General features: G+C 43.6%; 1 protein-coding gene across 2 annotated transcripts; it reads left to right on the top strand.

Annotated features, from left to right (window-relative positions):
* The first annotated feature begins 10,191 nt into the window (after nt 1-10,191).
* LOC139265317 (COP9 signalosome complex subunit 7b-like) lies at nt 10,192-48,441 on the top strand. 2 transcript variants are annotated; one of them, XM_070882286.1, is made up of 7 exons: nt 10,192-10,264; nt 16,920-17,098; nt 25,192-25,267; nt 38,700-38,788; nt 40,814-41,016; nt 41,952-42,057; nt 48,080-48,440. In XM_070882286.1, exons 2-7 carry the CDS (start codon nt 16,937-16,939, stop codon nt 48,236-48,238), a joined length of 795 nt encoding a protein of 264 aa, XP_070738387.1. In that variant the 5' UTR covers nt 10,192-10,264; nt 16,920-16,936; the 3' UTR covers nt 48,239-48,440. The 2 variants fall into 2 exon arrangements, with proteins under 2 accessions (XP_070738387.1, XP_070738388.1); XM_070882287.1 differs by lacking the exon at nt 10,192-10,264 and having other exon boundaries at nt 48,080-48,441.
* Nucleotides 48,442-72,089: the final 23,648 nt, after the last annotated feature.

The raw sequence follows: 72,089 nt of genomic DNA on the forward strand, positions 1-72,089 counted from the left end.
AAAACAGTGCCTGCAATCCACTTGGGACCTTGTCCATAGTTCACCACAAATACAGGATCATTTACTTCAATTTCACGTGACACATTTCCATGATCGTGATATATATTCTGTTGAAGCCGCCTGCTCTCTACCTGTTCGTGTAGATCAGGGTGGACTAACGAGAGCCTTGTCTTAAGTGCCCTTTTCATGAGCAGTTCAGCGGGAGGAACCCCGGTGAGCGAGTGGGGTCTTGTGCGGTAACTAAGCAGGACTCGGGATAAACGAGTCTGCAGTAAGCCTTCAGTTACCCTTTTCAAGCTCTGTTTGATTGTTTGAATTGCTCGTTCTGCCTGACCGTTGAACACTGGCTTAAACGGGGCAGACGTGACATGTTTGACCCCACTGCGGGTCATGAATTCCTTGAATTCGGCACTGGTAAAGCACAGCCCATTATCACTTACAAGGACATCGGGCAGGCCGTGCGTGGCAAACATGGCCCATAGACTTTCAATGATGGACATGCTTGCCGACATTATCACACATTCAATACACTTGGAGTACGCATCTACAACAACTAAAAACATTTTTCTCAAGAATGGGCCTGTATAGTCGACATGAACCCTAGACCACAGTTTGGAGGGCCAAGACCATACACTTAGTGGCGCCTCTCTGAGTGCATTGCTTAACTGGGAACATGTATTACGTTTGTGCACACAGGACTCTAAGTCTGCATCGATACCGGGCCACCACACGTGGGATCTGGCTATCGCTTTCATCATTACAATGCCTGGGTGATACTGTGGAGATCACTAATGAAAGTGTCCCTGCCATTTTTTGGCACAACTACCCAACTACCCCATAGGAGGCAGTCTGCCTGTATAGACATTTCATCTTTACACTGCTGGCACGGCTTTATTTCTTTCTGCATCTCTAATGGTACACTAGACCAACTCCGGTGGAGCACACAGTTTTTTTACTAAGGACAGTAAGGGGTCCTGGCTCATCCAGATTCTAATCTGTCGGGCGGTAACAGGTGATTGCTCACTCTCGAATGCTTCCATTACCATAACTAAATCTACAGGCTGTGCCATCTCCACCCCGGTGGTGGGCAATGGTAGCCTACTGAGAGCATCGGCACAGTTTTCTGTGCCTAGCCTGTGGCGGGTGGCGTAGTTGTATGCGGACAACGTGAGCGCCCATCTCTGGATGCGGGCCGATACGTTTGTGTTTATCCCCTTATTTTCGGAAAAGAGGGATATAAGCGGCTTATGGTCGGTTTCCAATTCAAATTTGAGCCCGAACAGATATTGATGCATTTTCTTTACCCCGTAAACACACGCTAACACTTCTTTTTCGATTATACTGTAGGCCCTCTCGGCCTTAGACAGACTTCTGGATGCATAAGCAACTGATTGCAATTTCCCAAATTCATTACCTTGTTGCAATACACACCCGACCCCATACGATGACGCATCACATGCTACCACCAAACGTTTACATGGATAGTACAACACAAGCAATTTGTTTGAACATAAGAGTACTTAAGGAAGTGGATCTAGAAATAGTGGATGCATTGGTGATCATTTTCCAACAGTCTATCGACTCTGGATCAGTTCCTATGGATTGGAGGGTAGCTAATGTAACACCACTTTTTAAAAAGAGAGGGAGCGAGAAAGCGGGTAATTATAGAGCGGATAGCCTGACATCAGTAGTGGGGATGAAATTATTAAGGATAAAATAGCAGCACATTTGGAAAGCAGTGACAGGATCGGTCCAAGTCAGCATGGATTTATGAAGGAGAAATCATGCTTGACAAATCTTCTGGAATTTTTTGAGGATGTAACTAGTAGAGTGGACAAGGGAGAACCAGTGGATGTGGTGTATTTGGACTTTCAAAAGGCTTTTGACAAGGTTCCACACAAGAGACTGTTGTGCAAAATCAAAACACATGGTATTGGGGGTAATATACTGACGTGGATAGAGAACTGGTTGGCAGACAGGAAGCAGAGAGTTGGGATAAACGGGTCCTTTTCAGAATGGCAGGCAGTGACTAGTGGAGTGCCGCAGGGCTCAGTGCTGGGACCCCAGCTATTTACAATATACATCAATGATTTGGATGAAGAAATTGAGTGTGATATCTCCAAGTTTGCAGATGACACTAAACTGGGTGGCGGTGCAAGCTGTGAGGGGAACGCTAGGAGGCTGCAGGGTGACTTGGACAGGTTAGGTGAGTGGGCAAATGCATGGCAGATGCAGTATAATGTGGATAAATGTGAGGTATCCACTTTGGGGGCAAAAACGCGAAGACAGAATATTATCTGAATGGTGGCAGATTAGAAAAAGGGGAGGTGCAATGAGACCTGGGTGTCATGGTTCATCAGTCATTTAAAGTTGGCATACAGGTACAGCAGGCTGTGAAGAAGGCAAATGGTATGTTGGCCTTCATAGCTAGGGGATTTGAGTATAGGAGCAGGGAGGTCTTACTGCAGTTGTACAGGGCCTTTAGTGAGGCCTCACCTGGAATATTGTGTTCAGTTTTGGTCTCCTAATCTGAGGAAGGACGTTCTTGCTATGGAGAAAGTGCAGCAAAGGTTCAGCAGATTGATTCCCGGGATGGCAGGACTGACATATGAGGAGAGACTGGATCAACTGCGACTTTATACATTGGAGTTTAGAAGGATGAGAGGGGATCACATAGAAACAGACAAGATTCTGACGGGACGGGACAGGTTAGATGCGGGTAGAATGTTCCCGATGTTGGGGAAGTCCAGAACCAGGGGACACAGTCTTAGGATAAGGGGCAGGCCATTTAGGACTGAGATGAGGAGAAACTTCTTCACTCAGAGAGTTGTTAACCTGTGGAATTCCCTGCCGCAGAGAGTTGTTGATGCCAGTTCATTGGATATATTCAAGAGGGAGTTAGATATGGCCCTTATGGCTAAAGGGATCAAGGGGTATGGAGAGAAAACAGGAAAGGGGTACTGAGGGAATGATCAGCCATGATCTTATTGAATGGTCGTGTAGGCTTGAAGGGCCAAATGGCCTACTCCTGCACCTATTTTCTATGTTTCTATGTTTCCTAGCTTTCTCAAAGGCATTTTCTTTTACACCATACCCATTCATCTCCTTTATGCAGTAAAGAGTGCAGGGGTTCTAACAATGTGCTAAGACCCGGTAAGAAGTTACCAAAATAGTTCAGGAGTCCTGGAAACGACCGCAGTTCCGTCACGTTCTGTGACCTCGGTGCGTTCTTGATTGCCTCCGTCTTCGAATCGGTGGGCATGATGCCGTCCGCCGCGATTCTTCTTCACAGGAACTCTACTTTTCAGGCGCCAGGAAAATGCAGTTCGAGTGTTTTAGCCTGAGCCCCACACGATTAAGCCGACTAAGAACCTCCTCCAGGTTCTGCAGGTGCTCAACGGTGTCCCGACCTGTAACCAAGATGTCATCCTGGAAGGCCACGGTGCACGGGACTGATTTCAGCAAGCTTTCCATGTTCCTCTGGAATATCGCCGCAGCCGATCGAATCCCAAATGGACATCTGTTGTAAATGAAAAGACCTTTGTGCGTGTTGATGCAGGTGAGGCCTTTCGAAGATTCCTCCAGCTCCTGCGTCATGTAGGCCGAGGTCAAGTCCAGCTTCGTGAACGTTTCTCTTGCTGCCAGCGTCACAAATAGGTCGACTGCCTTTGGTAGCAGGTATTGATCCTGCAATGAGAAACGATTGATAGTTACTTTGCAATCACCACAGATTCTGACAGTGCCATCTTCCTTGAAGATTGGAACAATCGGACTGGCCCACTCATTGAATTCGATCAACGAAATGATGCCCTCTCGTTGCAGCCTGTCCAGCTCGATCTCCACTCTTTCTTTCATCATGTAAGGTACCACTCTCGCCTTGTGATGGATGGGTCGCGCCTCCGGAATCAAATGGGTCTGCATTTTTGCTCCTTGGAACTTCCCAATGCCTGGTTCGAACAGCAAGGGGAACTTGCTTAGGACCTGGGCACATGAGGTGTCGTTGACGGACGAAAGTGCTCAGACGTCGTCCCAGTTCCAGCGTATCTTTGCCAGCCAGCTCCTGCCGAACAACGTGGGGCCATCACCCGGTACCACCCAGAGTAGTAAATCGTGGACCGCTCCATCGTAGGAGACTTTTAGGTAGCACTGCTAATTACAGGAATCAGTTCCTTTGTGTACATTCTAAGTTTGGTACGAATAGGAGTCAGGACTGACCTTGAAGCCTTGTTGCACCACAACTTATCGAAAGTCTTTTTACTCATTATGGACTGGCTTGCGCCCGTGTCCAGCTCCATGGACACCGGGAGTCCATTTAATTCAACCTTCAGCATTATTGGGGGACACTTTGTGGTAAATGTGTGCACCCCATATACCTCTGCCTTCTCGGTCTGAGGCTCTGGTTCGTCATGATCCACTGTGGATCTGTCCTCCTCTGCAACATGGTGGTTTGCAGGATTAGCAGGGTTTGCAGCTCGCCTGCACATACATTGGAGGTGTCCCATTGTTCCACAGCCCTTGCAAACATATCCTTTTGAAGTGGCATGAATGGAATCGATGATCACACCCACAGTGCCAACAAGGTGTTAATTGCCTTGTATTCACCACCCTTGATGGCGGACTCTGAGTCATCTGCGGACGTGCAGCTATAGGCGTTTAAGTCCTGCCATGTACATTTCGATTTGAAAACAACGTTACTTTGTTCACAGTACTTGCAGCAGCACTAGTGTGCTGGGAAATTTGTTTGGTATTGTCACTGGTGGAGATAAACATCTGGGCTATCGCTATGGCTTTACTCAAGGTTGGGGTCTCTACAGTCAAAAGTTTGCGAAGTATTACTTCATGGCCAATGCCAAGTACAAAGAAGTCCCTGAGTATATGCTCCAAGTGCCCTGCAAACTCACAATACCCTGCAAGGCGCCTTAGCTCGGCGACGCAGCTCGCCACTTGCTGGCCTTCAAACCTCTTGTACGTGTAGAACCGATACCTCACCATCAGAACACTTTCTTTTGGGTTTAGATGCTCCCGGACCAGTGTGCAAAACTCATTGTATGACTTGTCTGTGGGTTTTGCTGGAGCGAGCAGGTTTTTCATGAGGCCATACGTTGGTGCCCCGCAAACGGTGAGGAGGATCGCCCTTCGTTTGGCAGCGTTCCCTTCTCCTTCCAGCTTGTTGGCCACGAAGTATTGGTCAAGTCGCTCCACGAAGGTTTCCCAATCATCTCCCTCCGAAAATTTCTCCAGGATGCCCACAGTTCTCTGCATTGTTGAGTTGGGTTTGTCATCTGTATCTCGTCGCCAGTTGTTACGTCTTGGATAAGGAGCCAGACTAGATACTGCAAGCTCAAAGTAAGTGTGACCATAGTCCTTTATTACAGATCTCAGAGTGTCTCTCCAGCCTATGAGGCCTCCTTATATACAGGTGCTCCCAAGGGATTGTGGGATCCCTTGGGACTCCGGGGATAAGCCCTCTGGTGGTTAGACATGGTAATTACAGGTTTACATACATTTACATCACTTTTGTAATTATGCACTTTTAAATACAGTCACAATGTTCACCCTCTCTTGGTAAGTGTCTCATTTTGATGTAATGTGTGGTGCCTTGTGAGAAACACACAGCTGTCCCTCAGGTGTTCTGCTATATTAGGAATATATTGTCCTCCACATATGATTCCACTGTATAATGGATCCTGTCATCAGGCCATCGCGACACAACCAGGATCACCAATGCAGAAAGGCTGCCATTCAATGAGGGTCACTTGAACTACTTGCAGGGCACATATTAAGGCTTGCACTTAGAAACATAGAAACATAGAAAATAGGTGCAGGAGTAGGCCATTCGGCCCTTCGAGCCTGCACCACCATTCAATATGATCATGGCTGATCATGCAACTTCATATCCCTTTGTCTCCATATCCCTTGATCCCTTTAGCCGTAAGGGCCACATCTAACTTCCTTTTGAATATATCTAACGAATTCAACAACTTTCTGTGGTAGAGCATTCCACAGGTTCACAATTCTCTGAGTGAAGAAGTTTCTCCTCATCTCGGTCCTAAATGGCTTACCCCTTATCCTTAGACTGTGACCCCTGGTTCTGGACTTCCCCAACATCGGGAACATTCTTCCTGCATCTAACCTGTCCAATCCCATCAGAATGTTATATGTTTCTATGAGATCCCCTCTCCTCATTCTTCTAAATTCCAGTGAATATAAGCCTAGTCGATGCAGTCTTTCTTCATATGTAAGTCCTGCCATCCCGGGAATCAGTCTGGTGAACCTTCGCTGCACTCCCTCAATAGCAAGAATGTCCTTCCTCAGATTAGGAGACCAAAACTGTACACAATATTCAAGGTGTGGCCTCACCAAGGCCCTGTACAACTGCAGTAAGACCTCCCTGCTCCTATACTCAAATCCTCTCGTTATGAAGGCCAACAAGCCACTTTTTATGACGCCACACATGGAGGAGTGCCACCCCTGAGATGACATGTTCATCAATTACATTGCAGTCCATTATATGTATTTTCCCATCTTCCATACCTCATGTCATGATGTTCTCACTATCAGTTGCAGTGATCTGCTATAGCTTTACATCTTATAACTTTTGCTTAATAACTCTGACATAAGCTCGTACCATCTGCACAGTCAGCATCAGTCACTAAATTGGTTCCACATGAAATGTTCTCAAAACTCTTGCAGGGCAGCTCCATTGAGTCTTTACCATCTTTTGCTACTCATTGCTGCTTCCTCTACCACATCTTCCCATCAACGGAGTCATGTGGAGTTACATATCCGAACTCTCTCTGTGCGGGTTAAGGTCCATCACATTACTATTTCTGTCCCATCATCATCATAGGCAGTCCCTCGGAATCGAGGAAGACATGCTTCCACTCCTAGAATGAGTCCTTAAGTGGCTGAACAGTCCAATACGAGAGCCACAGTCCCTGTCACAGGTGGGACAGACAGCTGTTGAGGGGAAGGGAAGGTGGGACAGGTTTGCCGCACGTTCTTTCCACTGCCTGCGCTTGTCTTCTGCATGCAGTCGGCGATGAGACTCGAGGCACTCAGCCCATTGATAATGCTGCAGCATCTGCACGATACCCGGGATGTGCAGCGCTGTAGCACTCTGAGCGATTCTCCCTGCCACCTGACTCACAGACAGCTCAGACCAGCTTTTTGCCAGCGGTCCTTCTGGCGGGCGGCAGGGCGGTCTTAGTCGATCATCCCTGAGGAAAATGCCGGATTTCCAACCTCCGGCATGGGCGGGCAGCAGGACGGTGCACCGGCAGAACCTTCGCAATCAATCTACCGGCGGGTGGAACGTGGGCGGCAGATGGGCGGCACCGGAGGAATCGCTGAAAAAAAACTTCATTTCCAGCTGAACCTCGGCGGCTGTGGGCGGAACTTCCACCAAGTTCAGGCCCGTGGAGTTCAGAGTAAACATGTTCCCGCAAAGAAAAAGGGTAGAACTGCCAAATTTTGAGCCCCGTGGATGACAAGTTGCATACAGGGTAAGATAAGGCAAAAAAGGGAAGCTTATGTCAGATATCGCGAGCTCAATACTGCAGAAAGCCTGGAAGAGTATACAAAGTGTAGGGGTGAAATTAAGAAAGAAATTTGGAAAACATAGAGAGAGCATAAAAAAGTACTGGCAAGTAGAATTTAAAAAAAACCAAAGCTGTTTTACAATTACATAAAGAGCAAGAGGATAACTAAGGAAAGAGTAAGGCCTATTAAAGACCAAAATGGTGATCTATGTGTGGAGATGGAGGATGTGGGTAAGGTACTTAAAGAATACTTTGAGGCTGTCTTCATAAAAGAGGGGGACGATGCCGATGTTGAAGTTATGGAGGAAGAGTGAAATATTGAATGGGATAAACATAGTAAGACAGGAAGTATTAAGGGGTTTAGCATCTTTGAAAGTAGATAAATCACCAGGACCGGATGAAATATATTCTAGGATATTAAAAGAAGCAAGGGAGCAAATTGCGGAGACTCTCACCGTCATTTTCCAATCATTCCTGGGGACAGGAGTACATAGAAACATAGAAAATAGGTGCAGGAGTAGGCCATTCAGCTCTTCTAGCCTGCACCGTCATTCAATGAGCTCATGGCTGAATATGCAACTTCAGTACCCCATTCCTGCTTTCTCGCCATACCCCTTGATCCCCCAAGTAGTAAGGACTTCATCTAACGCCCTTTTGAATATATTTAGTGAATTGGCCTCAACTACTTTCTGTGGTAGAGAATTCCACAGGTTCACCACTCTCTGGGTGAAGAAGTTTCTCCTCATCTCGGTCCTAAATGGCTTACCCCTTATCCTTAGACTGTGACCCCTGGTTCTGGACTTCCCCAACATTGGGAACATTCTTCCTGCATCTAACCTGTCTAAACCCGTCAGAATTTTAAACGTTTCTATGAGGTCCCCTCTCATTCTTCTGAACTCCAGTGAATACAAGCCCAGTTGATCCAGTCTTTCTTGATAGGTCAGTCCCACCATCCCAGGAATCAGTCTGGTGAATCTTTGCTGCACTCCCTCAATAGCAAGAATGTCCTTCCTCAAGTTAGGAGACCAAAACTGTACACAATACTCCAGGTGTGGCCTCACCAAGGCCCTGTACAACTGTAGCAACACCTCCCTGCCCCTGTACTCAAATCCCCTCGCTATGAAGGCCAACATGCCATTTGCTTTCTTAACCGCCTGCTGTACCTGCATGCCTGTACCTGCATGCCAACCTTCAATGACTGATGTACCATGACACCCAGGTCTCGTTGCACCTCCCCTTTTCCTAATCTGTCACCATTCAGATAATAGTCTGTCTCTCTGTTTTTACCACCAAAGTGGATAACCTCACATTTATCCATATTATACTTCATCTGCCATGCATTTGCCCACTCACCTAACCTATCCAAGTCACTCTGCAGCCTCATAGCATCCTCCTTGCAGCTCACACTGCCACCCAACTTAGTGTCATCCATAAATTTGGAGATACTACATTTAATCCCCTCGTCTAAATCATTAATGTACAATGTAAACAGCTGGGGCCCCAGCATAGAACCTTGCGGTACCCTACTAGTCACTGCCTGCCATTCTGAAAAGTACCCATTTACTCCTACTCTTTGCTTCCTGTCTGCCAACCAGTTCTCAATCCACATCAGCACACTACCCCCAATCCCATGTGTTTTAACTTTGCACATTAATCTCTTGTGTGGGACCTTGTCGAAAACCTTCTGAAAGTCCAAATACACCACATCAACTGGTTCCCCCTTGTCCACTCTACTGGAAACATCCTCAAAAAATTCCAGAAGATTTGTCAAGCATGATTTCCCTTTCACAAATTCATGCTGACTTGGACCTATCATGTCACCTCTTTCCAAATGCGCTGCTATGACATCCTTAATAATTGATTCCATCATTTTGCCCACTACTGATTTGTCTCTCCCTCCTTTTTTTTTTAAAGTGGGGTTACTTTGGCTACCCTCCATTCCATAGGAACTGATCCAGAGTCTATGGAATGTTGGAAAATGACTGTCAATGCATCCGCTATTTCCAAGGCCACCTCCTTAAGTACTCTGGGATGCAGTCCATCAGGCCCTGGGGATTTATCGGCCTTCAATCCCATCAATTTCCCCAACACAATTTCCTGACTAATAAAGATTTCCCTCAGTTCCTCCTTCTTACTAGACCCTCTGACCCCTTTTATATCCGGAAGGTTGTTTGTGTCCTTAGTGAATACCAAAACAAAGTACTTGTTGATGTTGAAGAGCTCAAACCCAAGGAACAGTTATTCCAGAGTTCTTGTTTCACAAACATTGCCAACTGATATTGCTAGCTTACATCCAGAAATGTGTTATTTTGATGCTGTATCATTATCTGCAACATTTTGATTTCCCAGTGTTGAAGGGTCCCCATCCTGAGATGTCCAGTGCCTGTCCTCTCCGCAGTTGTACCTGCTGAGTATCCAGCTTTCACTGCTTTAGTTTCCTCCTAATGTCGCGCAAAAGCGAGTGCGGTTGAAGCAGAAACGCCAGTAGGTCGACAGAGATTTAAATTAAGTTCCAGAACCAAGAAACGTTGTTCACCGCTTGCCTCGTGAATGGAGCGCGGCGGGGTTAGTGCGTCATCAGATCGACAGCCGGGTGGGCAAATCATAATGCGTGTTCGTGCAGGGGGCGGGGCCCAGTGCACGGTGTTTCGGCCAATAGGCGCGGAACGGAGACGCCCAGCTCGCCTCTGAATGTGGGACTAAGGCGAAGGGCCTGGGCGCAGGTAAGTTGGTGAAAAAAATGTGCGGCTCGCAGATGCTTCACAACCGGCTGGCTGGAGGCAGGAATATCAGGCTCTCTGCTAAGTGCGCTGCAAGAACCTCCGGGTTCTCGAGTCACCGGCACGCTAAACAGTTGTCAGAATATAGGTCTGGGCCTAGAACAGCAAGCATCAAACACGCTGTGCTTTTTTGTTTCTGGCTGCTTTAGGGGATCGGACCCCTCTGTCCCTCGCAGTTAAATGCAATGTCTCGGGACATCACTCGCCTATTTTTCGCCTGTGTGTTGCTCGAGCAGGAGGCATCAGCGGGAAAAAAAACGTGCTTGAGGTTTGAAAATGTGGCAATCTACAGAGCTATGATAGAACAAAAGTGCAAACGAGTAAAGTACAATACATGCCAGAACTGGTGCACCCTCGTTTGTCACTAGATGTAGCAAGTGCTCCTGTTTCCACTTGAGCGGTCAACTTTGGGACTTACCTGAAGTCGCAGTCATTTCTTGAAGTGTGGGTATCCTACCTATATGAATAATCAACATTTATTTCTAAAAAAAAATCATGCTTAACCAATTATTGAATTCATTGAAGAAACAGCAAAGTGTTGACAAGTGCAATACGGTGGATGATGTATGCATGTACTGTCAGGAGATCTTTGATAAAGTGCTACATAGCAGAGTTGTGTCGAAGGTCAGGGAATGTGGGGTCAGGTAGTAAAAAGCATTGGAAGATGTCTGGAAAATGAACAGTAGCAGTTAAGGGAGGATTTTAGGATGTGGAAAGTAATTTCTGGCAGAGATTTGTGCTGATATACTATTCTCCAGATCCATAAATGATTTGGACTCAGAAATTGGAAGTATGGTGCCAGAAATTGCAAATTGGTAATGTGGAGGATTGCATCAGCATACATGAAGACAAACAGGCTTGCAGAGTGAGTCGATAAATGACAAATGAAATTCATTATAGTGAGGTGATTCATTTTGGTACGAGGAATAAGGAGACCACTTATTCCTTGGAAGGTAAAACCAAATGAGGTAGAGGGGCAAAGAGATCTGGGAATACAGGTACATAAATCACAAAGTAGCAGAGTGCAAACAAAGTTCTGATCATTTCTAGAGGAATGCATTACAAAAGAAGGAAGGTAATGTTAAATTTATAGAGAATATAGGTTCAACCACTGAGTGCAGTTGATGGTCTTCATACTACAAAAGGGATATTGAAGCTCTGGGGTAACTGCATATAACATTTACGAGGATGTTACTAGAATTGAGAGGATTCAACTATCAGGAGTGATTCAGAAGACTGGAACTCTTTTTGGAAAAGGAGACCAAGACGAGACCTGATAGAAGTCTTTAAAATTATGAAGCGGTTCGATAAGATGGATGTGGAGAAATTATTTACACTAGTTGGTGAGTCCAGGAAAAAGGAGGCATAAATGTAAGATGGTGCCAAATAGATCAAATAAAGAATTTGGGAGGAAATTCTTTATGCAGGGAGTGGTGAAAATGTGGAACTTGCTGCCACATGGAGTGGTTGAAGCAGATACTATTTATGCATTTAATGGGAGGCTTTATGCATACATGAGGCAGAAGACATGGAAGGAGCAGGGTGGGAAGTAATTAAAGAAAGAAATTGCATTCATGTAGTGCCTTTCATGACCTTGGGATGTCCCAAAGCACTTTTCAGCAGTTAAGTACTTTTGAAGTATAGTCACTGTTGTAATGTCGCGAGTGAGAGGAGACTCCTTCGAGCAGAAGGTTAAATGGTTTTGATAGAGTAAATAAGAAGAAACTGTTTCCGGTGGCAGAAGAGTCGGTAACCAGAGGACACAGATTTAAGGTGAATGGCAAAAGAACCAGAGATGACAGGAGGAAACAATTTTTTTATATAGCTGGTTGTTGTGATCTGTAATGCATTGCCTGATAGGATGGTGGAAGCAGATACAGTAGTAATTTTCAAAGGGAATTGGATAAATACTTGAAGGGAAAACATTGCAAAGCTATGGGGAAAGAGGAGAGAAGTGAGACTAGATTGATAGCTCTTTGGCACAGCCATGATGGGCCAATAGGCCACCTGTGCTGTACCATACTATGACTATAAACACTGCCATAGATCAGTTGGGCTGAATGACATAGTTCTGTACTGTAGATTCTATGTTTGTAATTTTCTGTAATGTCCTGCATTCTGAACCAGACCTGCTTTCTATGATTAAAGCTAATCATTATAGTACTTCATTAGCTCAGTGGGTAAATGTAGAAGGTTGTGTGGCATTTGATGCATCCAGACTAGAAACAACAACTTGCATTTGGTGCCACTCGCAAAGAGGTGCTTAACAATGAGGAGAAAAAGGACACAGAGCAAAAAAAACAAATTAATGGGAGAAGAGGAATTGGCCAGCAGAGGAGTAGAGGATTGACATCATGGATTGATGGAAACTTGGCTGAGGAATGATGACACCTTGCCTTTAAACGAAGCCTCTGAATGCCGGCGGCCCCAACCTGCAAGGATCATCAGGTCAGGGCCTTCAAAGGAGCGTACCACTTCAAGATAAAGCATGTGCTGGAGAGCGACGGCTGAGAAGAGGGCGACTGGATTGGACGTCACCAAGGTCCAGGTTGCTGATTGGAGTGTGGGCAGGTACAGCAGGAGCAACGAGGATGGGATGCAGGAGCAGCAAGTGATTGTGGCCCAGGGGCAGCACGGGCCAGCTTACATAGCGATATGTGTGCACACTAGGTCCGTGCAGCAGAGCTGGTCTCCAGTCATCTTGGTTAATCCTTGCCACTGGACCAACACTTAGCGCTGTCAAGCCCATGTGGTGGCTAGTGTGCAACGGCCACCACACGTTAAAAAAAATCCACGCACAGGCATCTTCCACCCTTCAGCATGTAGTTTGGGACCTGGAATATTAGGTCCTTCATTGAAACACCTGCGAACTCATTCCTTTTTGGTGTGGAAGCAAGTCATCATCGCTACGAGGGACTGCCTAAAATGAGAGGGTACTTGCTGGGACATGTGATTGGAGGTAGTGATTTGAAGATTAGGACTGAAAATGATATTTTGGTCGACAGGAAGCCAGTGAATTTTGCTGAGGATGGGGATCATAGGAGCTAATCTAGTATGCACAAGTACATTGGCTAGAGTTTTGGATTGATTAGAGTTTGAGACCATTGAAAGAAGGGAGCACTCAAGCAGTTGGTCAGTAACTTGATGTAAGCATGGATTAGGTGAAAGGAGAGAGATAGTAGCATCATCTGGCAGTGCCTGGAAAAAAGATCTGGTATTACTGATAGGTTTAACAGTTTGCTCAGGATTGATTCAGACGTCGAGATTGTAAATCCAGCCTGAATAGAAAACTGTAGAGATTATTGGAAGCAGTGCCAGAGGCATGTTGGCACTGACATCTGAAAGGATGGCTTTGAATTTATCAACATTGAGCTAGAGGAAATTTCAACTTTTTAAGACCATGTGAGATAATCAGCCAGCCAATTCTACTATGACAGCCGTTGAGTTAATGGATGTAGAGAAGTATAGCATATATATGAAAGCTAATCTTTTGATTGAAGATGATGTTGCTCAGGGATAGTATGTCAGAAGAAAACTGAGGATGGAATCTTGGGCATGGAAGAAGAAACCATTAGAGAAGAAGAGGCTACATTGGGTGAGATCGGAATGGAACCAGGAACGCAGTGCCGTTAAAAATTAACTGTGGTGGGAAGAGTCAAAAGCTGAATAGAGAGGTCCAGGAGGAACAACAAACCATGCTTGCAGTTATACAAGATGTAACTGCATGTTGACTTTGACCATGGTGGTCAATGGCAGGTCAGAAAGCCAATTGGATGGATTCAAACTGGGAGGGTGGGTGTGGAGTTGGGTGATAAGTTCAATGACCTTGGCAGCAAAGGGTAGGATGGAGATAGGGTGCTGGGTCAAAAGAGTTTTGGTGAAGGGCAGGGTTAATTATGGTGGTCTTGAAAAGGGCATTTCTCTTGGAGTTCTCTGCTGCCTTCGACTCCTCCCCACCACAGTTCATCTTGATCACATGGATGTGGCTGAGAAGATGGCCTCGTGCTTTGTATGCAAGGAGGTCCTCAGATTTGATTTTGGGGTGAGGATAAACATGCAGAGGAGATGGATTTTGTGCAGAAATGAAGTCTGTGGTGGTCTTTTCCAGAATGGAATAGTAGGAATATTCTAGGTTCAATCTCTGTTCTGTGGTAATTAATCACAGTCAGGACATTGATGGGGCAATTATTCTTGATGAGTTTGAGCTAAGGAGGGGAAAAATCAGATGGGAGTTGGCCTCTTGATTGTTACCCAGTGTCCCTCATAGTTTTCAAGACTATGAAGGAAATTGACAAAGTTGATCCAGGCAAATTGTTTGTTCTGTGGAAAGGATCCAAATATGAGAAGGCACAAGTTAACAGTTGGAAGAAAGAAAGTCAATTGGAACTTTTTCACCTACAGATTCTTGGGCATCAAATTATTTACCAGGCAAGGTCATTGAAGTATAAATGGGTTCAAGGAACAAATGTGCTTTTGGAGATTGAGGAATAAGGTGAGAAAGTAGTTGGTTGGGTGTGGTTGATCTAAGAAAAGAAAGACTTCCATTTATATAGCTGGACATCCCAAAGTGCTTTGCATTTCAAAAGTACTTCATTGATTGTAATCACTATCAAAAAGGGATGGGATTATTTTGCCTTGTACACTTTTCCTGTTGCTAAAAAAAAGTCTTCTATGTTGCACAGTATACTGGATGCAAAAAGCTGGTAGACAGTGTATTTCAGGAATTCTAAAACATCAGCGCACAGGAAAACTACATTGGTAACATTAGTACACAGTGTTTCAGTATCTGCTTTTTTTATACATAGTAGCTGTAAATATTTTGTCTAATAAAGAACCAGTTTGCGCTGGCTATATAAATATGTATTAGTGATAGAAAAGTCAAGGGAGTATAGGAGAAACAACAGAGTTTGAAGTAGATTTAACAGGCAAGTTTGTATGCAAGTTTTCTGAGGGCAGATTAAAAGTTTCTATCCTTGGGATTTATTAAAACAATATTTATCAAATTCTGTATTGTTTAAAGGTTTGCATTATTGATGCAAAGGACTGACTTAATTAATAAATACCATTTTGCATTATAATTTGTGCCATCATTCATTACTTTGACCTTGCCAGTATTGGTAGGGGATATTATCCAAACTGAACACCTTTTTGTTAAAACTTCATAGAAACAAAAGGAAGAGTAAGTAGTTCTGTATAATTGAGTTGGTGAGGAAAGCATAACAAAATTTCCTTGAATAAATATTTTTTCATTGTTGTATTAAAAATCCACAAAATTGGGATTGGCTATCCCTGCTTATAAACTGCAAGGACTGTATTTTATTTCCCACACAAACACAAACAAAAATACAAAGGCTAACAGCTCTGAACTCTGCTTATTGCTTCGCTCCCTTGCTGTTCATCAGCAGAAAAACAAATTATCTGGTCATTTTATATAATTGCTGTTTGTGAGACCTGAAATGCGGGTCTACATTTGGGAAGGAAATACTGATGTATTTTTAAAAAATCATCCAGGAACATTTTTATAAATATATTTTGCATTAGACAATGCTCTCTTCCCCCCCTCCACCCCCTATTTTATTTTCCATTAAGTCAATTAGATTTAACCCCCTATTAGTTATTTGGTATTTTTAGTTCCACTGGCAGAACCTTTTAAAGTTGTGTTGTTAAACCCATATTGGAATTACACCAAGTCAGTCAAAAAAATGCCTAGAGGTGTCCTTCAATAGATTTGAGATCATTGCCCATTGAAGTCATGAGAGATACAATTGGGGACACCATTTGGCTCATCATACCTCATAGTCCAGAATAAAGAAAAAACTTGCATTCCTTCATTGGTCCTCTTGAATGAGATTAAGGATTTTGCCTCCATCTGTCTACCAGAAACAACACCATACAAGGCTGAAGATGTGCATCCTGACATCTGTCTTAGATTTCCTTTTCGCCCATTTTAATCTCTGCCTCCTTGTTCTGGATCTTGGCGTAGTGTTCCAGATTAACTGTGCTGCTTTAATACCTTGTATACTTCAAGGCTAATAGCTTCTCCAATATTTCCTTATAACCGAATCCTTGTCGTTACTTACACCACTGCTTCCTTGGCTTGTATGTTTCCCTTTTTTGTCTTTGCAACACAAACTGAACACTGTATTCAAGGTGGAATCTGACCATAGCACTGTACAGTTCTGGCATGACTAACTTGGACTCAAGTGACCTCGCAATATAATTAAGCATTCTGGTTGCTTTGTTTATTGCTGCTCTACTATTAAGGGCCAAATCTACTGAGTCCTGGATTCCTTTCCACTTCACTGGTAGTTATTTCTGCACCATCCTCGGTATACTCGTCACATCCATATTTTCTATCAACGTGCAGTACCTTGTACTTGTTTTGAATTTGCCCATTTGTGGATCTAATGGTCCCTGGCTACTTCCTCCTACCTCCTCCTCAGTTTACTATCCTTTGCAAATTTGACTAGTTTACATTGGATTTCAAAATCCAAGCCATTAATGTAGATTGGAAACGGTAGTGGCTTTCTTTATGTAAAATATCCTTTGATTTGGCTTTGGCTTTGACTTAAAAATAATGACTTTCTTTGTTTTACAGTGAACCACCTTTGTGCAATGGCAGGAGAATCAAAACCCACAAGTAACCCTTTGGAACAGTTCATTTTATTGTCTAGAAATACCAACGGTCCAGCATTAACTACCCTTATTAGCCAAGTATTAGAGGCTCCAGGAGTTTTTGTTTTTGGTGAACTTCTGGAAACACCGAATATACAGGAGGTAAGAAGGAATGCAGAACAGAAAAATATATTTTAATTTTTTTTAATTTTTCCCTATTCCCTTGAACTTTTACCAAACTTAAAATGTAGAAAACCTAAGTAATTTTTAAGATGCTTCTTCCAGAGTATTGGGATGTACTATTTTGCTAACTAAATTGAAATGTTAAGCATTTTACTATGTAAAATGAGCATAAATAAACATAAAGGTACACTGAATAATGTGAGCTTGTTTTTGTGGTTTTCGTGACAGAATAATATTTGAAATTTTTGCTGGTTAAGTCATCAACTGAGCTTCCTCGATGACTTAGTGGGTAAATGCTCTAAATGACCCAGTCCTAAATTCAATCCCTCGGCTGTGCAATAATACCCTGTTCACCATGAGGCACTATAATTGACTCCTGTAATCCTAGGCTAAAATGAGACTAGAGAAGCTGGGTTTGTTCTCTTTTTTTTTTTTAAAAGAGCAGAAAAGGTTAAGGGGAGATTTGATAGAGATGTTCAAAATTATGAGGGGTTTTGATAGAGTAAATAGGGAGAAACTATTTTCACTGGCAGGAGGGTCAGTAATCAGAGGGCACAGATTTAAAGTAATTGGCACAAGAACCATTCGGGAGATGGAGTTTTTTTTATGCAGAGTTATGATGATCTGGAATGTACTGCCTGAAAGGGTGATAGAAGTAGATTCAATAGTAACTTTCAAAAGGAACTTGGATAAATACTTGAAGGTATAAAATTTGCAGGGTTATGTGGAAAGGAGAGTGGGACTAATTGGATAGCTCTTTCAAAGTACTAGCAGAGGTTTGATGAGTCAAATGACTTCCTTCTGTGCTGCTTGGTTCTTGAGGACAAATCGGATAGGATTGTAACCCCTGATAGTTTTCCTATGGAAAAATAATAATACTTTTATATGGATGTTCAGTGTCAGTAGAATCGGGCTAGCTTCTGATGCCCAAAGGATGGATTAGCTTGCAAACACTCACTATCTCGACTCCTGGAGAGAAATTGGTCCCCAACGTGTCCAATTTCTGCGTGAAAATTGGAGTTGGAGGACCAATTTCCAGTTATGATCTCCCATACCCGATCAACGCCGGAAGTGTGCCAGCCACCAATTAGTATTCCGCATGTCCATGGCACCTACCTAAAATGCCAAAGAACAGATTTTTTTTGTCTTTTTACTTGCCTTTAATGTGGCACCAGGAGGAGAAGGAGAAGCAATATTACAGGCTACTGATTACCTGTGCTTGCCCCGCCCCCGCCCCATCCCAGAATTGCCTGCTGTACATTGGAGCCGGTCAAATTTTTCGGGACCTCACCTGGTGAGCTGCATCGGGATGGTCAATTAGCATCTGCAGCTTGCCAGTATTATGTAGATGAGACCCACGGTCCAATTTCAAGAGAACCTTGAGCCTTCATCCTTGGACACACATTGTTTTGCATCACCCACTTTGTGCCGGTTTCCCGTCCAAAGAGAAGGACTGGCCACTCAGGTGAGGTACTAAAGGACAGCCAGCACTTGGGAAATGTATACCTGTATAACCTAATCCCTCAAGAAAGCAGAGGTGAAAATGGGGCAGAGAGAACAAACCTGTCAACTGCCATGGGAAAAAGTTCAAACTTCTTATTCCCCATGCAGGAAGTTTCTGTTTTCTGATGTTCTTTTGGGATGAAATGCAGAGCAGAAGATGACTACTTTTCACAGGTAGAATCTTCCTTTGTTGTCCTTGTGGAGTGAGATCTGCCCCCCTTCTTGGTGCAGTGTAGACTTAAAAGATGAGAGAAAGTAAAGAGAAGCTATGTTCTTAAGAGAAGCAAATTGCACATCCCACCAGATCTGGACTGTGATTTGGAACAAATGGAGAAGAATCCCACGTGGAATATTGATAATGAAGCCTGCCAGAGGAAATCGAAGAAAACTCAATGGGAGTGGAGCAGAGACAGAGATCAGAAAGACACATATGCACAATAAAATACTTAACACTGGATCAGATTAGAGATTGTGATTGGACAGAGGGAGTAATCGAGGCAGAAATATATGAATTTATTAATTCAGCTGCTATGCATCAATTTATTGAGAGAAATTAGATAAAAAGGAGGCAACGGTTACAAAAAGCAAACCAAGATAAGAAAGGAGCAGGGATTATGAGACTTTTTGATAGCTTTTTGAAGTCTGAATGATTCTGTTTTTCCTTGTAATGGTAGGAACTGCACTAAATATTTGGGCCTGTCTTACATATTAAAATGGTCACTAAAACACACAAGTGCATTACAGACTTTCAAGTATGGTCGTTCTAATTTTTCAGTTTTTTAGAACATCTTCATCATCACAATGACATGACTTTTACTCATTTGTGGTGATGAAGCTGATTTTATTAAAAATGGCCAGTGATTTAAAACAAATGGCAGCAGTTGTCTCATACTTGGGCAATATGTATACGAAACAATGGTGGTAGGGGTATTTTGCATTAGATGCCGTCACTGCACAAGATGAAACAATTGAATTCCTTACCTTGGTTTGCATTCACACACATACTCCCATCAGATGGCAAAATTCAGATGTTGGCCAGACTGGTGTAGCATCAAGGTGATAGGAGTGTTACATTTGAGCATAGAGCATCAGCTACAGAGGTCATTGAGATGTCAGTTATGCATCTGACCTTTAGGTTGTTTCCATGTGGAGGCAAATGTATAGAACAAGCAAGCTGGATTTAGTCCTGACTTTTTGCTCCTCATCCTCCGTCATCCCCTCTCACTAATAACATGTTTCATCATCATAGGCAGTCCCTCATATCGAGGATGACTTGCTTCCACGCAAAAAAGGCATGAGTTCACAGGTGTTTCAATGAAGGATCTAATATTCTAGGTCCCAAACTGCATATTGAAGGGCAGAAGATCCCTGTGCGTCGATTTTTTTTTTTTAACGTGTTGCATCCCTAAATATACAATTTAGTTCAAACCCATTGGCCTTATTAAGATAAATGCATATGTATAAGGAGACAAAAACAACAGAGAAAGTAACTAAAATATATATGAAGGGGGATACAAAAATGTGTTTCTCTTTTTTTAATAAACTGGGTTTGCAAAGAAGTATGCAAACCATTAAACTGAGCCCAGATGGATCGGCTTCATAGAAACATTAGGTGCAGGAGAAGGCCATTCGGCCCTTTGAGCCTGTACCACCATTCAATATGATCATGACTGATCATGCAACTTTAGTACTCTATTCCTGCTTTCTCTAAATACCCTTTGATCCCTTTAGCCATAAGAGCCACATCTAACTCCCTTTTGAATATATCTAATGAACTGGCCTCAACAATTTTCTGTGGTAGAGAATTCCACAGGTTCACAATTCTCTGAGTGAAGAAGTTTCTCCTCATCTCGGTCCTAAATAGCTAAATCCTTAGACTGTGACCACTGGTTCTGGACTTCCCCAACATCGGGACCATTCTTTCCGCATTTAACCTGTCCAAACCTGTCAATTTTATATGTTTCTATGAGATCCCCTCTCATTCTTCTAAATTCCAGTGAATATAAGCCTAGTAAATCCAGTCTTTCTTCATATGTCCGTCCTGCCATCCTGGGAATCAGTCTGGTGAACCTTCGCTGCACTCCCTCAATAGCAAGAATGTCCTTCCTCAGATTAGGAGACGAAAACTACACAATATTCAAGGTGTGGCCTCACTAAGGCCCTGTACAACTGCAGTAAGACCTCCCTGCTCTTATACTCAAATCCTCTCGCTATGAAGGCCAACATGCCATTTGCTGCCTTCATCGCCTGAAATACCTGCATGCCAACTTTCAATGACTGATGTACCATGACACCCAGGTCTCGTTACACCTCTCCTTTTCCTAATCTGTCACCATTCAGATAATCTGCCTTTCTGTTTTTGCCACCAAAGTGGATAACCTCACATCTATCTACATTATACTGCATCTGCCATGCATTTGCCCACTCATCTAACCTGTCCAAATCACCCTGCAGCCTCTTAGCATCCTCCTCACAGCTCACACTGCCACCCAGCTTAGTGTCATCTGCAAATTTGGCGATATTACATTCAATTCCTTCGTCTAAATCATTAATGTATATTGTAAATAGCTGGGGTCCCAGCACTAAACCTTGCGGTACCCCACTAGTCACTGCTTGCCATTCTGAAAAGGATCCGTTTATTCCTACACTTTGCTTCCTGTCTGCCAACCAGTTCTCTATCCACATCAATACATTACCCCCAATACCATGTGCTTTAATTTTGCACACCAATCTCTTGTGTGGGACCTTGTCAAAAGCCTTTTGAAAGTCCAAATACATCACATCCACTGGTTCTCCCTTGTCCACTCTACTACTTACATCCTCAAAAAAAATTCCTGAAGCTTTGTCAAGCATGATTTCCCTTTCATAAATCCATGCTGACTTGGACCGATCCTGTCACTGCTTTCCAAATGCACTGCTATTACATCTTTAATAATTGATTCCAACATTTTCCCCACTACCGATGTCCGGCTAACCAGTCTATAATTCCCTGTTTTCTCTTTTTTTTAAAAGTAGGGTTACATTAGCTACCCTTTAATCCATAGGAACTGATTCAGTGTCTAGAGAATGTTGGAAAATGACCTCCAATGCATCCACTATTTCTAGGGTCACTTCCTTAAGTACTCTGGGATGCAGGCTATCAGGCCCTGGGGATTTATCGGCCTTCAATCCCATCAATTTCCCTAACACAATTTCCTGACCAATAAGGATTTCCTTCAGTTCCTCCTTCTCGTTAGACCTTCAGTCTCCTAGTATTTCCAGAAGATTATTTGTGTCTTCCTTAGTGAATACAGAACCAAAATATTTGTTCAATTGGTCTGCCATTTCTTTGTTCTCCATTTATAAATTCACCTGATTCTGACTGCAAGGGACCTACATTTGCCTTCACTAATCTTTTTCTCTTCACATATCTATGGAAGCTTTTGCAGTCAGTTTTTATGTTCCCTGCAAGCTTGCTCTCATACTCTCTTTTCCCCCTCCTAATTAAATCCTTTGCTCTCCTCTGCTGAATTTTAACTCTCTCCCAGTCCTCAGGTTTGCTGCTTTTTCTGGCCAATTTATATGCCTCTTCCTTAGATTTAACACTATCCCTAATTTCCCTTGTTAGCCACGGTTGAGCCAACTTCCCCGTTTTATTTTTACGTCAGACAGGGATGTACAATTGTTGAAGTTCATCCATGTGATCTTTAAATGTCTGCCATTGCCTATCCACCATCAACCCTTTTAAGTATTATTTGCCAGTCAATCCTAGCCAATTCATGTCTCATACCATCGAAGGTACCTTTCTTTAAGTTCAGGACCCTAGTCTCTGAATTAACTGTGTCACTCTCCATCTTAATAAAGAATTCTACCATATTATGGTCACTCTTCCCAAGGGTTCTCGCACAACAAGATTGCTAATTAATCCTCACTCATTACACAACACCCAGTCTAGGATGGCCAGCTCTCTAGTTGGTTCCTTGACATATTGGCCTAGAAAACCATCCCTTATACACTCCAAGAAATCCTCCTCCACCGTATTGCTACCTGTTTGGTTAGCCCAATCTATATGTAAATTAAAATCTACTTTGATGTACCCTGACCATAAATTGGTCATTTAAGATCTGAACTTCTGCACAGTTTAGTTTCTTTTGGAAGACTTTGTGAAGACAATTTTAAAAAGGTAAGACTGTAGAAATTCATGTGCACAGTTGTTAATGTGGACTTGACTCATTGAATGCATAAAATAGAAAGAAATAGGAAAGTATAAAACAGAAAATTAAATAAGCTGAGCAGAAAACAACAGTAAGAATAAATATTACATTGACTAGATATTCAAGTGCAGGATTGCAGAAAGAAAACAAATTACTAACTGAAGAAATTAGAGGAATAAGGTATTTAAAGATAGAAGATTGTAGTATATGCTGATTTTAAATTGCAAAATAGTTTGAAAACTCAAATTTATTTTAAAATTATATTTGTGTGTTTTTTGTTTAAATTACTAATGTATGTCCAGCTATAGATTCTGGATCTATCGACTCTGGATCAGTTCCTATGGACTGGAGGGTAGCTAATGTAACACCACTTTTTAAGAAAGGAGGGGGAGAGAAAACTGGTAATTATAGACCAGTTAGCCTGACATCAGTAGTAGGGAAAATGTTGGAATCAATTATTAAAGATGAAATAGCAGCGCATTTGGAAAGCAGTGACAGGATCGGTCCAAGTCAGCATGGATTTATGAAGCAGTATAATGTAGATAAATGTGAGGTTATCCATTTTGTTGGCAAAATCACGAAGGCAGAATATTATCTGAATGGCAGCAGATTAGGAAAAGGGGAGGTGCAACGAGACCTGGGTGTCATGGTACATCAGTCATTGAAAGTTGGCATGCAGGTACAGCAGGCGGTGAAGAATGCAAATAGTATGTTGGTCTTCATAGCTAGGGGATTTGAGTATAGGAGCAGGGAGGTCTTACTGCAGTTGTACAGAGCCTTGGTGAGGCCTCTCCTGGAATATTGTGTTCAGTTTTGGTCTCCTAATCTGAGGAAGGATGTTCTTGCTATTGAGGGAGTGCAGCGAAGGTTCACCAGACTGATTCCTGGGATGGCAGGACTGACATGAGGAGAGACTGGATCGACTGGGCCTGTATTCACTGGAGTTTAGAAGTATGAGAGGGAATCCATTAGAAACATATAAAATTCTGACGGGACTTGTCAGGTTAGATGCAGGAGGAATGTTCCCGATTATGGGGAAGTCCAGAACCAGGGGACACAGTCTAAGGATAAGGGGTAAGCCATTTAGGACTGAGATGAGGAGAAACTTCTTCACTGAGAGAGTTGTTAACCCGTGGAATTCCTTACTGAAAAGAGAGTTGTTGATGCCAGTTCATTGGATATATTCAAGAGGGAGTTAGATATGGCCCTTACGGCTAAAGGGATCAAGGGGTATGGAGAGAAAGCAGGATAGGGGTACTGAGGTGAATGATCAGCCATGATCTTATTGAATGATGGTGCAGGCTCGAAGGGCCGAATGGCCTACTCCTGCACCTATTTTCTATGTTTCTATACTGTTCATGATGCTTTCTTGACCCATCCAGAGATTTTCAATAATAAACCAAGGAGATGCTGAGATATTTTTAAATGAGATATAGGTGTTTAGTATTCATAGTAAAATGCTGCTATCAAATCTGATGCAGGGGATGCCCTTTAATTACACAAATTCCAATGTGGCCTGCACAATGATATGACCAGCAAGCATTAAAAAAAAAATTACAATTGTTTTTGTTCAATTTTGTTAGTAATTGCAGATCCTGATGAGATCCCATGGGAGTGAGTCAGACTTCTGTGTTTGGTATTGACTTGGTATTGACGAGTCAGTGACTGCGGCAAGGCAATTAGTGCAATAGTGGTCATCCTCTGACTCTTTAGTACGCTTTGTAAATCTGAGCATATTTCCTTGATATACTGATAACTAAGCGAAATATCAATCTTGTAACAATTTTTTATTGGTAAATTGTCCACTGTTCGATAGTGTACAATTTGAATTTTAATCATTTATTCAACAGTTGGACTTATGATTAGATCTAACACTGATAAAGTAGCGCGTTGTGCACCAAAGTAAACATAGCTTTTATTTTCAGTGTATTCTAAGAGGCATTCTGTATGAGAAAATGTTACAATTTCCATCACATTTGTAATTTTCACCATTAGAATCAAAAGTAATTTTTAAATTCTTGCCTTTGTAAAAGCTTTCTGCATTTTGAAAATGATGTGTTTTTCCAGTAATATGGCTAAAAATCTTAATTTCTAAGCAAGGAATTAAATATAGACACTTTGCTATTTGTTTCTCTCTGTACTGCTTTTAGATTGGGGGTGAGAAACTTTAGTATAAAAACATCAGAAATTCTTCACATTATTGATGATTTCAGCATGCTATTGAGAATTTAATTTACAAATTTGGAACTTTAACTTCTTTCCCTAATCCAATAAATTTGTACTTTGAGTTTGAAACCTGTTTCCACCAGCCTTTAATCGTATACCTATTACTTTAAAAGTAGAAATGTCAGTAATCTTTTGAGTCTTTCTCCTCAGCTAGCTAATGGATCGCATGCTGCCTACTTTCAATTGTTGAACCTGTTTGCATATGGAACATATCCTGACTATTTAGGTAAGAAAGTGGAATTTATTCTGTCTGTTCTATCTGTTGCTACAAAATGATAGAATCATTAAAATTGCAGCACATAAGGAGGTAATTTGTCCAATCCAATATGTGCCATTGTCGGCTCTTCATCTGGAGCTATCTACTCTGATCCCATTTCCCTGCCATTTCTTTGTATCCTTTTTGAAATGCTTATCCATTCCTCCTTAAAGATGTCATAGTCTCTACTTCAGTAACCACCTGTGGGCAAGCATGTTCTAATTCTATATTCTAATAACCCTCTGTATGGGAAAAACTTAGCATTATCATTGGATGATGAAATTAGAAGACATTTCTAATTTCATTATCCAGTGATAATGCTAAATTTTTGCACCATGTTACCAATTCGCCAACCAGTGGAAATACTCTTTCACCCTTTCATAATTTTGTAAACTAATTGATTCTCCTCACCACTACCCACCATAATTTTCTTTGGTTCAGTTTTTTTTTTAAAAAGCCCCAATCTTTTCAGCTTTCTTCATAATTCTAACTTCTCATTCCTGGTATTATATTAGTGAATCTTTGTATCCTTTTAATGGCTATAATAGTCTTCCTATCACTGAGTGCTATGTCCTAACTAATGGCTTGTACAAATTCAAAGTTGCCTCTTTTTTGTAATTTAAAGTCCCCGCCCCCAGTTTATGTAACCCAGAATCTCATTTGCCTTCTGGCAAAAGTATCTCCATCCCTGAGTTTACTCTTTTACTCCTCCACTCTTTTAACGGTCTTGCCAATTAGTGTATGCTTCCATGCACTACTTTTTTTTCCCCAAAATGTACTACTCCATATTAACTGAATTAAAGACAATTGGGGTCGAGGCTGCTGCCCTGAGGAGCTCCTAAAGCAATGTCCTGGGGCTGTGATCAGCCTCTGACAGTTACAGCCATTTCCTGCTTGTGAAATATAACTCCAACCAGTGAAGGGTTTTCCCCTTGACCTCAGTTTTGACAGGGCTCCTTATTACCATACTCTGTTGAATGCTGCCTCAATGTTGAGGTGCACTACTCTCCCCTTTCCTTTCCTGCAGTGTTCAGCTCTTTTCATCCATCCTGAATAAAGGTTGTGATCTGGAGCTGAGTTTTTTGGGCAGAACCTGAACTGAGTTGTTAGTGATCAGGTTATTGTTGAATAGGTGCTACAGTCCCTACCACTTACAGCATCTCGGACAGAAGCCTATATTGGGCAAATGGCACTGACCATTTTCCTTTACCATAAGCAGCAATTACAAAGGCGCCACTTAAACCATATTAGGCGAGATGGTTATTTTGGGCAGTTCAAGCAGCTGTTCGCATTGTGATTACCTGTTAGACATCAATTATAAATTGAGAAGCTGTTCCCCTGTCCAATAAACTATCCGTACCCAACATGTAAGAATTCTTCTGAAATTGGAGGTTATTGGGAATATGACAATACTGTTGGTTCCAGATTTGGTGTCACCTTCCGTCTGCTCCACTCATAATCTTAACCGCCTCTTAAATGGTCCAGGTCTTTAACCTCAGCAAATTTGATAGATTCATCTGTGTACTGACTGCTGGTACAAGGTATAGCATGCTGCTTTTGATGTTTAGAATGCAGGTAGCCATTATCGGGTTGCTACCGCATTCTACGATATGCCAAGATGGTCCTGGCACACCATTCTATACTCCCCATTGAACTAGGATTGGTTTCCCGCTCGTTGGTATTGGAAGAGTGAGCGATGTAACGAGCCAATAGTTTACAGATTTTCATTCTAGGGATGGTCAGGAAGCACTTTTTCACCCAAAGGATAGTGGAAATCTGGAATTCTCTCCCTAAAAATCTATTGAGGCTAGGTCAATTGAAAATTTCAAAAGTGAAATTGGTAGAATTTTGTTATAAGGGATATGGAACCAAGGTGGGTAAATAGAGTTGAGATATAGATCAGCCATGATCTAATTGAATGGCAGAACAGGGTTGAGGGGCTGAATGGCCTACTCCTGCTCCTATGCAGTTCTGCTTATGATGACCCACAGTGCCTCAGTTTTGGACTACTAGATCGATCCATAGTTTGTCCCAGTTAACTTGGCAGTAATGCCATGCAACACAATGGAAAGTGCTATGGACAGATGTGCCTGAGACAGGTATAGGTTGGTGGAAAACAAGGTCCAAGTAGGTTACTGCCTTCTGTTTGTTGCCTCACTACCTGCCGCAGGCCCAGTCTGGCAGCTATGCCCTTAAGAGCATCCAGCTCAGTCAGTGGTGATTCTACTCGACCACTACGTGCCCACCCAGAATACATTCTGTATCCTTCCAAGTTTACTATTTTAGTGTTTCCCCTTCACTACATTTAATCCCTTCCCCATCTACTCTCAATTAAATCTCTAACATATTCCTGAGTTTACTTATTTAAACTCTCGCCCACAAATTTATCTATTTTTGGTGCCAGGTTGGTTCATGTGGAGCTTCAAAGATTTCAGGAATGCCTATAATTGTCAAACTGGTCCACAAACTAGAATCCCTCCATCCATTCTTTTTAGCTGCCTAATCTTCCTTTACCTGTCTGGCATAGAACATGGCCCAGGGTAGTATTCCTTAGAATACTAGTCTTGGGTGCTTAAATAAAAACACAAAATGCTGGAAAGCACTCAGCAGGTCAGACAGCATCTGTGGAAAGAGAAACAGAATTAATGTTTCAAGTTGGTGACCTTTCATCAGCACCAGGCTTACGTTCTTGTTTAGCTTTCTTTTTAGCTTCTCATATTCCTTGTGCTGGACCTTGCCCTAAGCCCTACCGACATTGCTAGTTTCCACATGGATCATGACAACTGGCTACTCACGTAAACCTCTCCAAAGTCTGTCTATACAATTCTGGATGCCAGAGGAGTTGGCTAGTTTCAGCCCATTGAGCTCCCACCCTGATTATCTATCTGCTTCCTGCTTACAGCTCCTAGATTCCTTTCCTCATCACTTTCTCCAAGCCCTTGGTTTTTTCATTTTTTTGGGGCCAAGCTCAACTGTGCTACAGAATGTCTGGCTTGAAATTTCTTCCCCAGGCTGTGTACTGCATAATGCATTATTAAACGGTTTCTCAAGTTCAACAGCCTCCTGTAGCAACTCGATGGCAATTAGTGGAAGTGCATTAATTCTGCTAGCCATACATATTGCACTGGCGTGAACACTTTTTTAAAATAGCCTTTTGAAAATACTCTTGCACCTGTAATTTATGATTTTACCCTTTGCCTTTTAGAAAACTAAATCCAGAAGTGGGTGGGGAAAACATTCTATCTATTAATAGATTATTAGCCATCACCATTCACTCACATTGCCCTCTAAACCTAAAGCAATTTAAGGAATAGGAGAGTTAGGGAGAGATCTCGGCATGCATCCTCTTTTTAATTCCTGTCTAATCTTGAGTAGAAGTCAGCAGCTTCTGTTCCTTTCACTCATGGTGATCTCTGAACCTAATGCAATTTCATTATGTAAATTCAGTACATAAATTGAGGAATAGGAGGGTTAGGAAAAACTCTTGAACATGCATCCTCTGCTCAATTCCTCAATTTTGCATCAGAAAAGTTGATTTTAACAAATTATATAACTTGTTCCATTTAGGTATATTGTTAAAGGTGCCGTTCAAAGTCATCTGTATGAACGTACTTTGAACAGTAAAAGAAACAGTTTAATTTTATTGCAAGAGTACAAAATATTAACAGTACTCCTCCAAGTCATGTCAATATTTTTAAGATAGGTGATATTTTCTGTTTCTTACACTGTGGCTTTATGTAATAGTATATGTTCATTTCAAAATAACCTAATTTTGCACTCTTTTTACACTGGATATTCACCATCATATTTCCTGTCTCTTTAGTCAGTTTTGAATTGGGCCATTTTGATCTTCAAATAATTTTGCCACTTCTGGGAAGACCAGCTTAGACAAACCTGGCTCTGATTTCCTGTAAATATGCTTATCTATCTGTGCAGCTAAGGACATCTAGATTTTATTACCAGCTATGTTCAGCATTAAATAGAAAATAATAGATATTCAAAGATGAATTGCAGATCTGTCCAGAGTTGGGCCACTTCAACAATATATGGCTGATTCACCTTTGACCAATTGTGTACTGTACAGTAAATACCAATGTATTTGTTCCATGTCAAATATAGTAGATATCACATCCTAATTAATTGATTTTACATCTAAGAAAACTATTAGAGTTGTGATGCGACAGTTGTAGCAACATGATGATATCAAATGTCTAAGCTGAACATTGCAGGATATGGTCCTGTTCTGATGAGAAAGTTTAGTGCAATATTATAATCTTGCAGGTATTAGGATACTTTAGGGCAATTACAGTTGAAGCAGGAATGTTGCATTTTTAGATAAACATCATCTGAACTTGCTGCTAGTGATTACGTTAAGGCATCAACTCAGCACACAGCTAGAATAATCACAGTTTAATAACAAAAATAGGAAGTAAGAAAATGTACACTTCGAAGACACTCTGCTGCACTTTTGACTTAACCTTTTGTCGTACCTCATCTGCTGATATTTGTGGCCTTGATAATTCTTCAAATCTCAAAGGAATTCCCACATTTCCTCCATTGCTAAAGTTACTTCCAAAAAGATTGGTTTCCTCTTTTGTGCCAAGTATTTATTTTTCTTGTTCATCAACTAAACGCTGCATAAAGCTCAAGTAGCCCAAGTCTATCCAAGAGTTGAATATTGTTCCCATCCATGAGTTGGCTTTACTAGCATCATGTATGGTTTGATAGGATATAAGAAAACGCTCATGATTTTGGAATTGTGTTGTTGAATTGGAAAATTGCAAATATCACTCCATTATTTTGTTAACTCCCAATTCTACTATTTCAATGCTGTACTGGCCGGTCTCTCATCTTCCACCCTCTAAGCTTGAACTCATCCAAAACTCTGCTGCTTGTATCCTAACTCGCACCAAGTCCCGTTCACCCACCACGCCTATACTCATTGACCTATATTGGTGCCTGATCCACTAATGCCTTAATTTTAAAATGCTTCTTCTCATGTTCAAATCCTTCACCTTCATCCATCCCTATCTCTCTAACCTCTTCTACCCCTACAAACCTCCGAGAACTCTTGTGTTCCTCCAATCCTGGCCTCTTGAGCATCCCCAATTTCCTTTGTCCCACTATTGGTGGCCATGCCTTCATCTGTCAAGGTCCCAGCAGAAATTCCCTCCTTTAAATCTCTGCCTTTCTATTTCTCCTCTTTTAAAACACTCCTTAAAACCTACCTTTTTGGTCACCTGTCCTAATATCTCATGTGGCTCGGTATCAAATTTTATATATATAACACTCCTGTGAAGCATTTGAGATAAATGCATGTTTTTGTATTATTTAAGAAGGGCAGGAGAGAGTAACCAGGTAACTGCTGACCAATCAATCCAACATCAGTTGTGGGGAAGTTACTGGAATCTGTCATCAGGGACAGAGTGGCTGATCAGAAAGAGACTGCATGGATTTGTGAAGCGTAAATCATGCTTGACTAATCTAGTTAAATTTTCTGAGGGAGCCACTAACATGGTGGATAAGGGAGTGTCTATGGATGTTCTCTATATGGACTTCCAGAAGGCATTTGATACGGTTAAACACACAAGTTTATTCGCAAAAATAAAAATGCATGGGATTGGAGGTAACCTTGCGACATGGGTTGGGAGATAGGAGACAGAGAGTAGGAATAAAAGAAGCATACTCTTATTCGCGGGCTGTGACAAGTGGTGTTCCCCACTGTACTGGGACCTCAGCTTTTGACCATATATATCATTGACTTGGATCCAGCTTAAAGTTAGAACACAGGTGCAAAATAGTCATCAAAAAGCCAGTGAAATTTTGGCCTTTATCTCCAGGCGCTTGGAATTTAAAAGTGAGGAAGTGACGCTTCAGTTGTACAGAGCCTTAGTCAGACCCCATCTGTAGTACTGTGTACAGTTTTGGGCACCGGACCTCAGGGAAGGATATATTGGCTTTGGAGGAGGTACAGTGCAGATTCATCTGAATGATACCGGGGCTTAAATTATGAGAACTGCTTGTATAAACTTGGCTTGTATTGCCTGATATATAGAAGGTTGATGGGTGATCTAATTAAGGTATTTAGAAGGACAAAATGTTTCCCTAGAGTAGATACGAAGAAAATGTGGGGCCAAAATTCAGCTCCCAAAAAGGTCTCAGCGCCAGAAAGCCGCGGAGTTGAGCGGCCGCCGACTTCCCGTCGAATGGCCGACGCCAGTAAAATTCAGTCCGGGGAATTTTCTGGCAGTCCCCACTTCTACCCCGCTGCTGCCGACCATCCTAAGTGCATCATCAAAGGGTGCACCCGCAGCCGATCTCCCGCACCTCCCGTAAAATTTACCTCCAAAAATCTTTAATCTGCTGCGCGGTGCCCCCGACAACTTTTTCTGTTGGTGCACCTTGCTTTCAGTCTCTGATCCATGGCAGTGCAGCGGCCCTTCAAGGGAGGGGTGGGGAGGGGGAGGTAACTTCTGCGGCCGCCATGTCTTTTTTTGTCGGTCAACTGTCAGGTCTGGCCAACAATTATGCCCCCGGGTTCGGCCTCCTCTTGGGTACCAGTTCGGTCCCCTCTTGGGTACCAGACTGCTGGCCCGTCTGAAACCTTCCCTGGTAGCCCAGTGGACCGAAGTTTCAAAATGCCGAAGGCTCTCCCCTTTAAGTGAAGGGGAGAGCGTGGTGACGCACACGCGTCATGACGTCATCTCCACTCCGCTGCTGATTGACAGCGGCAGAGACTCTCTCCCGCCTCCACTACTGCCCCTCTAGAGTACTTACCGCCCCACTTCCACCCTATTATGACTGACTTCTGGTCCGCTTCAAAAAAAACAACAAAGAGCTGAATTTACCGAAAGAGGTGACCTCATGCAAAGCGGTAGAAAAAATACTTCAGGAGCAGAAGGTGCGACCCATTTCAGGCCCCTATGTCTTCTGGTGGGCACAATCTTGAAATTAGAGCTAAGCCATTCTGGAGTGAAATCAGGAACCAAGGGGAGTAGAAATCTGGAACTTTCTTCCCCCCCCCCCCCCCCCCCCCCCAAAAGCCTTTTTCTTTCATTTTTTTCTCTTTTCTCTTGCCCTCACTCGCTCCCTTTTTCTCGCCCTCTCTTTCTTGAAATTGGAGCTTTTATATTGTTTCTTTTTGTAACCTATTGACAAACAAAGATTTTTCCTTTCTCCTGCAGTCTTGGGTTTGGTTTTTCCTAGTTGCTGCTTCCTGATTTACCTAGTTATCTCTTCTCTCTTTTCAAACTTGATAATATCCTGCACTATAGATTTAGGCCTACTCGAAGTGTGCTAATTGGAACATGCTGTATGGCCAACACTTCGCCGTAGGCAATTAGGCTTATCGAGCTGTGCCTGGTCTCCAGTGTCTTGGACCCCCTTTCCACTGGACCAAGACCTTATTCAGCTTAGCTCGTGTGGTTGCCGGTGTGCAGTGGCCACCCCATGTTAAAAGAACTCACGCACAGGCATCTTCCTGGAACGTCAGGACCCTCATGGACAATCCCAACAGCAACAGGCCGGAACATCGCACTGCCATAGTTGCCCAGGAACACAGACGTTTTGACATTGATATCGCTGCCCTAAGCGAGACCCGGCAGGCAGGGGAAGGCCAGCTGAAGGAACAAGGTGGAGGTTACATCACCTTCTGGAAAGGGAAACCAGAGGCAGAACGCTGCCTTCCTGGAGTCAGCTTTACCGTCAAGAATGAGCTGGTCGACCACCTCAAAGACTCCTCCTGTGGGGTCAACGAACACCTCTTGACTCTCCGTATTACCCTATCTCGGAACCAATGCGCCACAGTCATTAGTGCGTACGCCCCCACACTCGATGCAACGCATGAGGCTAAAGAGGGTTTTTATTCCAACCTCGAGACATCCTTGGTCCTGTGTCCCCACGGGCGACAAATTGATCCTCCTGGGTGATTTTAATGCCAGGGTTGGTAAAGATACAACCCTCCTAGGGAGGTGTGATTGGCAGAGAGGGGGTAGGGAAAGCCAATTCCAGCGGTACCCTACTTCTGACAAAATGTCTAGAACATGAAGTCTTCATTACCAACACCTTGTTCCGCCAGAGGGACAAATACAATGCATCGTGGCAACACCCTCACTCCTGCTTGACTATGTCATCGTCCGAGCCAGGGATCGCAAGGATGTGCGCATCACCCGCACTATGACAAGAGATGACGACTGCTGGAAGGACCACCGCCTAATCCGATCCATCATCAACATTAACATTGCCCCAAAGCATAGGGGACAGCAGAAGCAGTTCCATAAAAAAGTTAATGCCGGGGCACTTAGAGACCCAGCTAAGAGAGTCCTATACAGCCAGCGCCTCACAGCCAATCTGGCATGCCTTGACGACCCTGAAATGCAGAATGCCCACAGCGCTTGGTCTGCCCTTCAGGCCTCTATAACCAGTGCCTGTGAAGAGACACTTGGTCACTCAACCAGAAAACATCAGGACTGGTTTGATGAAAATGATCAGGAGATCGAAGAACTAATAGATCGCAAGCACAAAGCATTTCTGAGCCTTAAGCAACAGCCCAACTCGAGAGCTGCAAAACAACATTACAGACGGCCCAAGGCTCCGGTCCAACAAAAAACCCGGGACTTAAAGAACAGGTGGTGGATGGAGAAAGCACAGGAGATACAACAACTGGTCGACAGCCACGATATGCGAGGATTCTTCACTGGAGTCAAGGCCACTCACGGTCCAAACTCCCAAGGCCCCACCCCACTCCTGGCCAAGAACGGGGAAACGCTCATCAAGGACACCGAGGCTGTCGGGGCCTGATGGAAGGAGCACTTTGAAGATCGGAATCAAGACTCTGCCTTTGACTCGAGTGTTCTCGATTCCATCCCGCAGCATGCCACCAGCCACCAACTCAGTGAAACTCCAACGTTGCACAAGGTTGACAAAGCCATAAAACAGTTCACGAATAACAAGGCTACGGGTGCGAATGGAATCCCTGCTGAGGTGCTAAAATATGGCGGAGAGACACTGTTGGCGCGGATACATGACCTCATCTCTCTTATCTGAAGGGAGGAGAGCATGCCGGGAGATCTCAGAGATGCAGTGATTGTGACCATTTTTAAAAAGGGGGACAAGTCCAGCTGCGGCAACTACAGGGGAATCTCCCTGTTTTCAGCCACTGGGAAAGTTGTCGCTCGAGTTCTCCTCAGTCGTCTTCTCCCTGAGGAATCACAATGCAGATTTCGTCCCCTACGGGGCACAACAGACGTGATCTTTCCAGCGCGCCAGTTGCAGGGAGCAGCGCCAGCCCTTATACATGGCCTTTTTCGATCTTACAAAGGTCTTTGACACTGTAAATCGTGAGGGTCTATGGAGCGTCCTTCTCTGTTTTGGATGCTCCCAAAAGTTTGTCAACATCCTTCGCCTGCTTCACGATGACATGCAGGCCGTGATCCTTACCAACGGATCCATTACAGACCCAATCCACGTCCGGACCGGGGTCAAACAGGGCTGCATTATCGCCCCCACCCCTCTTCTCAATCTTCCTCGCCGCCATGCTCCACCTCACAATCAACAAGCTCCCCGCTGGAGTGGAATTAAACTACAGAACCAGTGGGAAGCTGTTTAACCTACACGGCCTCCAGGCCCGGTCCAAGATCACCCCAACCTCTGTCGTTGAGCTGCAGTATGCGGACGATGCCTGCGTCTCTGCACATTCAGAGGCTGAACTCCAGGATATAGTCAGTGTATTCACTGAGTTATATGAAAGCATGGGCCTTCCGCTTAACATCCGTAAAACAAAGGTCCTTCACCAGCCTGTCATCGTCGCACAGCACTGCCCTCCAATCATCAAGATCCACGGCGCGGCCCTGGACAACATGGACCATTTCCCATATCTCGAGAGCCTCTTATCAACAAAGCTAGACATTGATGCGGAGATTCAGTATCGCCTCCAGTGCACCAGCGCAGCCTTTGGCCGCCTGCGGAAAAGAATGTTTGAAGACCAGGCCCTCAAATCTACCACCAAACTAACTCATGGTCTACAGGGCTGTAGTAATATCCGCCCTCCTGTATGGATCTGAGGCATGGATGATGTACAGAAGGCACCTCAAGTCGCTGGAGATATATCACCAACGATGTCTCCGCAAGATCCTGCAAATCCCCTGGGAGGACAGGCACACCAACATCAGTGTCCTCGACCAGGCTAACATCCCCAGTATTGAAGCACTGACCACACTCAATCAGCTTCGCTGGGCAGGCCAAATAGTATGCATGCCAGATACGAGACTCCCTAAGCAAATGCTTTATGCAGAGCTCCTTCATGGTAAACGAGCCAAAGGAGGACAGCAGAAACATTATAAGGACATCCTCAAAGCCTCCCTCGTAAAGTGCGACATCACCACTGACACCTGGGAGACCCTGGCCGCAGACCGCCCGAGGTAGAGAAAGTCCATCCAGGAGGGCGTTGAGCTCTCAGTCTCAATGCAAGGAGCACGAAGAGGCCAGGTGCAGGCAGCGGAAGGAGCGTGCGGCAAACCAGCCCTACTGAGCCCTTCCCCCGACTAATGTCTGTTCACCTGTAACAGGGTCTGTGGCTCTCATATCGGACTGTTCAGCCATCAAAGAACTCACTTTGGGAGTGGAAGCAAGTCCTCCTCAATTCCGAGGGACTGCCTATGATGATGAATTGGAACATACTGTAAGAAATATCAAACTTTCTAAGCAGTGGGTGCCTCCCAATTGTTTGGTTTGCAATGTCTTCAGGAGTGAATGACTTATGCTCAAGTGAAATTTTCCATTTGGTAAGTATCCTCTCCTTTCTCTGCAATGTCTTCAGCAATAGCTTAACCAAACCAAATGTTGATACTTGAGCAACAAAATACTAATACTACTGATTGTATTTATTGCCTCATATATTATCTGCTTATTATGTACAATATTACTTATGTTGAAATAATATTGGTTATCCCCCTAATATATATTCATTCTCTACACAGATGAACCTGGGCCATCAGGAAGCTAAAAGCACATGGCACAACCCACAGAAACACAAGCCACATATACATAAGCAGTGCAACTATCCCATGCACCAGCATCAAACATGAGGCTTCTGTACTTCAGAAAGTGTACAATCACCAGCATGTGACCCTTTACTAGCACTGATGATGTAGATTTTGTGTTGGTTGAAAGTGAATTGGAGAAGCCATTGACGTGCCACAAGGGCTGCTGTACTAAAGTGCTAATAGAGGGACAGAGGTTAGGGCATTACAAGCCAGGAATGTTTAGTGATTGATGTATGCTATCAGATTGACTGGCACCTTTATTTTTCAATGTTTAAAAAAAAAAAAAATTCTATCGGTACTTTTACTGCTATCTACATTTTCATGGAAATAGATGAGCCTGCAAGCCGCCTTCAGCAGTTCATCAGGTGAACGTGGTTCCTGGCCGATGCAACAGAAATTGGCTCCAGGAAATAGGAATAGGTCAAAAAATTCATGGGCACTGACTTTCACAACCATCCGCAAAGCAATTGGAGTCGATCACGAAACCCTTAAATAATACTCTATGATAACACAAAACTCCCAAAAGAGCTGTTGGGGAGCTTGAATCTCCAAATGCAAGGCTTCTTTGTTCAGCTTAGGGAGGACATTAAAGCCCTTGGATATCCTCCCTAGGGCCAGGTCTCCTTTATGGCCCCACATCACATTCCTTCTCTGAGAGGATGATGTCTGCAGTAGTTTCTGGTCCCAGGATCATTACATGTGGAAGGTGGGCTTCCTGGCATTTGCCAAAGAGTCGCGTAGTTCTGGGGGGGTAGCAGGGAGAAAGAGGCATCCATTGCACTGCCTGTGCAAAAATGTAATTAAACATTTAAATTTGCCCCTGGCAGTATCTGAATACTGGATACGGCTGGCCCTGGGGTGTAACGGATAGTTCCTGCACCCAGCCCCCTTGTAGTAGAAGTGTCAAGAAACATGGTCGAGGCTATGCTTCCCTCATTTTGCAAGTCTTGCAGGCTGGCGCATTTTCTGCTGCCAGAATTGGCCAGAGGAAAGCTGCAGTGATGCATATCCACAAGTTGCTGTCCACTTCCATGTACCCCAGATCCACTGAAAAATTGGGGGGTGGGGGTGGGGGAGCAGGAGGCAGAAAGCCTAGCCCTTTCTGCCCTGTTGAACTATTGTGAAGAATAAACTGTTATAAATACTGGCCAAAATTGTGTGGCGGAGGATAATGTCTTTCACATACTACATAAAATGATTTCAAATGTAATTAACTAGACGTGATGCGCTTTGAGACGCCCTAAGGACATAATATAACATATAGTCTACACCTTTTAAGTCACATTATGAGAATTCAAATTTTTGCACTAAATTCCCTCATTGCTACTTGCATTGTTTGTTTCAAATTATTGAATAATTCAATTTTTTAGTGCAAAAATGCAATTTTAAGTTATCAGGAGTAGATTTTATTTTTGTTTTTGGGATGTGAGTAACACTGATACAGCAATATTTATTGCCCATCCCTAGTTGCCCTAAGCGCATTCATTAAGAGTCAAGCATGTATTATGGAATAAGAATCACATGTAGCCCACAAATTACCAACACACTCAATCATTGGGTTGGTAGTCCAGTACTGTAACCATTAGGCTATCATATCCTGGAATTTAAATGAAAGATCTTTTTTTTACTTGATTTTCATGCTATATATGTTGAAATCGACATTTATTTTCTAAATACCAGTGGCACTCAAAATGACGCAACTGATGATTCATGCCAGTTAGAATATATTGCATATTGCACATGATGATAGGAACACTTTGCACATGCAGCACCAGTTACACATCTTATTGTAAGAATAATTGCCAAAGTGCAGATACTTTATGGAAACTGCTTAACTTAAATCTGTAGAATATTGTGCATTACTTTTTTCATTTAAGTTGTGAATTTCTTTGACGTTCCAGCACAAACTTGACATTCATGCACAAACCTACATGTAGTCAGTTTTATTTAAAAACATACCTGAACCAAGAATAGAATTGTGTAATTAGCCCTTCCTGTTCACTCTGGTTCTACAAGTTGCTGTTTTAGGCATAAATGCTTCTCAATCCTCGATCATCTTTCCTGTGTTCATTTATATAGTAGTCTGCACACTAAACATAATTAATTCACTGTCAAAAGTTATCTAAGGACAACAGACCATCTTTTAAGATGAGTGTTGCTATTTTTAGAATAAAATAAATGTTTGTTTAAATTGATTTGAATAATTAAATGAGCTTTGGGGGAATTTAAAGAAATCCTGATCCAGGCATAACCACCTTTGGCAAACTGGTTATGCACTTATCAGATTTGGGCTGTGTATGATTCTTGCTTTAATTAACTCTAAAGGTTCTTTCTAGAATTACATATTTTCTGTTGTTTAGCAAATAAGGGAAGTCTACCCGAATTAACATTAGCTCAGAAGAACAAGCTGAAACATCTCACCATAGTAAGCTTGGCTGCAAGAATGAAGGTACTTAAGATTTTGTTTGTGCATACATGCTAGGTGTCCTGGATGCATTGCCATGTAGTTTTTTTGTGTTCTGATTCAGTTTTGTTGCCAAAACATTTTTGTAAGAGCCCAATTGAACTTCTGAGCATTGTTTACTTTATATAGGCCTTATTTTTTCTTTATTTAACCTAGGCAGCAATTATACTCTATAATTGGTACTATTACTGCAATGGAAAGTGAATACAAACTACACCAAAATCCATAGCTAATTTTTACACTGCAGTAATATTTGAAATTATTGTTAAAATCATTATGGATACTTGGGAGGGCTTGGACCTGTGGAGAGATGCCTGGGAGGTTCCTTAAAACCAGAAAACAAAACACATGGCCCGTTTATAACCAAGTGTGCTGTGTTTAACTGGCAACAGCTGCTCATGCTGAGAAGATTATACTTTTTTGTGTCTCTCTCTTCCTACAGCCCCCACCCTCTCCTCTCTCTCCCCACCCCCCCCCCCCCCCCTTTCTTTCTCTTTTTTTTCTCTTTCTCTTTCTCTTTTTCTCTCTTTCTCTTTCTCTGGACATGTCCTCCGACCATTACAATATTGAGCTAGCTACCAGCTAGGTGGTCAATAAGAAAGGTCTTAGATGGCTAGTCCTCTAGTTTTTTTTTTAACTTGTGGGAGATCTCTTACACTAGTACAGTTGAAGTGTTTCAACTCTCATTTTTGTTTAATTGTTATATACTGTTTCAGTTTATCAAAATTGAGAATATTCCAGAGGACTAGGTGCTGCAGGTGTACATATTAGCCTTTCACCTCTAGGATGTAGATTTAAATGCTGCTGAAACTGATGGGATGAAAATCTCCTCTGACTCCTGTCTGGACACTACATGAAATGGGGTTGGCCAGTTTTAATCCAATTCGTAATCGTTTTGGGCTGATAGCACAAAACTGCCCTGAATTGGCAATTAATTCAACCCACAGGATGGTTGATGGGAAAAGTTTAAAACTGTTGCTATAATACTTTTCTAAAGTCGGGACTTAGGCACAGTGTTGGGAAAGAATAGAGGGTGCTTTAGTTCGAAGACTAACATCTAACCAGACTGTGCTTGACCTAGGAGTACTTGATACTAAAACTGGCTGCCTAAAATGCATTCTGTTCCCCAGCACTAACGTCCTTGACAAATTTTATCTTAAAAATTGAGAATTTGTATTATCATTGAGTGTTTTACAGCACCAACACTAGAGGGTTTTGATAAAATGTCTCAAAATCCTCAGTAAAGCTCAAGTTTCTAAATAGACATCTAAAGTTCCTGCCATTTTTGTCAAAGTTCACTTTTCCTTCTAAACTTCTGAATTTCTCATTTGTGTTCTGCTTTTACAGTTCATACATATGCCAGTTTTGTACAATCACTGTTGTTGCCGCATAGTCTCTTTTTCAAAAAAATATTCTTGCTCAGTAAGGATTGTAGAAAAAGTCAACTAACTGGAAGAATAGGTTTCACTAGATAAATCACCTGTTTGAGAACCTATACTCAAATATTCTATTTTAAACAAATGGTCAGAGAGGAGTTTCCCCTAAGTTCATAGTTTAATTGTTTGACTACCTTATTCTTGTAGAACTGCTTACCTGACGACACTATTACATATGAATGACACATGAGCTTATACTCTACATCAAGAGAATGCCCTTCTACTAATGCTTGTAAAGCTGTAGTTAATGTATGATACTGAATTTTGTGTTTGTATGAGAACAATAATAATTTCATATTGGCTGATAGTTAATAGTAATGAAAAGGTGAAACCAAAATATTTTTCCTATTTGAAATTTTGAAAAGGTGTTATAGAAATATTACATTGAAAGCAAGGAATGACTTCTTAGCACTTCATTGTATTTTTATATTAGGTTCTGTATTGAAAAAATAACGATTTCAGAATTTATCCATCTTGTAGGGATATCTATAAATCAGGAATCAAAAATGTGTTAAATTATTATTTTTTTGGTCATTGCAATGAACTTGTTAACCAGTCTTTTATAATTTTGCAGTGCATTCCGTATTCCATGCTTCTGAAAGATCTCGATATAAAAAATCTCAGAGAATTGGAGGATTTAATTATTGAAGCAATTTATACAGATATAATACAAGGCAAACTTGATCAGCGAAATCAGCTTCTTGAGGTTGACTTTTGCATCGGCAGAGATCTCCAAAAGCAAGACATCAGTAACATTGTTAAAACTCTCCAGGAATGGTAATTGTGTTTTTTATTCTGTGAAATTAGGAATTTTCTCTGCAGTAATAATTATATAACAGGAAAATGTTATTGAACAATCACAAAAGTCCTTAGAATCTGTCAGTATATTAATAAAACAAAGAAATGGAAAACTTGCCTTCATTCGTGATGTTTGTTTCACATGTACACATAAGATGAGTACAGGAAGTTTATGGTTCTCAAAAATGAAGCAAAATGAAATGAGTGCCGAATATAGAGTTCGCACTTCGTCTCTGTTTTGCTACACTAAAATCAAATAATGTTGTATAAATATATCTCCTCCCAGTGTTCAGCTCTTTCACATTTTTCATGAAATTTTTATAATGAAAAAGTAAAGTTAACTGAGAGGCAATATATTATGTATTTTTCTAGTTAAAACTCAACTTTTCTAAAATAAAAACATGAAATATGTGTTCAACACTTGTGTTGTCTTGTATCATTTTCAAATGCCATTTCTTAAACAGAAAGGAGGTAATCTATGCACTTTTAACATAAGCTGGCAGATACTGGAAATTAATCTTTCTTGTTTGAAAATTGGGACGTTACAAAGATATAAGCAAATGGGCCTTTTTGAAATATATTTTTGTTATACACACTAGCAGTTGCTTAAAAACACAGCTGTGTCAAAGATCTATGGCAAACTAATGGAAAGATAATTATCTGTCAAATAATGTTACAATTATAGAGAGGATTGCCATTTTATTTAATGTGTATTAGTATTTTAATTGTGTGACTTAAAAATGAAAATTATGACAGTTTTCTAAATAGAACAGCTTGAGGTACTGTAATTGCACTATGTTCTGGATTAGCACATGTTTATGGAAATGTATTCATCAGTTATTTTTTGAAATGCATTTGTCTGACAGCTGCATGAAAAAGGTCATATTGCCAACAATTGTCCGGTTTCTTAACAGGTGCGATTGTTGTCAAGCAGTTCTGCTGGGGATTGAGCAGCAAGTCGTCCGCGTAAATCAGTATAAGGAAGGCCACGCAAAAACTCAGCAGCAGGTAGAAACTGAGGTAAGTAATGAAGATAAACAAGATAAGACTATATTAGACTCATCAATCCTCCTTCTACAGAACATGTACAGTTTACTTTAATATGGACAGTACTGAACCTATTGAATCTCTTGATAGGAATTTGTAATTTATTTCTTATTTAAAAAAAAACTCAAATGTGTACCTGTATCAAATGCCTTCTCAAAATCAAGTAATTTGTAAAATATTTCTATAGAATGATCCCTTTTGCTGCTATTTTGAATCTGACTTTTTATTGCCCACTCACCTCTAATAATACTCATTTTAGTTACCCCAGCTAACTTTGCAGGACTGCTGTTGTTTTGTGTAATTTTGTTTGAATCGGTGTGCAGATAACTACTTAATTAGAGAAACTGGGTAAGTGTATCCTGAATCTAAATAGTGGATAGTATACACAGTTGAATCTTATTCCACCACAGTCATATATGCCCTTGTCCTGGCATTATTGAACTGTGTTGGCTGCCAGTGAGGAGGATGGTGATAGACTTCAAGAGGACATAGACAAGCTGGTGGAATCTTATATTTATGGCCCATTGGGCCCAAGTTTCCACATGATTTGCGCCTGATTTTTAGGAGCAACTGGTGGAGAACGGACTATCTTAGAATTTGCAATTCTCCACATTTTTTTTTCTGCAGTTCTAGTCAGGTAGAACAGTTCTACTTTGGAACAGAATTTTTTCTTCAAAAGGGGGCGTGTCCAGCCACTGATGCCTGATTTCAAAGTTTCCACAGTGAAAATGTACTCCAAACTAAAGTAGAATGGAGCAAGTGAAGATTTTTGTAGAACTGAAGAAACCTGTTCTACACATAGGAGGAGGAGGAGGAGGAGGAGGATGACGATGATCACGAGCGTCCCGTGGTGAAGGCACCCCGCAGCGCTGTCGGGGAGGGAGGTCCAGGAGCTTGACCCAGTGACAATGAAGGAACAATGATATATGTCCCAGTCCGGCTGGTGTGTAACTTGGAGGGGAACCTGCAGGTGATGTTGCACCCATGTGTCTGCTGCCCTCGACCTTTTAGGTGGTAGAGATCGCAGATTTGGGAGCTGCTGCCGAAGAAGCGTTGGCAAGTTGGTGCAGTGCATCTTATAGATGGTACACACTGCAGCTACGTTGTGCCGATTGGTGGAGGGAGTGTCTGTTTAAGGTGGTGGATTGGGTGCCAATCAAGCAGACTGCATTATCCTGAATGGTGTCAAGCTTCTTGTGTTGTTGGGGCTGCACTCATCCAGGCAAGTGCAGAGTATTCAATCGCACTTCTCGCTTGTGCCTTGTGGATAGTGGAAATGCTTTGGGGAGTCAGGAGGTGAGACACTTGCTGCAGAATACCCAGCCTCTGACCTGCTCTTGTTGCCACAGTATTTATGTGGCTCATCCAGTTAAGTTTCTGGTCAATAGTGGCCCGCAGGATGTTGATGGTGGGAGATTCGGCAATGATAATGCCGTTGAATGTCAAGGGGGAGGTAGTTAGACCCTCGCTTGTTGGAGATAGTTATTGCCTGGCACTTGCGTGCCCCTTATCAGCCCAAGCCTGAATGTTGTCCAGTTCTTGTTGTATGCAGGCATGGACTGCTTCATTTTCTGAGGAGTTGCGAATGGAACTGAACACTCTGCAATCATCAACGAACATCCCCATTTTTAACCTTATGATTGAGGGAAGGTCATTGATGAAGCAGCTAGGTTGAGCCTAGGACACTGCCTGAGGAACTCCTGCAGTGATGTCCTGGGGCTGAGATGATTGAACTCCAACAACCACAACCATCTTCCTTTGTGCTAGGTGTGTCTCGAGCCAGTGGAGATTTTTTCCCCCCTGGTTCCCATTGACTTAAATTTTACTAGGGGTCCTTGATGCCACACTCTGTCAAATGCTGCCTTGATATCATGGGCAGTCACTCTCGCCTCAGCTCTGGAATTCAGCTCTTTTGTCCATGTTTGACCATGGCTGTAATGATGTCTGGAGCTGAATGGTCCTAGCAGAATCCAAATGAGTATTGGTGAGTAAGTGCCGTTTGATAGCACTGTTGACAGCATCTTCCATCTCTTTGCTGATGATTGCGTAGACTGATGAGGCAGTAATTGGCCGGATTGCATTTGTCCTGCTTTTTGTGGACAGGACATACCTGGGTAGTTTTCCACATTTTCGGGTAGATGCCAGTGATGTAGTTATACTGGACCTCGCTGCTCCAGCAGTACCTACAGCTACTGCTGGAGCAGCGAAGTCGGGGCGAAGGAGCGGAGAGAGATTGTAGAGGGATGTGATTGGACCCCAGGAGAGGCACGAGTTCGGGGCCCAGAAGAGGCAAGGGCCCGGGGCAGCACAGGCCAGCCCACACTGTGATATGTGAGCACACTAGGTCCGTGCAGCAGAGCTGGTCTCCAGTCGTCTTGGTTAATCCTTGCTACTGGGCCAAGACCTAGCTCTGTCAAGCCCGTGTGGTGGCTGGTGTGCAACAGTCACCACACGTTTTTTTTAACATCCAGGCACGGGCATCTTCCACCCTTCAAGATTTAGTTCGGACCTGGAATATTAGGTCCATCATTGAAACATCTGTAAACTTTTTGACGTTGAAGCAAGTCATCCTCGATTTGAGGAATTGCCTATGATGATGAGTTATACTGGAATAGCTTGGCTAGAGGCATGGCTAATTCTGCAGCACAACAGCTGGAATGTTGTCAGGCCCACAGCTCAAGTTAACTGAAGACTGGCTTCTGCGATTATGGGGCCTCTAGAGAAGGCCGATACAGATTATCCACTTGGCATTTCTGGCTGAAGATGATTGCAAATGCTTCAGCCTTATCTTTTGCACTCGCCTGCTGGGTTCCATCATCATTGAGGATGGGCATATTCATGGAGCCTCCTGCTCCCGTTAGTTATTTAATTGTCCACCACCATTCACGACTGAATATGGCAGCACTGCCGAGCTTTCATCTGATCCATTGATTGCTTAGCTCTGTCTATAGCATGCTGCTTCTGCTGTTTAGCATGCATGTAGCCCTGTGTTGCAGCTTCCCCAGGTTGGCACCTCATTATTAGGTGCACCTGGTGCTGATCCTGGCATGCTCTTCTGCATCTTCATTGAACCAGGGTTGGTCCCCTGGCTTGACGGTAATGATGATGAGGGATATGCCAGACCATGAAGCTACAGATTGTGATGGATACAATTCTGCTGCTGCTGATGGGTCACATTGCCTCATGGATGCCCAGCTTTGAGCTGCTAGATCTGTTCTTAATTTATCCCATTTAACACAGTGGTAGTGCCACACAACATGATGGAGGGTCTCTCCAGTGTGAAGAAGGGATTTCATCTCCACAAGGACTGTGCAGTGGTCACTGCTACTAATGCTGTCATGGACCGCTGGATCCGCAACAGATAGATTGGTGAGGACGAGGTCAAGTAGGTTTTTCGCTTGTGTCGGTTCTCTCACCACCTGCTGCAGGCCCAGTATGGCAGCTATGTCCTTCAGGATTCTGCCAGCTCGGTCAGTATTGGTGCTACCGAGCCACTCTTGGTGATGGACATTGAAGTACATTCTGTGCCCTTGCTACCCTCAGTGCTTCTTCCAAGTGGTGCTCAACATGGAGAAGTACAGATTCATCAGCTGAGGGAGGACAGTGGGTGGTAATCAGCAGGAGGTATCCTTGCCCATGCTTGACCTGAAGCCATGAAACTTCATGGGGTCCAATGTTGAGGACTCCTAGGGCCACTCCCTCCCAACTGTATGCCACTGTGTCGCCACCTCAGGTGGGTCTGTCCTGCCGGCAGGACAGGATATAACCAGGGATAGTGATGTTTGACTGGTCTGTGGGATAGTTCTCCTGAATTTGGCACAAGTCCCCAGATGTTAGTGAGGGGGACTTTGTAGGATTGACTGGGCTGGCTATGCCATTGTCATGTCTGAAGGTGGTGCCGATATCAATGCCGGGTGGCCCATCGATTTTAATATTGTTTTCTGTAGCTGTTTGCTGCATCATAGGCAGTCCCTCGGAATCGAGGAGGACTTGCTTCCACTCCCAAAGTGAGTTCTTTGATGGCTGAACAATTCGATATGAGCCACAGACCCTGTGGGACAAACATTTGTTCCAACTGCATGGCTTATTAGCCATTTCAGAAGGCAGTTAAGTGTCAACCACTTTGCTGTGGGTCTGGAGTCACATGTAGGCCAGATCAGATAAGGATGGCAGATTCCCTAAAGGACATAAGTGAACCAAATGGGTTTATATGACAATCCAGTAGTTTCATGGTCACCATCACTGGCACTGGATTTTTATTCCAGAGTTATTTAATTGAATTTGAATTCCCCAGCTACCACGGTGAGATTTGAACACTCATCTTCTCATCATTAGTCTAGGTCCTGGATTACTAGTCCAGTAACATAACCACCATTTTGATGTCCCTAACTTTGTTACACAAAAGAACAACGGTTGTTGCTTTGGCAAAAGATAACCTGATATACAGGTTGAGTGGAACTCATAAGTTTTACAAGTCTGATTGTATCCAACAAAAGTCCAAAATATCCATTGACTTTCAGAAGTGACTGGTGCAGAGTAGGACCTGGAACAAACTTGCATGTGATCTAATGTAGTCACTTCATGGTAACAATATCATCATCAATGAAGTACTTTTTGAAGTGTAGTCACTGTTCCTACATTACAACAGTGACTACACTCCAGAAAGTACTTCATTGGCTGTAAAGCGCTTTGAGGCGTCATGGTCGTGAAAGACGCTATTTAAATGCAAGTATTTTTTTTCTTTTATTCCTGATGGACATTATAAGCTTAACTTGGAATATAGTAGGACAACAGAGGGGTGGGATAGCTCAGGCATGAGCTATCCCACCTTATCCCACTTTCCAGCTATAGGCCTGTAGCCTTGTAGGTTACGGCACTTCACCTGAATGTCCAAGTACTTTTTAAATGTGGTGATGGTTTCTGCCTCTACCACCCTTTTCAGGTAGTGAGTTCCACACCTCAATCACCTCTGGGTGAAAGATTCCCCTAAAATCCCATCTAAACCTCCTACCATTAATTTAAATCTATGCCGCCTGGTTGTTGACCCCTTTGCTAAGGGAAATAGGTCCTTCCTGTCCACTCTATCTAGGCCCCTCATAATTTTATACACCTCAATAAGGTCTCCCCTCAACCTCTTCTGTTCCAAAGAAAATAAGCCCAGCCAATCCAATCTTTCCTCAGAGGTAAAATTCTCCAGTCCGGGCAACATCCATGTAAATCTTCTCTGTACCGTCTCGACTGCAATCACATCTTTCCTGTAATGTGGTGACCAGAACTGCACGCTGTGGCCTAACTAGTGTTTTATATAATTCTGTCATAACGCTCTTGTATTCTGTGCCACAGCTAATAAAGGCAAGTATTCCATATGCCGCCTTAACCACTTATCTACCTGGCCTGCTACCTTCAGGGATCTGTGGATATGCACTCCAAGGCCCCTTTGATCCTCTACACTTAAGTATCCTACCAGTTAATGTGTATTCCCTTGGCTTGTTAACCCTCCCCAAATGCATTATCTCACGCTTCTCCAGAATAAATTCTATTTGCCACTGTTCTGTCCACCTGACCAGTTCATTGATATCTTCCTGCAGTCTACAGCTGTCTTCTTATCAACTACACAGCCAATTTTTGTATTGTCTGTAAACTTCTTAATCAGACCTCCTACATACATGTCTAAATCATTGATCTATACCACAAAAAGGAAGGGACCAAGTACTGAGCCCTGCAGAATGCCGCTAGAAACAGCCTTCCAGTCACAAAAACACCCATCAACCATTACCCTTTGTTCCTGCCTCTGAGCCAATTTTGAATCCAACTTGCCACTTTGCCTTGGATCCCATGGGCTTTTACTTTTGTGACCAGTCTGCCATGTGGGACCTTTTCTACTAATAAGATGCTAAATTTGCTTTTCTGAAGTGGCGTAAATGCTCTCCTGTGCGACCTGGTTTGATGTTCAGGAATAACATGAATTTTGATGGTTGTGACTTTTATTTTTAAGGTGGCAAACATAAAGAAGACATTGAAGGCAACAGCTTCTACCTCAGCACAAGATCCTGATCAGCATCCCATGGATCGTGACACACCACAGCTTGTTGAACAACGTTCATCTACAAAGAAATTGTCAAAAGCGAAGAGTTTATCATCTAACCGTCATTAGAACAGTATGTGATATGGATTACACCAATGCTTACAGGGAAACTGAGAAGAAATGAAAATATAAAACTCTGCAATGGTTCTCACAGATGACACGTTGAAAAAGATTTGAATTTTTTTTTGTAATATGCAGGTTTTATAGTAGAAAACTGACTACTGAATCATCCTTTCCTATTAAAAGGCACTAGTTACAAACTGACTTCTGAAGTGATATACATGCAAAAGTGCTTTATGTTCACATTTGTTCACTGTTCCCTGCAATGACTGAAAAACCAAAATAGTATGGCTATAGGCACACGAAAGTACCACAAAAGTTAGTCTGCAATGAAGATACTTTAAAAGCAATCTCTACAGTTAGTAGATTGTAAATAAATTTAAATCACCATCATAGGCTGTCCCTCAAAATCAAGGAAGCCTTGCTTCCACTGAGTACTCAGGTGGCTGTACAGTCCAATATAGGAATTAGTCTCTGTCACAGGTGGGACAATTGAAAGAAAGGGTGGGTAGGGAGTCTGGTTTGCTGCACGCTCCTTCTGCTGCTTGTTTTCTGCAGGCTCTCGGCGACGAGACTCTGTGCTCAGCGCCCTCCCAGATGCTCTTCCTCCACTTACGGCGGTCTTTGGCCAGGGAGTCCCAGGTGTCGATGGGGATGCTGACGACACAAAACTAGGTGGGATTGAGAGTTGAGGATGCAAAGATGCTGCAAGATGATTTAGATAGGTTGAGTGAGTGGGCAAACACATGGCAGATGCAGTATAACGTGGATAAATGTGAAGTTATCCACTTTGGTAGGAAAAACATAAGGACAAAGTATTATTTAAATGGTGATGGCTTGGGAAGTGTCGATGTAGAGAGGGACCTTGGTGTCCTTGTACACCAGTCATAGAAAGCAAACATGCAGGTACAGCAAACAGTTCAGAAGGCAAATGGTATGTTGGCCTTCATTGCAAGAGGTTTTGAATGCAGGAGCAAGGATGTTTTACTATTGTTATACAGGGCCTTGGTGAGATTGCACCTGGATTATTGTGTGCAGTTTTGGTCTCCTTACCTAAAAGGATATACTTGGCATAGAGGGAGTGCAGCAAAGGTTCACCAGACTGATTCCTGGGATGGCAGGACTTGTCGTATGAGGAGAGATTGGGTCAACTAGGCCTGTATTCACTAGAGTTTAGAAGAATATGAGGGGATCTCATTGAAACATAAAATTCTGACTAGGTTGGATAGACTGGATGTGGAGAGGATGTTTCCCCTGGCTGGTAAGTCTAGAACAAGGGGTCATAGTCTCAGGATACAGGGTAGGACATTTAGGACCGAGATGAGAGATTTTTTCACTGAGGGTGGTGAACCTGTGGAATTCTCTACCACAGAAGGCTGTGGAGGCCAAGTCACTGAATATATTTAAGAGGGAGATAAATAGACTTCTAGGAACAGGACATCAAGGGATATGGGGGAAAAAGCAGGAATATGGTGAGATAGAGGATCAACCATGATATTGAATGGCAGTGCAGACACGAAGGGCCGAATGGTGCACTACTGCTCCTATTTTCTATGTTTATCAAGGAGGCTTTGAGGGTGTCCTTGAAACATTTCCTCTGCCCAACTGGGGATCGCTTGCCATGTAGTTGTTCCGAGTAGAGTGCTGGTTTTAGGAGTCTTGTGTCAGGCATGCAGATGATGTGGCCCGCCCAATGGAGCTGGTCAAGTGTGGTCAGTGCTTCGATGCTTAGGATGTTGGCCTGATCGAGAACACAGGCGTTGGTGCGTCTATCCTCCCAGGGAATTTGCAGGATCTTGCAGTGACATCGTTGGTGGTATTTCTCCAGCAATTTGAGGTGACTACTGTATATGGTCCACGTCTCAGCCATACAGGAGGGTGAGTATCACTACAGCCCTGTAGACCATAAGCTTGGTGTCAGATTTGAGAGCCCGGTCTTCGAACACTGTTCCTCAGGCGACCGAAGGCTGCGCTGGTGCACTGGAGGCGGTGTTAAATCTCATCGTCGATGTCTGCCCTTGCTGATAGTCGGCTTCCAAGGTATGGAAAGTGGTCCACATTGTCCAAGGCCACTCCATGGATTTTGATGACCAGGGGGGGGGGGCAGTGTTGTGTGGCAGGGTCAGGTTGGTGGAGGACCTTTGTCTTATGGATGTTTAGTGTAAGACCCGTACACCTCGGTGAAGATGTTGACAGTGGCTTGGAGTTCAGCCTCAATGTGCGCAGATGCAATCGTCGTCCGCGTACTGTAATTCGATGACAGGATGGGATGGTCTTGGATCTAGCCTGGAGATGACGAAGGTTGAACAGGTTCCCACTGGTTCTATAGTTTAGTTCCACTCAAGCTTGTTGAGCGTGAGATGGAGCATTGCAGCGAGGAAGATCAAGAACAGGGTTAGCATGATGACGTAGCCCTGCTTGACCCCGGTCTGGACGTGGATTGGGCCTGTGGTGGATCATTGGTCAGGGTCAAAGCTTGCATGTCGTCGTGGAGCAGGCGCAGGATGACGACCACAAAGTTGGTGCTGATCCCTGCATTTTTCTTGCAGTTGTCACGCCGTGAAGATCATGTCCGTTGTGCCCCGCAGTGGACAGAATCCGCATTGTGACTCGGAGGAGCTCTTCAGCCACAGGGAGAAGACAGTTGAGGATTCTAGCGATGACTTTCCCAGTGGCCAACAACAGGGAGATTCCTCTGTAGTTGCCGCAGTCAGACTCGTCACCTTTTTTTAAAAAGATGGTCATAATTACGGCATTTCAGATCTCCAGGCATACACCCCTCCTTCCATATGGGAGAGATGAGGTCATGCATTCACACCAATAGTGTCTTTCTGCCATACTTTAGTGCCTCAGCGGGGATTCCATCTGCTCCTGATGTCTTGTTCTTGAGCTGAGATAAATTTAAATAGAAAACTAATGACTTGTATTTTATCGAGATACTTAACTGATTCAAATACTTTACTCCATAATCTTGTGTACAATAATCTCAAATTGATGCACTTAAAGAGCCAATAGACTTGAAATGTGATTGCTCAAAAGCACATTAGGAAGAGATGAAAACAGTACTGGGTTCTTTGATGCAATTAATGGTGTCTTCAACATCATTAGAGCTAAAATTTCAAAACTTTAATTTGAGAATTCCCTTTCAAAGCACAATTGGTAACCATAAAAAATTGAGAAAAGTCATTGGATACAAATTACATTTAAGAATGCAAATATGTGGTAGTGGCATTACTTTATGGATGGGTAATCTGTATAAGTTATAACCCAAAAGCGTGATTATATTTATCCAATGAAGAGCAAAGACTAATTTATAAATCTGGTGAGACGTTTATGACAGTATTTTAAAGTGCAAGCCATTCGAGTCTCAAACCATTCTTTCAACATTAATCTTTGAAGAGAGAAATAATTGGCCTTGCGATTTTGTTGGCATTGTATTTGACACTGTGGAAGCAATTTTAACCTAACCTGCAAGCGGTAAACTGACTGAATTGGATCGACCACCTATTTTACGTTCCATTTCCAGGTTAAACTAATCCCCTATTTTTTTTTGGGGGGGGGGGGGGAATTTCTCCCATCAGACATGGCTAGACTCATTTTCTCAAATGGACAGAACTTTAGATTAGTGAGTGGACTGGAAGGTAACAATTAAACTAAAATACAAAAGCAAAATACTGCAGATACTGGAATCTGAAATAAACAGGAAAATTAAAAATTCAATTTGGCTTCCTGCTCCATTCTCCACACCTGCTGACCAATATATATATATATATATATTATATATACACATAGAATTTAAATGTGGACATAACGGGGATGGGTAGAGATCCAGTTAAAACTTAAGGATGATAGAATAAGTAAAGAAGGGAGGGATAGTATTCTTAGTCAAGGACAATTTGGCATCAACAGAATGACACACACATCCTCAGAAGAAAAGTTACCAAAATTCATTTAAGCCTGTTGCAGCACTAGTGGGAGGTTAGTAATTGAGGGCATACTGCAAAGGAGAAGTGACTAAAGCAATATAGTGTGTGTGTGGAGGAGGGAGGAGGAAGGGAGGAAAGGATCCGGTGAGCGGATATTTTAAAAGTAAAGAGAAAGGAGAAGGCAAACGTGCAAGGTAGCGATGGGGGTAATGATAACCAGTGTGTGAAAAGTAGGGACAGAGCGTATACACACAAGACAAAATTTAAAGCTCTATATCTGAATGCACGAAGCATTTGTAAAAAGATAGATGAGTTGACAGCACAAATAGAAATAAATGGGTATGATCTGATTGCCATTACAGAGATGGGGTTGCAAGGCGACCAAGACTGGGAACTAAATATTATGGGGTATTTGCCATTTTGTAAGGATAGGCAGAAAGGAAAAGGATGAGATCAGTGCAGTAGTAAGAAATGATATTGGCTCAGAAGATCAAGATGTAAAATCAGTTTGGGTGGAAAGTAGTAATAAAGGAAAGAAGTCACTGTTGGGAGTGGTCTACAGGCCCCTAAACAGTAGCCACTCTGGCACACAGTATAAATCAAGAAATAATGGAGGCTTGTAAGAAAGGTACAGCAATAATTATAGAAACATAAAAAATTAGGTGCAAGAGCAGGCCCTTTGAGCCTGCACCACCATTCAATATGATCATGGCTGATCATGCAACTTCAATACCCCACTCCTGCCTTCTCTCCATACCCCCGATCCTTTTAGCCGTAAGGGAAAACTCCTTTTTGAATCGATCCAACGAACTGGACTCAACAACTTTTTGTGGTAGAGAATTCCATAGGTTCACAATTCTCTGGGTGAAAAAGTTTCTCCTCATTTCAGTCTTATCCTTAGACTGTGACCTCTGGTTCTGGACTTCCCCAACATCGGGAACATTCTTCCTGCATCTAACCTGTCCAATCCCGTCAGAATTTTATATGTTTCTATGAGATCCCCTCTCATTCTTCTAAATTCCAGTGAATATAAGCCTAGTCGATCTTGTCTTTCTTCATATGTCAGTCCTGCCATCCCAGGAATCAGTCTGATGAACCTTCACTGCACTCCCTCAATAGCAAGAATGTCCTTCCTCAGGTTAGGAGACCAAAACTGCACACAATACTCAAGGTGTGGTTTCATCAAGGCCCTGTACAACTGCAGTAAGACCTCCCTGCTCCTATACTCACATCCTTTCTCTCTCAAGGCCAACATGCCATTTGCTTTTTTTTACTGCCTGCTATACCTGCATGCCTACTTTCAATGACTGATGTACCTTGACACCCAGGTCTCGTTGCACCTCCCCTTTTCCTAATCTGTCACCATTCAGATAATCTGCCTTCCTGTTTTTGCCACCAAAGTGGATAACCTCACATTTATCCACATTGGGCAAATGCATGGCAGATGCCGTATAATCACCCAACCTGTCCAAGTCACCCTGCAGCCTATTAGTATCCTCCTCACAGCTCACACTGTCACCCAACTTAGTGTCATCTGCAAACTTGGAGATATTACATTCAATTCCTTTGTCTAAATCATTAATATATATTGTAAATAGCTGGGGTCCCAGCACTGAACCTTGCAGTATCCCACTAGTTACTGCCTGCCATTCTGAAAAGGACCAGTTTATTCCCACTCTTTGCTTCCTGTCTGCCAACCAGTTCTCTATCCACATTAATACATTATCCCCAATACCATGTGCCTTAATTTTGCACACTAATCTTGTGTGGGACTTTGTCAAAAGCCTTTTGAAAGTCCAAATACACCACATCCACTGGTTCTCCCTTATCCACTCTACTAGTTACATCCACAAAAAATTCTAGATTTGTCAAGCATAATTTCCTTTTCATAAATCCATGCTGTCTTGGACCGATCCTGTCACTGCTTTCCAAATGCACTGCTATTACATCTTTAATAATTGATTCCAACATTTTCCCCACTACCGATGTCCTGCTAACCGGTCTATAATTACCTGTTTTCTCCCTCCTGTTTCAAAAAGTGGGGTTACATTAGCTACCCTCCAATCCACAGGAACTGATCCAAAGTCCATGGAATGTTGGAAAATGACCATCAATGCATCTACTATTTCTAGGGCCACTTCCTTAAGTACTCTGGGATGCAGACTATCAGGCCCTGGGGATTTATCGGCCCTCAATCCCATCAATTTCCCTAACACCATTTCCTGACTAATAAGGATTTCCCTTAGTTCCCTCAGATCCTCCTTCTCGCCAGACCCTCAGTCCCATAGTATTTTTGGGAGGTTATTCGTGTCTTCCTTATTGAAGACAGAACCAAAGTATTTGTGCAATTGGTCTGCCATTTCTTTGTTCCCCATTATGAATTCACCTGATTCTGACTGCAAGGGACCTACATTTGTCTTCACTAATCTTTTTCTCTTCACATATCTATAGAAGCTTTTGCAGTTAGTTTTTAATGTTCCCTGCAAGCTTACTCTCATACTCTATTTTCCACCTCCTAATTAAACCCTTAGTCCTCCTCTGCTGAATTCTAAATTTCTCCCAGTCCTCAGGTTTGCTGCTTTTTCTGGCCCATTTATATGCCTCTTCCTTTGGTTTAACACTATCCCTAATTCCCTTGTTAGCCACGGTTGATGATTGGACCATTGGATGATTGACGATTGGACGATGGGACGATTTGCTCATTGGATAATTGGATGACTGGATGATTGGGCAACTTTAATCTTCATATTGATTGGACAAATCAAATTGGCAATGGTAACCTTGAGGAAGAGGTCATATATCCGGGATGGTTTCTTGGAACAACCCGTGGTGGAATCAACCAGGGAGTAAACTATTTTAGATCTGGTAATGTGTAACGAGTCTGGATTAATTAATGATCTCGTAGTGAAGGATCCTCTTGTGACGAGTGATCATAACATGGTAGAATTTCAAATTCAGTTTGAGGGTGAGAAAGCTCGGTCTCAAACTAGTGTCCTGAACTTAAATAAAGGTAATTACAAAGGTATGGAGGCAGAGTTGGTTAAAGTGGACTGGAAAAATATAATAATGGGTAAGACTGTAGAAAGGCAGTGGCAATCATTTAAGGAGATATTTCATAACTCTCAGCAAAGAATTATTCCAGTGAGAAATAAAGATGCGAAGAGAAGTATGAACCATCCCTGGCTAATTAAGGATTAAAGGCTGGTATCAAATTGAAAACAAAGGCATACAGTGTTGCGAAGGACAGTGGAAGGTCATAGGATTGGGAAATTTTTAGAAACCAGCAAAGGACGACTTAAAAAAATGATAAAGCAGAGAAGATAGCATATGAAAGTAAACTAGCAAGTAATATAAAAACAGACAGTAAGAGCTTCTACAGGTATGTAAAAAAGAAATGAGTATGCTAAAGTAAACGTTGGCCCCCTAGAGGATGAGACTGGAGAATTAATAATGGGAAACAGGGAAATAGCAGAGACTTTAAACAAATATTTTGTATCCGTCTTCACGGGTAAAGGATGCTAAAAACATCCCAGTAATTGATAATCAAGGAGCTATTGTGAGAGTGGGGGAATTTTAAACTATCACTAGAGATAAAGTACTAGGCAAACTAATGGGACTAAAGGTGGCCAAGTCACCTGGACCTGATGGCATACATCCCAGGGTCTTAAAAGAAGTGGCTGCAGAGATAGTGGATGCATTGGTTGTAATCTACCAAAGTTTCCTGAATTCTGGAGAGGTCCCAGCAGACTAGAAAACCGCAAATGTAACACCCCTATTTAAGAAAGGAGGGAGACAGAAAGCAGGAAACTATAGACCAGTTAGCCTAACATCTGTCATTGGGAAAATGCTGGAGTCCATCATCATTAAGCAAGTTGTTGCAGGACATTTAGAAAATCATAATGCAGTCAAGCAGTGTCAGCATGGTTTTATGAAAGGGAAGTCATGTTTGACAAATTTGCTGGAATTCTTTGTGGATGTAACGAGCAGAGTGGATAAAGGAGAACCAGTTGATGTCATATATTTGGATTTCCAGAAAGCATTCGATAAGGTGCCACATAAAAGGTTACTGCACAAGATGAGAGCTCACGGGGTTGGGAGTAATATATTAGCATGGATAGAAGATTGGCTAACTAACAGAAAACAGAGAGTCAGGATAAATGGGTCATTTTCAGGTTGGAAAACTGTAACTAGTTGGGGTGCCACAGGGATCAGTGCTGGGCCCTCAACTATTTACAATTTATATTAATGACTTGGATGAAGGGACAGAGTGTAACATAGCCAAATTTGCTGATGATACAAAGATAGGTGGGAAAGTAAGTTGTGAGGAGAATGCAAATAATCTACAAAGGGATATACATAGGCTTAGTGAGTGGGCAAACATTTGGTAGATGGACTATAATGTGGGAAATGTGAGGAGAAATAAAAAAGCAAATTACTATTTAAATGGGGAGCGATTACAAAATGCTGTAGTACAAAGGGATCTTGGGGTTCATGTACATGAAAAAGTTAGCATGCAATTACAGCAAGTAATCAGGAAGGCAAATGAAATGCTGACCTTTATTGCAAGGGGGATGAAGTATAAAAGTAAGGAAGTCCTGCTACAACAGTAGAGGGCATTGGTAAGACCACACCTAGAGTATTGCGTACAGTTTTGGTTTCCTTATCTAAGGAAGGATATACTTGCATTGGAGGCAGTTCAGAGAAGGTTCACAAGATTGATTCCTGAGATGAACGGGTTGCCATATGAAGAAAGGTTGAGCAGGTTGGGCCTATACTCTTTGGAGTTTAGAAGAATGAGAGGAATTCTTATTGAAACATAGAAGATTCTGAGGGGGCTTGACAGGGTAGATGCACAGAGGATGTTTCCCTCATGGGGGAATCTAGAACTAGGGGGCGTAGTTTCAGAATACGGGGTCGCCCATTTAAAACAGAAATGAGGAGGAATTTCTTCTTTGAGGGTTGTGTATCTTTGGAATTCTCTGCCCCAAAGAGCTGTGGAGGCTGGGTCTTTGAATATATTTAAGATGGACAGATTTTTGTATGATAATGGAGTCAAGGGTTAAGGGAAGCAGGCAGGGAAGTGGAGTTGAGGCCAGGATCAGATCAACCATGATCTTATTGAATGGTAGAATAGGCTCGAGGGGCCAAATGGCCTACTTCTGCTCCTATTTCTTATGTTTTTATGTAGGATGGAACTGAGAAGATGAGGGAGGGAGCAAAGGAAAAAATGCATTACTTTAATTGACCTGAATTCTGTCAAATGTAAATTGGAACAGTGCAGATTAAGTGAGGTTAATTAATCATCTCCTTGAGGGTGTAAAAATACATTGTTGATATAAGAACATGAGAATTAGGAGCAGGAATAGGCCACACAGCCCATCGAGCCTGCTCCGCCATTCAGTATTGGATATTCCCTATTGGGCTATTCAGTCACCTGGCTGAACTTCTACAGCAACTCCATTTTCCCGCCCTATCCTCTTATCCCTGGATACCCTTATTGCCCAAAAATCTATCAATCTCAGTCTTCAATATATTCATCGACTGAGCATCCACAGCCTTCCAAGGTAGAGAATTCCAAAAATTCACAACCCTCTGAGTGAAGAAATTTCTCCTCATCTCAGTCCTAAATGGCCGACCTCTTATCCTGAGACTGTGTCCCCTGGTTCTCGACTCGCCAGCCAAGAGAAACAGCCTCTCAGTATCTACCCTGTCAAGTCCTCTCAGAATGTTGTACTTTACAATGAGATCACATCTTGCTCTTCTAAATTCCAGAGAATATAAGCCCAATCTACTCAATCTTTCCTCATAGGATAACTCTCTCATTCCAGGAATCAATCTATGAACCTTTGTTGCACCCGCTCTAAGGCAAGTATATCCTTGCTTGGATAAGGAGACCTTTATAAGTAATTTTTTATATCAATATTCAACAAGGCTGAAGATTATGAGGTTGTGGTAATATTCCTCAGGCACATTGTCAGGGAATACATTGCAAAACAAAATAAAAGAACAAAATAACGAGATTGGCAATCCAATTATTAACCCTAAATGCAGTAGGTAATTGTTTGGAAACAAGATAATACAGGGTACTTAAAAGACTGCAGCAGATAAAATAATTGGAGTCTTTATGAAATAAGAGTGAGGTGACTGGGAATTACAGGACAATTTAGCTTAATATTACTTGTGATGGAAATGAAGGTATGAAGGAAGATTTGCCTTAAATTGTGTTTGAGGAAATAATAATTTTTATTAATGAAGGAAATTCAGTAGATTTATCTAATGCAGAGATTTGTTTATTCAGAAGAAATGGATTCCTTTATATGGTGAATTGGATATACCTTGCTTCAGAATGGGCTAGTATATGTAAAATAGATTCCATATATTACTGCACTGTGAATATAAATGAATTTTCCTGCATGAAGTTTGGAAAGCAACATAAACACAACAACAATCATCTTCATTATGGTTTTTATAATGGAAAGCTATACCTTTTCACAAGTCATAACCAGCTCTAAAAACAGCAAGCCACATGTGGATATTTTCAGGAAAGTTTCTCGGTGCAAATAAATCAGGTTTGGAAAAGAAAATTGCATGTATTTTGAGGTGAAATGTTACTGAATGAGATTGGAATGTATTAATTTTGCTACTGCCAGGGCATCTCTTCTCGGTGGCTGCTGCAAGTTTGATGACTTCCATGGATAGGGCTCTCATTCTCCCTTCAGAAATTTGTGTTTTGCCTCTCTAGGTGACTGGTAATGTAGCCATATGTAGCTGTAAATATTACTTTCTGGTGTAATTCAATATTATATGACTAATAGTGTTTAAGGGTGTTCCAGAGTGTTTTCAAACAACTATGGCCCCCAAAGAGTCATCAGTTAATTTGGTTCCGTGTTGTGAAACAGCTTACCATACTCAAAATAAAGGCTGTAACAGGAAGATTTCTGCTGATTAGCCTTTTATAGCATATGTATTTTATATAGGCATGTATGATTTGGCTATAAATAGCAAACACATGAAATCTTCCCATTGTGAGTTGGGCCAGGAGTATTTTTAGCCACTTACAGCTTTCCTGTTTGAGATTACAAAGAACCCTGTATATTGAGGAATTGGAAAATTTATATGGGTAATTGAAAAGTAGTGATACATAACTGTTAGATTACTGTAGCAATATTATTCCACACTGGCAGTAAATACTGATTTGATTCCTTATTCAACAGGAAGTAGAAGGAATAAGGGTTTGGTCTAGGAAAATTTTTCTAAAAAAAATAGCCAGATTGGATTCTGAAACCGGACCTGGAAGACAGACCAAGTTGAATGCTTAATGAACTTTTCAGTTTCACATGATGTGTATTTATTTTCTAAATGGAGGTTGTTTCCACAGAAGAAGTAGTTGCATTTAGGCGACTGCGAAATAGACATATATTCTAATCATTATGGTCATAAGAATATTGAATTCGTTACTTAAATAGTCCTTAGTAAAATATTGCAGATGCTGGATATTTGAGAATGGGTCTTAAGACCTGAAATATCGACTGACTGACCTTTTTCTCCACAGACGCTGCCTGACCTGCTGAGTATTTACAGCTTTTTTTAAAATTTCTTGCTACAAGACAGTTTCAAATATGACAATGAAACAAATGTGATTATCCAGCCACTAGAGGGAAGCAAACATCATGTATTCAGTGTACCTCATCCGGGCCAAATTAATTTTGATCTGATTGTGCCAAAATCTTAGCACCATTTTCATTTTGAATTAACATAAAACAAGTTTTCTGTTGATTAAAGCTAGTGATACAGATTTTTTAAAAGTTTATTTATATATAATTAATAATGTTCATAACAAACTTCGAGTTCAGACAGAAAAGATAGACTATTACAAAACCAAAATACTGCGGAGGCTGGACATCTGAAATAAAAACAGCAAATGCTGGAAATACTCAGCCGGTCGGGTAACATCTGTGAAGAGAGAAGCAAAGTTAACGTTTCCGATCAATGACCTTTCATCAGAACTGGAAAAAGTTAGGGCCCAAACTTGGTGAAAGCCAAGGCACGCCCAAGTACCGCCCAAAGGACCGCCAAGAGACCTGGCGGTACTTTGCCAGGAAGATCCCTCTTAAAGATATGCCAGTACCACCTGGTGGCAAAAAACCGACTTACGCCGTGAATCTGGGCGGCAGCGGGCGGGAGCTCCCAATCTCGGCGGCAAATGCGATCCTTGCCAAAGTGCCGCCAAGGATTGAGTCGGGCCCAGGGTGGGGGTGGGGGGGGGGGCAGGAGGGCAAACAGCTAAAAATAAAAATTTACACACAAAAAAAACCACTGGAACACCTTCAGGGCACCCCATCCACATAAATCGCTGGAAAAAAAATTCAAAGAAGTTGACTAACCTTATTTTGCAGGTCTTTTTACTTACCGTTGGAGTTCGACCTCCCTTCACGCAGCGGTCCTTCCCCCTGCTGCACCAAAATGGCAGCTCGGTGGACAGGTGGTCACTTACGCACCTTGCGCTCTAACGGCCGGTTGGTTCCCAGTGGTCCTCCCCTCCCGCCGGCGGGAGGCCCAGTGGAAAATGGCACCGAGGGGAGACCGCCCAAAAAACTCAGCGGCAACCAGCGGCAGTGGGCAGTAAGGCCACCAAGTTCGGGCCTTAAGAGTTGTAATGGGTTTTAAGCAACCCAGAGGCAGGGAAAGCTGGGAGGGGAGGAAAGAAGAAAAGGGAAGGTCTGTTACAGGATGGAAGGCAGGAGCGATGAAATGACAAAAGGGATGATGGTGCAAGGCAAAAGGAGATGGTAATAGGACAAGTAAAGAAACAAAAAAATGGGTCGAGAGGGGGTGTAAGTGGGAATAGGAGCATCATTACCAATAGCTACTGTCTGGAAAAAATGGGAGCAGTGGTTATTGTTATATATGTAAACTTGTATATACCTTGTACAGCCACCAGAGGGCTCATCCCCTGGAGTCCCAAAGGATCCCATAATCCCTTGGGAGCACAGGTATTTAAGGAGGCCTCAAAGGCTGGAGAGGCACTCTGGCGACCTGCAATAAAAGACTACGGTCACACGTTACTTTGAGCTCACAGTATCCAGTCAGACTCTTACATAACAACTGGTGACGAGATACATACAAACATAGAAACATAGAAAATAGGTGCAGGAGTAGGCCATTCGGCCCTTCTAGCCTGCACCGCCATTCAATGAGTTCATGGCTGAACATGCAACTTCAGTACCCCATTCCTGCTTTCTCACCATACCCCTTGATTCCCCTAGTAGTAAGGACTTCATCTAACTCCTTTTTGAATATATTTAGTGAATTGGCCTCAACAACTTTCTGTGGTAGAGAATTCCACAGGTTCACCACTCTCTGGGTGAAGAAATTCCTCCTCATCTCGGTCCTAAATGGCTTCCCCCTTATCCTTAGACTGTGTCCCCTGGTTCTGGACTTCCCCAACATTGGGAACATTCTTCCTGCATCTAACCTGTCTAACCCCGTCAGAATTTTAAACGTTTCTATGAGGTCCCCTCTCATTCTTCTGAACTCCAGTGAATACAAGCCCAGTTGATCCAGTCTTTCTTGATAGGTCAGTCCCGCCATCCCGGGAATCAGTCTGGTGAACCTTCGCTGCACTCCCTCAATAGCAAGAATGTCCTTCCTCAGGTTAGGAGACCAAAACTGTACACAATACTCCAGGTGTGGCCTCACCAAGGCCCTGTACAATTGTAGCAACACCTCCCTGCCCTTGTACTCAAATCCCCTTGCTATGAAGGCCAACATGCCATTTGCTTTCTTAACCGCCTGCTGTACCTGCATGCCAACCTTCAATGACTGATGTACCATGACACCCAGGTCTCTTTGCACCTGCCCTTTTCCTAATCTGTTACCATTCAGATAATAGTCTGTCTCTCTGTTTTTACCACCAAAGTGGATAACCTCATATTTATCCACATTATACTTCATCTGCCATGCATTTGCCCACTCACCTAACCTATCCAAGTCGCTCTGCAGCCTCATAGAATCCTCCTTGCAGCTCACACTGCCACCCAACTTAGTGTCATCCGCAAATTTGGAGATACTACATTTAATCCCATCGTCTAAATCATTAATGTACAGTGTAAACAGCTGGGGCCCCAGCACAGAACCTTGCGGTACCCCACTAGTCACTGCCTGTCATTCTGAAAAGTCCCCATTTACTCCTGCTCTTTGCTTCCTGTCTGACAACCAGTTCTCAATCCATGTCAGCACACTACCCCCAATCCCATGTGCTTTAACTTTGCACATTAATCTCTTGTGTGGGACCTTGTCGAAAGCCTTCTGAAAGTCCAAATATATCACATCAACTGGTTCTCCCTTGTCCACTCTACTGGAAACATCCTCAAAAAATTCCAGAAGATTTGTCAAGCATGATTTCCCTTTCACAAATCCATGCTGACTTGGACCTATCATATTACCTCTTTCCAAATGCACTGCTATGACATCCTTAATAATTGATTCCATCATTTTACCCACTACCGATGTCAGGCTGACCGGTCTGTAATTCCCTGTTTTCTCTCTCCCTCCTTTTTTAAAAAGTGGGGTTACATTGGCTACCCTCCACTCCATAGGAACTGATCCAGAGTCAATGGAATGTTGGAAAATGACTGTCAATGCATCCACTATTTCCAAGGCCACCTCCTTAAGTACTCTGGGATGCAGTCCATCAGGCCCTGGGGATTTATCGGCCTTCAATCCCATCAATTTCCCCAACACAATTTCCCGACTAATAAGGATTTCCCTCAGTTCCTCCTCCTTACTAGACCCTCCGACCCCTTTTATATCCGGAAGGTTGTTTGTGTCCTCCTCAGTGAATACCGAACCAAAGTACTTGTTCAATTGGTCCGCCATTTCTTTGTTCCCCGTTATGACTTCCCCTGATTCTGACTGCAGGGGACCTACGTTTGTCTTTACTAACCGTTTTCTCTTTACATATCTATAGAAACTTTTGCAATCCGTCTTAATGTTCCCTGCAAGCTTCTTCTCGTACTCCATTTTCCCTGCCCTAATCAAACCCTTTGTCCTCCTCTGCTGAGTTCTAAATTTCTCCCAGTCCCCGGGTTCGCTGCTATTTCTGGCCAATTTCTATGCCACTTCCTTGGCTTTAATGCTATCCCTGATTTCCCTTGATAGCCACGGTTGAGCCACCTTCCCTTTTTTATTTTTACGCCAGACAGGAATGTACAATTGTTGTAGTTCATCCATGCGGTCTCTAAATGTCTGCCATTGCCCATCCACAGTCAACCCCTTCAGTATCATTCGCCAATCTATCCTAGCCAATTCACGCCTCATACCTTCAAAGTTACCCTTCTTTAAGTTCTGGACCATGGTCTCTGAATTAACTGTTTCATTCTCCATCCTAATGCAGAATTCCACCATATTATGGTCACTCTTCCCCAAGGGGCCTCACACAACGAGATTGATAATTAATCCTCTCTCATTACACAACACCCAGTCTAAGATGGCCTCCCCCCTAGTTGGTTCCTCGACATATTGGTCTAAAAAACCATCCCTTATGCACTCCAGGAAATCCTCCTCTACCGTATTGCTTCCAGTTTGGTTAACCCAATCTATGTGCATATTAAAGTCACCCATTATAACTGCTGCACCTTTATTGCACGCACCCCTAATTTCATGTTTGATGCCCTCCCCAACATCACTACTACTGTTTGGAGGTCTGTACACAACTCCCACTAACGTTTTTTGTCCTTTGGTATTCTGCAGCTCTACCCATATAGATTCCACATCATCCAAGCTAATGTCCTTCCGAACTATTGCCTTAATTTGCTCCTTAACCAGCAATGCTACCCCACCTCCTTTTCCTTTTATTCTATCTTTTCTGAATGTTGAATACCCCTGGATGTTGAGTTCCCAGCCCTGATCATCCTGGAGCCACGTCTCCGTAATCCCAATCACATCATATTTGTTAACATCTATTTGCACAGTTAATTCATCCACTTTATTGCGGATACTCCTTGCATTAAGACACAAAGCCTTCAGGCTTGTTCTTTTAACACCCTTTGTCCTTTTAGAATTTTGCTGTACAGTGGCCCTTTTTGTTCTTTGCCTTGGGTTTCTCTGCCCTCCACTTTTCCTCATCTCCTTTCTGTCTTTTGCTTTTGCCTCCTTTTTGTTTCCCTCTGTCTCCCTGCATTGGTTCCCATCCCCCTGCCATATCAGTTTAAATCCTCCCCAACAGCACTAGCAAACACTCCTCCTAGGACATTGGTTCCGGTCCTACCAGGTGCAGACCGTCCGGTTTGTACTGGTCCCACCTCCCCCAGAACCGGTTCCAATGCCCCAGGAATTTGAATCCCTCCCTGTTGCACCACTGCTCAAGCCACGTATTCATCTGCACTATCCTGCAATTCCTACTCTGACTATCACGTGGCACTGGTAGCAATCCCGAGATTACTACTTTTGAGGTCCAACTTTTTAATTTAGCTCCTAGCTCCTTAAATTCGTTTCGTAGGACCTCATCCCTTTTTTTACCTATGTTGTTGGTACCAATGTGCACCATGACAACTGGCTGTTCTCCCTCCCTTTTTAGAATGTCCTGCACCCGCTCTGAGACATCCTTGACCCTTGCACCAGGGAGGCAACATACCATCCTGGAGTCTCGGTTGCGGCCGCAGAAACGCCTATCTATTCCCCTCACCATTGAATCCCCAATCACTATTGCTCTCCCACTCTTTTTCCTGCCCTCCTGTGCAGCAGAGCCAGCCATGGTGCCATGAACTTGGCTGCTGCTGCCCTCCCCTGATGAGTCATCCCCCTCAACAGTACCCAAAGCAGTGTATCTGTTTTGCAGGGGGATGACCACAGGGGACTCCTGCACTACCTTCCTTGCACTGCTCTTCCTGTTGGTCTTCCATTCCCTATATGGCTGTGGATCCTTTCCCTGCGGTACGACCAACTCGCTACACGTGATACTCACGTCATTCTCAGCATCGTGGATGCTCCAGAGTGAATCCACCCTCAGCTCCAACTCCGCAAAGCGGTCTGTCAGGAGCTGGAGGCGGATACACTTCCCGCACACGTAATCATCAGGGACACCGGAAGTGTCCCTGAGTTCCCACATGGTACAGGAGGAGCATAACACCCGACCGAGCTCTCCTGCCATGACTTAACCCTTATATACACTTAAATTGGCAACAACAATGTTAAAAGTTACTCACTGATATAGAAGAGAAAAAAGAAAAACTACTCACCAATCACCAGCCAATCACTTACCCTCTTGGCTGTGACGTCACCTTTTGATTTCTTTCTACTTCTTTTTTGCCTTCTCCCTGTAGCTGCACAAGTCCCGCCTTTTATAGGCCTCTCCACGCACCTCCTCGACGCTGCTCCCGACTGCCGCCGACGCTGGGCCCCGGACTCCCTGCTGTGCCTTTTATAGGCCTCTCCACGCACCTCCTCGACGCTGCTCCCGACTGCCGCCGACGCTGGGCCCCGGACTCCCTGCTGTGCCTTTTATAGGCCTCTCCACGCACCTCCTCGATGCTTCTCCCGACTGCCGCCGACTCTGGGCCCCGGACTCCCTGCTGTGTCTTTTATAGGCCTCTCCATGCACCTCCTCGACGCTGCTCCTGACTGCCGCCGACGCTGGGCCCCGGACTCCCTGCTGTGCCTTTTATAGGCCTCTCCACGCACCTCCTCGACGCTGCTCCCGACTGCCGCCGACGACGAATCCAGCGATGCAGAGAACAGTGGGCATCCTGGAGAAATTCTTGCCGGGAGATGATTGGGAAACCTTCGTGAAGCGACTCGACCAATACTTCGTGGCCAACGAGCTGGAAGGAGAAGCGAATGCTGCCAAACGAAGGGCGATTCTCCTCACTGTCTGTGGGGCACCAACTTATGGCCTCATGGAAAACCTGCTTGCTCCAGCGAAACCCACAGAGAAATCGTACGATGATTTGTGCACACTGGTCCGGGAGCATTTGAACCCGAAGGAAAGCGTTCTGATGGCGAGGTACCGGTTCTACACCGACAAAAGGTCTGAAGGCCAGGAAATGGCGAGTTATGTCGCCGAGCTAAGACGCCTTGCAGGACATTGCGAATTTGAAGCACATGCTCAGAGACTTTTTCGTACTTGGCATTGGCCATGAAATGATACTTCACAAACTTTTGACTGTAGAGACCTCAACCATGAGTAAGGTCATAGCGATAACCCAGGCGTTCATTGCCACCAGTGACAATACTAAGCAAATCTCTCAGCGCACGAGTGCTGCTACAAGTACTGTGAACAAAGTGATGTTGTTTTCAAATCACAAGTACAGGGTAGGCCCCACATGCCTGCAGCTGCACGTCTGTAGATGTCTCAGAGTCCACCATCAAAGGTGGTGAATGCAAGGCCATAAACACCTTGTTGGTACTGCGGGAGTGATCTTCGTTTCCATTCATGCCGCTTCAAAGGATACGTTTGCAAGGGCTGTGGAACAATGGGACACCTCCAACGTATGTGCAGGCAAGCTGCAAAACCTGTTAATCCTGCAAACCACCATGTTGCAGAGGAGGTCAGATCCACGGCGGATCACGATGAACCAGAGCCTCAGATCGAGGGGGCAGAGATATATGGGGTGCACACATTCACCACAAAGTGTCCCCCGATAATGCTGAAGGTTGAACTAAATGGACTCCCGGTGTCAATGGAGCTGGACACAGGTGCGAGCCAATCCATTATGAGCAACAAGACTTTCAAAAAATTGTGGTGCAGCAAGGCCTCAAGGCCAGTCTTGACTCCAATTTGCACAAAACTACGATGGAGCGGTGCACAAGCTACCACTCTGGATGGTACTGGGTGATGGCCCCACGTTGCTCGGCAGGAGCTGGCTGGGAAAGATACGGTGGAACTGGGACGACGTCCGAGCGCTCTCGTTTGCTGATGACACTTCGTGCGCCCAGGTCTTAAATAAGTTCCCTTCGCTGTTCAAACCAGGCATCGGGAAGTTCCAAGGAGCAAAAGTGCAGATCCACCTAATTCCGGGGGCGCGGCCCATCCATCATGAGGTGAGAGCAGTACCGTACATGATGAGAGAAAGGGTAGAGATCGAGCTAGACCGGCTGCAAAGATAGGGCATCATTTCGCCGATCGAATTCAACGAGTGGGCCAATCCGATCGTTCCTGTCCTCAAGGGAGACAGCACCATCAGAATCTGTGGTGATTACAAAGTGACCATCAATCGTTTCTCCCTGCAGGACCAATACCCACTACCAAAAGCCGACGACCTTTTTGCTACGCTGGCGGGAGGAAAGACGTTCACGAAGCTGGATCTGACTTCAGCCTACATGTCGCAGGAACTGGAGGAATCATCGAAGGCCCTCACCTGCATCACCACGCACAACGGTCTTTTTGTTTATAACAGATGCCCGTTTAGAATCTGATCAGTGGCGGCGATATTCCAGAGTAACATGGAAAGCTTACTGAAGTCGGTCCCGCGCATGGTGGTCTTCCAGGTCGACATCTTGGTTATAGGTCGGGACACAAGCGAGCATCTGCAGAACCTGGAAGAGGTTCTTAGTTTACACAAACGCGCGGGGCTCAGGATAAACGCTCGAAGTGCATTTTCCCGGTGCCTGAAGTGGAGTTCCTGGGGAGAAGAATCACGGTGGTTCAAAGACGGAGGCAAATGAAAACACACCGAGGCCACAGAACGTGATGGAGCTGCGGTCATTTCCAGAACTCCTGAACTATTTTGGTAACTTCTTACCAGGTCTCAGCACACTGTTAGAACCACTGTACACCTTACTGCGTAAAGGAGACGAATGGGTATGGGGCAAAAGCCAAGAAAATGCCTTTGTAAAAGCTAGAAAATTATTATGCTCAAACAAATTGCTTGTGTTGTATGATCCATGTAAGCGTTTGGTACTAGCATGTGATGGTTGTCGTATGGCGTCGGGTGTGTATTGCAACAAGCTAATGATTTTGGGAAATTGCAACCGGTTGCTTATGCATCCAGGAGTCTGTCTGAGGCTGAGAGAGCCTACAGCATGATTGAAAAAGAAGTGCTAGCGTGTGTCTATGGGGTAAAGAAAATGCATCAATATCTGTTTGGGCTCAAATTTGAATTGGAAACTGACCATAAGCCACTGATATCCCTCTTTTCTGAAATTAAGGGGATAAATACGAATGCATCGGCCCGCATCCAGAGATGGGAGCTCACGTTGTCCGCATACAACCACGCCATCCGCCACAGGCCAGGCACAGAAAACTGTGCCGATGCTCTCAGTAGGCTGCCATTGTCCACCACGGGGGTTGAAATGGCGCAGCCCGCAGATTTAGCCATGGTTATGGAAGCATTTGAGAGTAAGCAATCACCCGTCACAGCCCGACAGATTAGAACCTGGACGAGCCAGGACATAAGAACATAAGAATTAGGAACAGGAGTAGGCCATCTAGCCCCTCGAGCCTGCTCCGCCATTCAATAAGATCATGGCTGATCTGGTCGTGGACTCAGCTCCACTTACCCGCCCTCTCCCCGTAACCCTTAATTCCCTTATTGTTTAAAAATCTATCTATCTTTGACTTGAAAACATTCAATGAGCTAGCCTCAACTGCTTCCTTGGGCAGAGAATTCCACAGATTCACAACCCTCTGGGAGAAGAAATTCTTTCTCAACTCAGTTTTAAATTGGCTCCTCCGTATTTTGAGGCTGTGCCCCCTAGTTCTAGTCTCCCCTACCAAACCCCTTACTGTCCCTAGTTAAAAGCCGTGTGCTTCACGGGAGCTAGTCCAGTGTCCCAGTGGAAATGCAGGAAGAGATAAAGCCGTTCCAGCGGCGCAAAGATGAAATGTCTACACAGGCAGACTGCCTTCTGTGGGGAAATCGGGTAGTGGTTCCCAAGAAGGGCAGAGACACCTTCATCAGTGACCTCCACAGTACCCATCCAGGCATCGTAATGATGAAAGCGATAGCCAGATCCCACGTGTGGTGGCCCGGTATCGATGCGGACTTAGAGTCCTGCATGCACAGATGTAACACATGCTCGCAGTTAAGCAATGCACCCAGGGAGGTGCCACTAAGTTTATGGTCTTGGCCCTCCAAACCTTGGTCTAGAGTCCATGTCAACTATGCAGGCCCGTTCTTGGGTAAAATGTTCCTTGTGGTTGTAGATGCCTACTCCAAATGGATTGAATGTGAGATAATGTCGCAAGCACGTCCGCTGCCACCACTGAAAGCCTGCGGGCCATGTTTGTCACGCACGGACTAACCGATGTGCTTGTGAGCGACAATGGGCCATGTTTTACCAGTGCCAAGTTCAAAGAATTCATGACCCGCAATGGGATCAAACATGTCACATCTGCCCCGTTCAAACCAGTATCCAATGGTCAGGCAGAGAGAGCAGTGCAAACTATCAAACAGGGCTTGAAGAGGGTAACTGAAGGCTCACCCCACACTCGCCTATCCCAAGTCCTGCTCAGTTACCGCACAAGACCCCACTCGCTCACTGCGATTCCACCTGCTGAACTGCTCATGAAAAGGGCACTTAAGACAAGGCTCTCGTTAGTTCACCCTGATCTACATGAACAGGTAGCGAGCAGGCGGCTTTAACAAAGTACATACATGATAGCGCAAATGTGTCACGCGAGATTGAAACCTGTATTTGTGTTGAATTATGGACAAGATCCCAAGTGGCTTCCCGGCACTGTTGTGGCCAAAGAGGGGAGCAGGGTGTTTTGGGTCAAACTTTCAAATGGACTCATTCACCGGAAATACTTGGACCAAATCAAACTCAGATTCACGGACTATCCTGAGCAACCCACTTTGGACCCTACCGTCTTTGACCCCCCAACATACACACCAGTGGCAACCGGCACTGCAGTTGGCCACGAAGCAGAACCCATCATCCGCGGCTGCCCAGCAGGACTCACCACACCATGCAGCCCAGCAAGGCCAGCTGCACAGCAGCCCAGCAAGGGTCCAACAGACAGTTCACCAATACCAGCATCTGCACTGAGACGGTCAACCAGGGAAAAAAGGCCCCCAGATCATCTCACCTTGTATAGTTACACTGTTGACTTTGTGCGGGGAGGGGGAGTGTTGTATATACCTTGTATAGCCACCAGAGGGCTCATCCCTGGAGTCCCAAGGGATCCCATAATCCCTTGGGAGCACAGGTACTTAAGGAGGCCTCACAGGCTGGAGAGGCACTCTGGAGACCTGCAATAAAAGACTAGGTCACACTTTACTTTGAGCTCACAGTATCCAGTCAGACTCTTTATTCATACATAACAGTTATGATCTGAAATTGCTGAACTCCATGTTGTGTCCAGAAGGCTGTAAAGTGCCTAATTGAAATATGAGGTGCTATGCCTCGAGCTTGCGTTGAGCTTCGTTGGAACAGTGTAAGAGGCCGAGGACAGAGAGGTGAGAGTGGGAGTGGGGCAGAGAATTAAAATGACGGGTGATCGGAAGCTTGGGGTCATGCTTACGGACTAAACGTAGGTGTTCCACAAAGTGATTACCCAATCTGTATTTGGTCTCCCCACTGTAGAAGAGACTGCATCGTGAGCAGCGAATATAGTATACTAAGTTGAAAGAAGTACAAGTAAATTGCATTTTTCCCTAGAAGGAATGTTTGGGGACGGTGGGAAGGGAGTAGGTTAAAGAACTGGTGTTGCATCTCCTGCGCTTGCAAGGGAAGGTGCCGTGGGAAGGGGAGGGGGTATTGGGGGTTATTGAAGAGTGGTCCAGGGTGTCATGGAGGGAACGGTCCCTTTGGAATGCTGAAAGAGGAAGGGAGGAGATGTGTTTAGTGGTGGCATCACACAGGAGGTAGTGGAAATAGCAGAGGATGATCCATTGAATGTGAAAGCTGGTGGGGTGGAAGGTGAGGGCAAGGGGAACTCTATTGTGGTTCTGGGAAGGAAGGGCAGGAGTGAGAGCAGAAGTGTGGGAACTGGAATGGAGGAGAGAATAGGCAAGGTCACACACGAGCTCTCCTGCAGAGGACTCAGGTGAGCACTTTGATGGGTCAGGGGGCAGAAGAAGGCTGATGGATATGCACAATTAAATGCTTGGTGCATTGGCAGGCCTGTCAGTAAGCCTGCATGCAATGTTGAGGAGCATGGAGGAGTCCAGCAGCAACTTGGCACAAGGATTGGCGCAGAGCTTGCAGCTCATCCTTTCCTACATGGAAGTGGTGGCCAACTCCATTAGCACACTTGCAGACCTAACCAGGATGCAGTGTCTGATGGCCAATGTCTCATCTTCCATTGCAGCACAAGCAGAAGCAACACAACATCTGGGTGCGGCAGTGGAACCTCAGACTTCAGTCATGCAAGCTCAGCTTGCTGCCTAGCAAGCTCAGACTGCTGCCATTGTGACTGCACTTACCAGTGTTCAAGAACCTGCTGTCCTCTCTCCGGATGACAGCATTTATCCTCTCACCCCTGCCATTCCGCCAGTGCCCTTGCCTGTCAGCCAGGCAGCCCAGACTGCTGCCCCCCATGGTGCAGTCCAAAGCCGGGCCTTCTAGGCCCAGAGCTGTCCTCCAAGGCCATCTGCAGTTTCCCCCCCCCACTGAAATTCAGCAGCCTTCCACCAGCCATGTTGTAGCCATTGATTTAGCTCTGTGTCAGAGCACTAGGACAGGCAAAGGTGTTACATTTAGAATAACTCCACAAGACTGTATATCTTAGGCTCAAACTGCTGTGACCGTGATCTCTTTATTGTAACTCTAGAGTGAGGAGGCTGCATGGTAGACTTTTATATCTGCTTGCCCAGGGTGTGCAAGTGACTGTTGGGTCTCCCACAGGTGCGCCCCCTGGTGGCAAGTCTTACACATTGGTAATGTTTACATACATAACATCAATTCCCCCCCCAAAGTCTTATGTACAAGTTATTTACAAGTTGAGGCGATCCGGGGCTCTGCGTTCCCGGGTTGATCGCCTGAGTTGAAGT

Source organism: Pristiophorus japonicus, chromosome 6 (assembly GCF_044704955.1).
Source record: "Pristiophorus japonicus isolate sPriJap1 chromosome 6, sPriJap1.hap1, whole genome shotgun sequence".
NCBI lineage: Eukaryota > Metazoa > Chordata > Chondrichthyes > Pristiophoridae > Pristiophorus > Pristiophorus japonicus.

Bases quoted from the DNA above. Each gene is read 5' to 3' on its own strand.
- LOC139265317 (XM_070882286.1), top strand. From the start codon at position 16,937: ATGGCAGGAGAATCAAAACCCACAAGTAACCCTTTGGAACAGTTCATT. The intron at 17,099-25,191 runs GTAAGAAGGAAT...CTTTCTCCTCAG, and splicing joins AAACACCGAATATACAGGAG to CTAGCTAATGGATCGCATGC. The intron at 42,058-48,079 runs GTAAGTAATGAA...TTTATTTTTAAG, and splicing joins AGCAGCAGGTAGAAACTGAG to GTGGCAAACATAAAGAAGAC.